The sequence below is a fragment of the Sinohyriopsis cumingii genome, chromosome 9, assembly GCF_028554795.1.
Source record: "Sinohyriopsis cumingii isolate HCF-2022 chromosome 9, ASM2855479v2, whole genome shotgun sequence".
In the NCBI taxonomy this organism is placed as follows: domain Eukaryota; kingdom Metazoa; phylum Mollusca; class Bivalvia; order Unionida; family Unionidae; genus Sinohyriopsis; species Sinohyriopsis cumingii.
In genome coordinates this window covers 57,525,476-57,582,457 of record NC_142969.1, presented here as the reverse complement: position 1 = coordinate 57,582,457, position 56,982 = coordinate 57,525,476, and the positions used below count along the sequence as shown (strand labels likewise).

Here is a 56,982-nt window from a genome sequence, read left to right as displayed (position 1 = left end):
TTCCCCCAGCAGTCAAGACAGACGCAACCCCAAGAATGCCTGAGTAAGAATAAGTACAAGACGTTTTTCAAACACAGTCAGGAGCTCCCGTTCCTAGTAAGACTGTAGCGTTCCTGTTGACCCCTTCCCCCACACCCCAACGATAAGAACTGAAAGCTTGGGTTAAAAAGATGATGTAGACTCCTCCTTCGACAGAAGTGAAAAAGAAAGAAGGAAAGACAGAAATGAAACCAGAAGTGAAAAATGAAAAGAAGACCAAAGCCATTACCACCACCACCACCAATACTACCTTCGACTTCTACTCCCGTGGCACATCGGACACGTAAAGCCTACCCAAACCACCATTTCGCCCCATCCAAAGTAGCATCAACGAAATGTGGGTGACTTCTTAAAAAATGGAGAAGGTTTTAGGCGGCAGTTACTACGATCTATCCCATTCTGCAACTTACGGAGGATTTCAGAAATTGTATTGCGCTGTCAAAACTCGTCTGAAAAGTCTCTTTGTACCTCAAATGCAAGATGGATACAGGAACAAGCCACGTACACTTCACACAAGTCCGTTCGACGAAAATTTTCCAGAAGTCGAACCCGAGTGGAGGGCATCTACCATCAATGAAAAGCCGATTTAGCCGATGTCTCTCAATTGGCTACCTACAAACGTGGCTACAAATATTTGTTTTGTGTTATCGACGTCTTTTCTAAATTTGCCTGGGTTGTGCCATTGACTTCCAAATCGAGCAATGAATTAGTGCTAGACCTCCAAAAAGTGTTGAAACAAAGTGGTCTGCACCCTCTTCGATGGCAAACTGACAATGGCACTGAATTTCTGAACAAAGCTTTCCAAAAAGAATTAAACGTGACATGCATTTCTTCACCTTTCAGAATCCTGAAACCAAAGCCAGCATCGTGGAACGTTTTCAACGTACCTTGAAATAATGCATGTGGAAATAAATTATCACCACACTCATAAGTACATCGACGTCTTACCGCACTTGGTCCAAGCATACAACCAATCTTACCATCGAAGCATCGGACATGCCCCCGAAGAAGTGACTATCGACAACAAAGTGAACGTTTTCGTGTTCCTGTTTGGTACGTCCCCGACGGTGACTGTCAGAAAGAAACGTGGAGTGTTGGCAGTAGGAGATTGGGTGCACATTGGCAAAACAAAACGTACTTTCGACAAAGGTTACTTACTCAACTGGACCACCGAATTGTTTTGCGTTATTTGACGAGTGCGTGACCGTCATCCTACCGTCTATAAATTGGAAGACATGAACGCGGAAGTGTTGAAAGGAACGTTTTACTTGCCCGATGTGTGTTGTTACACGGCCACATTACCTCAGCCATCCAATTAGATCATAAAGTCCATTGGAAATTGGCTTTGGTGGAAATCATTTACCATGGAAAAGTCCTAAATGTCCTTCTAAATCAAAACAATTTTCAGGTCGAAGTTCATGACGAGCAAGTGCCAAAGTGCCAAAGTACTTGGATACCCATGTAAAATATGAGAATAAACACATAACTCAAAAACTCAAAAGTATACATATAACTTGATAATTCCCCCAGGCTATTGTCTTGCTACTAAATTCAATGCCCTTTTCAGCAAAGCCTTGAACAAAACAAAATATCACCATTGAGTACCATACTAAAATTTCCGGAGGGTAAAGTGTTATTTTCTCCTGATTTGTATGACATTTTCAGTGGGGACATCGAGATGAGGATGGTGATTATCCACAAATAGGAATTACAAGTCATTTCTGACAACGATTATTTTTCCAAGTTATTTCGTTCCCCAGTAGAACTGAACCAAGGATTCAATTTGATGTTTGTGTACTCCTATGTACTAGAGTACAACGTGATGGGACACACATAGGTACCGTTATATCGTGTCATTACTTTCAAAGTGGATTATGCAAAAAACGCTTACGAGGGTGGTGGAAACACCTATCACGTTCACCGCGACTTTGTACATCCTCACTATTTGCCCGTCAGCAAGTTGTATGTTGATACTGTAAACGTTGTTATAAAAAAGAGATCTGAGACAAAATATTCCATTCACCAAAGGGAAAGTCACGGTGAAACTCCATTTTAGAAGACGATTCTCTAACGAGTCATAAGTAATGTATTCATTATACCGAGGCGTAACTCGACTGCGGTCGAGGAGCCATTTGAAATCGGCCTTTTGTTCGGTGGCCGCAGTGTTGAAATATATGATGACAAATGGATTGCACGCTTTGAAAGATGCTGCATCGAATTTCTAAAAGATGCCATTATCGACAAGCAAAACCCTAAAGAAACTTTCTTGAGAGCAGGCAAATATGTATTGCTGCAAACAGGCAAAGACATTTTGTGCCGACGAGAAACGCCTATGACTGCCCTGGTCGCTGCCGAGTTAGGCATTCCTGCTTTCTTAGTGTCACATTAAGGACAAGGCAGAAAGAGACGACGAGGAAAACACCCCTTCAGAAGACTTCACATTCATAAAGCTAGAAAAACTAAGAAAAGAAGAACCGTCCGAGACTTAGACATTTTTCATTATTAAATCATAGAAGAACAAAAATGATGCAGCGAGAGTCTTGCGCCTGTTCTAAGTCTAAGGCTAAAAACACTCATCTTCATGCGTGCGTAGTATGGAAACCTGACACACCAGACAAGTCCAGTGTCCTAGAAATTACCAATACGTGATAAAGCTCTGATAGAAGAGTTCGTAAAGATAAAATTGCTCTAGGCCGTAGTGTAGAACTGATGGATCGTTTGCATTTGGATATGTGGTTGCAAGAAAAGTATTTGCTGTCGTTTGTTTTCCATTTTTATCATGATATATGCTCTTTGACTCTCTCTATTCCTCACCCTCAAATGAAAATATCCTAGCGCTCCCACTCTAAATAGTGTCGGGATGTTTTCTATCGCGTCCGCGCTTGAAAAATATCAAGCGAGGCAGTCTCCAGTCTGACCATTCATTGTTGACTCATCCCCCTAGGAAGTTAGCCAAGCTGAACGAAGCTTACGTGAATTTACATCGTGTCAGGAAAAGTCTGATACTGAAGCCTGAAGAGTTAGAGAATGTCAGAATGTTGAAAGTGACTGAAAACCTGATAGACGAGCTCTTTCAGAGGAAGTCAAGAAAGAAAAGGAAGAATGGACGAAGAAGTACAGACTTAAGAAGCAGAGAGAACACAGAGAACAGCAGCAGCAGGAATCAGACAGAGGTTTTGTCGACTGTCGTTCAGACCCGAAAGAGTTATCCCTCTCTTTCCGAAGAAGCATGCCCTATACTGTGGTTTCGCCTGTCATAAGACGGGTACGCAATCTTAGACATTAAAAGATTGCAATAACTCCCCGTCCAAAAATAACCAGCCCTTTTCTGGGCGTCCCTAATATTCCAGAAAAGAGATACTATTTCAATTGCCAATGATATGTTAGTAAGTTAAAAATTAGAAGTGTGTCTATAAGTACTTCGTTTCTTTAACTTTGTGAGAAGTGTGCCTAAAAGCACTTCGTTTCGGTAGCTTGTCAAATAGTCAGTGAGTTTTTGCTAGTAGTTAGCGTTTGTAGTTACAAAATGTGAGTGAGTGTTTCTTTTAAGTCCGCGCATTCCATGTTTCTTTGGGTAATGATATGGGCGATGAAAGTTTTGGTGACATGGATGATTCCTTCACGTCCTTCCTTGATAAATGTAGCGGGAAATATTCGTCAGTCCGGCTACCCATCGTTGACTCCTTAACCAAAAAAATGAGGAACATAATTGCTAAATTTCTTGAACTCCAAATGCATCTGGAGTATGCCAGGCGCATCTTGGGTGAACTGTCTATGGATGCCGTAGCCGAAGAGGCCAGGATAGAGACGGAGAAGATACACAAGAAAGAATAGAAGAAAAAGACAAAACCTATCCTACCTCACGTAATGCTGAGACCTCTGTGTGAGGTGAAGCCTGATGAGAGGACGCCTCCACATAAAAAAGCATCAGAACTACTACCAGCACCGCAGCCTCTAACCAGCACCACATCCAGTACCAGTACAGGTGCGTGTGCAGGATATAAGGAGACCACAACATCCAAGAGTGTGAAATAGGAGAAGTCAGAGGGAAGTCTTCACTATCCCTGAAATTGAGACTGGGAGAATGAACCCCCCTCCTCGCTCCCAACCACAACGGTGAATGGAATACCGATTGGAGTCGTCGTTGTATTTGCGGTGCCAGACCTGGGAGATGTCACCATTAGCCAAGTGCATCTGGAGTTAAACGAAACAGCCCTTCTCAGGGCTATCCAAATCTCTAGAAAAGAGACTATTCAAGTTGCCAATTTGAGTTAGTGTGGAGTAGTGTGATTATAAATGCTGACTCCTTTACTGATGTTATTGTGTGTGTGTGTGTGTGTGTGTGAGAGAGAGAGAGAGAGAGAGAGAGAGAGTAAGCTCGCATACGCTTGTGTGGATAGTAGAGTGTTTCCATAAGTGTGCATACGCTTGTGTGGATAGAGTGTGTGATTGCATAAGTACGCATACAATTGTGTGAATAGTAAATTTTAGGGGTTTGTAAGTGTTCGCCTACGTTTGTGTGGATAGCAGAAATTGTCGTTTTTGATAGTATAATTTGGGTTTTGTTTTTTCTCATTCTCTTGTGTGGATATTATATTTCGGTTTATTCTTCTTCTTACCCTGTGTGGATACTATATATTGTGATTATTGATATTATATTTTGGGCTTTTAATCCTTCCCGTGTGGATAGTATATTTGTTTTTCTTCTTCCCGTGTTAATAGTATATTTTGGTTTGATTTTGTTCCTCACCTTTGTGTGGATAGTATATTTGTGGTTTGTGGATAGTATAGTAAGGGTTTGTTGTTTTTTCCTTCTCGTGTGGATAGTAGATGTTGTGGTTATTGATATTATATTTTGGATTTGTTTTTTATCTTTCCCGTGTGCATAGTAAATAATATATGAAATGAGTGTAAGAGATGTTTTCCTTCACGCCCGTGTTTGAATACGTCAAGGGTTTTGTCGTTCGCGGCATTCAGCATTGAATAAACAAAGATGACGATAGATGTATTAAACAAATTGAAGGACTGTTGGTACTGAACCATGGACGCAGCCTATGATCTGGAAAGGCTTGAGAATTAATGGAAGTATTTAGGCAGCACAGACTTTGTGACTAGCCTGAATGAAGCCAGGGATCTTTACAAGGTATGATAGAAGAGGCAGTAGAAAAGTTGCGAGGTATCATTCAACCTTTATATGTCAGAGTGGGAACCTTGAAGGACGCACTTGAGGGTGTCATAACATAAAAGTCATGTGCTTTCTAAAAGACTCATTACATTGGTCAGAGTGGTCATTTGTGGGATCTGGACCAACTACAGAAAGGAAAGGAAATAAGGAGAAAAGTGATAGACAAAGAGATAAAGAAGATAAAAGACAGCTGGGCTAAAGAAAGAAAGAACACAGAAAACAGAAAGAAAAAACAGAAGCTTAAAAAGCTGAATGAAAATTGGATGCAAATACAGGAAAGATTTAGATTGATAGGACGGCCTGACTGGATTCCATAGACGGAAAAGGCAGAAGAAGAAAGGAATCATTAGGAAAGTGAAGAGATGGTGGAAGGACTGGAGAAAATAGAACAAGAAGAAGAACCCAATGGCCCTTTTCAGGGCCACTCATATGCCTCGAAAGGATTTGCTCTTTTGCCTAATTTTTTTTTAGTCGGTTGTATAGTTGTTTGTGTTTGTATGTTGTCTGTTGTAAGTGTTTTCTCTGTATCGCCAAAACGTTCTATGGTTTTTTCCCGCTCATTGGTCCCGATTGAGGTAAACCGTTGCTACATTGTTACAAATCTTCAGTCCTGTGACGTCAACTTACCCGTAATGTAGTTTTCCATTGTCGCTATACATTTTGAAGCTATAAAGTACCAGGGGAATCTATAATGATAATTACCATTGACGCTATAAATCTTGACGCTATATCGTCTCACGGATTCCTCTGATGTATTTGCCCATTGCCGCTATATCGTCCCACTATACTACTTACGTTTAGACAATTATGTGTGCGTCTACAAGATTACCAGAAGTTGTTCTTTTACGGAACATGAACACTAAGATCATAGTGAAGCTTTAGTAAAAGTTTATTTGGAGGAAGTTGCTTTTATTGGTTCTTTTTGGGGGGGTTGTGGTGGGGTTTTAACACTATTTGCCCTTCCCTAGGTTGTTTAATATGATCAAGTATCTATTTTGTGTCTTGTATTTTCCAGCAGGTCTTCCTTGAATTAGGTATCAAACAGTTTACATCATCCTTATAATCAAGGTTCTTTGGGAAGTTTCTTCAGACTTTAAAGAGTATGGTTAGGTCACATTGCTTTAAGACAGAGAAAGATTGGGTGTGCAATTTTTGTTGATTGCTGTAAGGGAATCGGTGATTGAGTCTCCAGGTTTTAGACCTTTTGAACTTATTTTTGGACATATTGAAAGTATTGTAAAAGCGACTTTTTTGACTGAATAGTCTGACATAAAGCTTCTTGACTGTGTCTGCGAAGCTAAATACAGATTGTCAGAGACCTGCTATGTGGCAAAAAAAAAACCTAATCTTTAGTCTGCCCAGTTAAGAATGAAATTGAAGAATGACAAACATACAAAAGATAATAGCTTCCAGCTAGGTGATAGAGTTTCAGCTCTGTTACCCATGCACCCACATTTCTATTGAGGCTAAGAACTGTGGGCCTTATGCCACTGAAAAGAATCTGAGTGACTTGAATTACATCATAAATGCTTCTGGGAGTAGAAAGCATTAACAACTTTACCATATAAATTATCTAATTAATTTAGTAGTACCTGTACCCCCCACACACACGACATTCGAAGGAAGATGAGAAATTGGATAGTGCTGACTTTGAAGAAATTATATTCCTAATTGTGAAGTTTAGGACAATCTCGACCAGAAACGTTCGCAACTGCTGCAACATGAAATGAACGAGCTGAAACAGCTACTAAAAGAATATGGACACTTATTTCAAGATATTCCAACTCAAACAAAGAAGATCTTCCACGACGTTGAAGCAGTGAATTAAACGCCTGTAAAGTAAACTCCTCATATGATTAATCCTCTCAAATTAGACTATCTGAAAAATAAGTTCAGCATTTCATGAAGAATGACTTCATGGAACCAAGTAAAAATGATTGGTTCTCACCTTCTATTCTAGTACCAAGCCCAAATAAGACTTTTCGTTCGTGTATTGGTTATAGAAAAGTAAGACGTGTCGATAAGATATTCGTTTCCAATTCCTAGAGTCGATATTTGCATTGTCAGGATTGAAATGCGAAAATGCTTCACTACGTTTAACATCTGGAAGAAATTCTGGCAAATTCTGCTTAGAGAGCAAAGGAAATTTCATCATTCGTGACTCCAGATGAAATTTACCAATACAAAGTTATACCATTAGGAAGGAAGGGTTGCCGAAGTTATTTCCAACGTTTGAAGAATGTGATCACATTCGGTATAAGAAATTGTGACGCTTTCATCGACGACGTCACCCTCTACAACAACACCTGATCGGACCACATGAAAACCGTCCGGATTTGTTTTCTAAATGCTAATCGAAACAAATCTGGCAATAGATCTGAGTCAAAGTGACTTCTACCGTGCTTCTTTTACTTTTTTATGAAATGTTGTTGGGCATGGTGAAATAAAACCTATAGAAGTTAAGGTTATTGCTATTTGTGAGTTCACTATGCCTATCAGTAAGATTTTATTTTTTAGGTAAATCAAGTGCTATTTTACAAACTTGGATGCATGTTGGCTTATTTTATCTTGTTACTTAGATTACGCTCCTAGACTTAACAACATACATTCGAACTCCTTGCAGATGTATGTGTGTGCTATTGAGCGAGTGGTGAATCTTTATATTCCCGAAACATTTTCTAAATAAGTTTATTTTCCTCGCTGTAATATACGTATCCCATGTCGTATCATAGGAACCCGTCTTGAAAGGATTAAAATGTGCCAGTGCATTTTATATATAAAAAATTATTGCTTTATCTTTCAATTTTATTTATTTTTTCATGCTGGATAAATGTCTATAGAGGTGTAAGGATATAGAATTTAAGATTTGATCCTGGGGAAACCTCTCCACACAAACAAGTTGAAGGACATTACCCTACATGTTCATCCTTAACTAAGTGATTAAAATGGAAACATTATTAACCCCGTCTCAAATTACTTCACATTTTACACTATTCTATATATCTCCACATTTATGCAAACGTGTCGAGACCTAATGCAACACACCCACTTACCCATCCTGGCACCATCACCGCTGCTACCATCACCGGGAATGGGGCTACACTTGTAAATTTATTTTGAATATCTATCGACGATACCTAATGTATTTTTTTAAGTCCAATGTTACTATCAATAGTGAAAGTGTCCACATCCATTCAAGACGTTACAACATACCATATACAGTTATGAAAAAAGTGTTCCCAACTATATTCTCCCTCTTCCCACTTCTTCCCACTCCAGACTAAAGATCAGCATCCCAAAAATGTTGATGACATCCACAGGCCATCCATAGTCTTGTCCCAAAATTTTAAGTCTGTATCGTGAACATAATATCATCATGCACAACATCAAACACACGTGCTTGGATGGAGAGCATCTAATTTTCATTCATTTTGATCCTAAATCTTACTAGGAAACATAGCACTATTTTTCTGAATATTCTTAGAGTTTGGATTCATGATGTAGATATGAAAAGCTAAATAACCTTGACCTATCTAAGACACATACTACTTAAAAACCTAAGTTTATACACGAAGCCAGGCATGCAAAGTAAAGTTTGGAGATTTTTTTCTCTCGTCGAAATGTGATAACACAAAGCTTAAAATAAATAAGCATGTGTGTGTGTGTGTGTGTGTGTGTGTGTGTGTTATGTATTTATGTATCATTGAACGGTATTGGTCTATTATTTACCTCTATGATGCAGCATACGTTTAAATAAAGCTGGTTAGACTTTATGCCAGTGGATAAAGCTGAAACAGCAATGTTGAAAATAAAGTTGAAGAATTCCTCAGCAGGGAGGTGTCAGAAGGGTGACAGTTATGTCAGTGAATAGTTACGGTTTTCTCGGAAATCATTTTACATATTGTGCATTACAAAATAATTTTAGTGTTGCACAAAGGATCCGAAGCGCAATGGACACTGTTCCACCAAATATAAGGGACACTGATCATTTTAGAGGGAAAACGAAAATATATCTAAATTATGTACTCTGCTGTCATATTTTCCTTGAACGCTTGCATTATTCAAATATTGATTTCCTTATGTGTTCAAGTAACTCATGAAAACCAATATCTTGTTAAAATGAAACGAGGTGCACCATGACATTTTCCATTCCGGATCTTGCTCTCTCATATAGCATTACTGTAAACTCCTCATCTAACAAGACATTGTACTAAATACCCATGGCTTTTGAATTGTTTCTCTTTCTAAAGTAATAAATCTTTAATTTTCTTTGACACAATAGGAAGGGTCAACAACTTGCCAAAATTTGGTCATCTTCTTGGGTTTCACTAGCCTCCTTCTTACAGTTTCAGTTCTATATAATATCATTGAAAAAAAAGCCTATGAGATGTTTGTGGATGATTACTCTTATCACAAGAAAATCAAAAAAGTGGGTACAAAATGTGGGCAAAAAAGAAAGACTTTTTAATAATGTCTCATCCACCTATTCATTATAGATATTTCGAAATTAAATATTCGATAATTCGATTTTAAACACCGTTTTGTCTACATTAATATCTTTTCTGCCCTCACCAATTTTTCATTGTTTCAGTACTGCTTCATTTTCCTAAATTAAATGGAATATAATAAATATTCATGTTTTGTATATGTAAAAAGCTCAAACAGAGAATTTAAGCAAAACGACAATAAACTGTACCCCTTAAATGCTGAAGCACAAATCTCAGAAAGTTTCAGATATATTAAGAATATTTTAGACAATAGTCAAGTAATCGATACAAAAATTCCGTGTGGGTATTTATTTGAATATTCAAATATTTCAGAATATACTGATAGTGTATCAAAGGCCTACATAAATATACTCCAATCACCTCTCTCAAAGGCCACATAAGATTTACGTCCCTTGGAAGTCATTTGTTGGGGAAAAAGTATGCATTCCACACAATTCAGATTCGCCAAGAAATATAGAAATTATGAATGAAGTAATTTTGGTTCATTTTCCAGATGCTTATAAAGTGTGGTTTAATAATAAAGATTATTAAGTTAAAGTAACAATGTGATTTGTTATTTTTCAAGTTTTATTTGTTAAGCTATAATTCTCGCCAAATATAAGATTCTAGCCAGATAAGAGGACAATGTGTGCCTTCAACAGAGATGAAAAGTGTGTCGTGTTATTCAATGTTTCTGCTATTGGTCATGGATTTGTAAACATAGGTGAGAACAAATGACATGTTAAACTGATGTTTGGGTCCGGGGGAAACAAGAGAACAAACAATGTTAATGCTTTTAATTGTAGATATCAAAGAAATGATGTATGAAGGTAGTAACATGGCACAATAATGGATATATGGTGCCAACTAAAGGTAGAGAAGGAATGATGATCCTGTAAATGTTCAATGGGATTAAGAGATTTGTTGTAATGGTAAATAATAATAATAATAATAATAATAATAACAATAACAATGTGGACATACATCAGGGTTTGATCATTAGAAGAATCCAGTTCATTACAGTATTAGTTACCCCATAATAACATATCTAGAGACAAGATTTTTAAAAACAAGCACCGTAAAATAAAAACCCAAAACAGGCTGAAAATAATTAAGGTAAGGAAACATTCTAAAGTCATATGTCAGTTCCTGATGTCAAAATATGTGGTGAGAAAGCTTGCCAGTAGTTTCTCGTGGGTCGGTGGTTCTTTCCGGGGTTTTCCGGGTTCTTCCTCCACCATTAATACTGGCCGCCATGTATAGCCTATCGTGCTGAAAAATGGCGTTAAACCCCACAACAACAACAACAACAACAACAAAATATGTGCATTTGTATAGCACTCTCAAGTCAGATAAGCGTGTCATTATGTCTAAGGTTAATAGGCAAGTTGTTTTACTGTTAACGGGGCCCTAGTATGCTTGCATATGTTCATGACATGTTGGTATATTGAGATAGTACTGTTGTGACTGATACCTAAGTTTTGTACTGATTGTGTGAATTTAATTGTTGGTATTTGATATAGTTAATGTTTCAGGTAATGGATGGGACTGAGAAAGTCTTTGTGGAGTGATCAAATTGGTTTCAGTTTTATCATCATTCTCTGACATTTGTTACATGTCATCTATGAAGCTGCATTGGAAATACACCTTGCCTTGAATGGTAGCTTCAACTTCAGCTGAGTGTCTCGATTTGTATATTTTGGTGTCAATAGCATACAGTTGGCGAGACAATGGATGACAATATATGACAATTAAGAGCAGCTGTGTGTACAGAATAAAGAGAATGGATTCAAGAACATAGCAATGTGGAAAACTACAACATAGATGAACTGGGAAATCTTGTACGGAGCCTCTTGTTTCAAACAAACGTCTTACAAGGTACCATGAAATGAAATATATGCGTCTGAAGGCTAAACTCAGCCTGCAAACATAATTTATATCTTGATGCATACAAATAGTGTGAAGCATGTAAACAATTAAAAGTGGAGTTGAATACAGCTTGAAGCGTTTAAGTAATATTTAACTAAACTGCTTTTGATGACGTGATAGATGCAGCTGCTGGTGAAGCCTTCTTAGTAAGATTCCATCTATCTCATCTCTTTTTGGATATTTCTTTCACTGGTCATATTCTACTCCTATTCTACTGTCATGTAATAGTCGTCCTCTTTGCCCGGAACAGTCGCTTGCATATGACGTCCTTGGAGGAAGACCAGAAAGGCTTTACGTTTGCCATGCACAGTAACATAGATACACACCCCTAGAATGACAATTGCTCCAAGAATTCCAACACTTATACCCACTATGTGTCCTGCTCCCAAAGTCATTCCCGTGTCTTCTGAAATTATTGTAAAATATGTCTGTTTAACTCACAAACATGGCAATTAAAAAATTATGGCATGCACATATTACTCCAACAATGTTAAATTTATGAATTCTTCCATGGTAAGCAAATTATCATCTAAAAGTACAAATTTTCAATTTTTGTTAGTAAAGCAGTTATTTTTAGTAAAACAGTTTTTAGGCAACAAAGTGTACTGACCATATAGGCGCTGGCAAATGAATAGAGTGATCTTCTCTTGATACAGGAGTGGTGCCAATACAACAGTTAGTGCTAGAGTGGAATGCATGTGCTCTTAGAAGAATGTAACAGCAAGGACACTACAAGGGTGCATCCAAGTTATGAGCAGGTAATTATTATGAAGAAACATCTTTTCCCTAGAGAGGTAATATTAGATGATGTCTCCCTCAATGTACTAACTGAACTCGTCTCAGGTACCACTTCAGAGCTCTCGCTCTCAACATTGAGATGAAAGGTTCATAATAGAAAGAGGTTTCACTAAATGAGAATGATTACCGATGAGTGGGAGCCTGTTCTTGACAATGAAAGCAGGGAAACTTTACATATTTCCAGTCAAACAACATGGCATGTATTTCATTTTTCCTGCCTACCATTGCTTGAGCGAGTAGGAAGCAGGTATTATACGGGAGAGAAAGAAAAATGAAGCTTTATGGAGTGGTTCCAATTGAGACTTATTCAGCCAATTAACAACTCATGATATATTCCAGTTAGGGCGTCGCACCACAACCTTTGGAAGTGTTAAATCAAACACTGACAGATGAATGGATAAGAGGCCAAATATCCTCTCTTTCATGTGATTCAGAGTGTCAGAGATCATGAAATTATATCCTTTTATCATACCTGCAACTGTTTCTTATTACAGAAATGATGGAGGATGCTAGCTATTTGAGCTATGAATAATTTCAGCAGAAAAATATGTTCACGCTCACAAAATTGGGAGAAAACTCACCACTTTCTTTAGTATGTTTTCAAAGAGGAAGGTGTTCTCATGATTCTCTCCACGACTTGTTGAGTAACTGTTTGATCTTGAGGGCTTGTTTAATTTTCTTCAGACTTGCAGGTTCAACATCTCTGTACTGGGTCAAAATGCCTGCCATTGTGGTTGCTTCGGAGAATGAGAAAAGGATTTCTCCCGCTAAAAATATTAAGTCATCTTTCTGTGATTTTTCCCACCTGAGTGTAGACATCAGGAGGAGACGACACTCTCTTTCCCTTTTTCTGTATCATCTTCAGAATTACATGTGATGGGGGTAAGCATATGCGTCCACACCATTCTAATCTATAGAAAAATAATTGACTGCCCATGCCTTCGGATCCGGGACTGATGAGACCAACGTGTGGCATTTTACATTCCACCTTGTCACAAATAGGTCTACCAGTGATACATGTTAGCATGCACATATGAAGTGAATAACAACAGAATGAATGTATTAATGGACAGCAATTAATACATTTAATCAGCCTAGAATATGAAGAACTTGCACATGCATTTGTCAGTCCTGACAATAAAAGAAAGGTCTGGGGACATGGTTTGCCCTTAAATTTTTACACTATGTACCACAGTGAACTTCGTGGACAGAATGAGAACACCCTTTCCATGTAGCGTCTGCCACCAATGAAGCTTCTTTCAGGATGGCCATTATACGTAATATAACCCAGAAATTGACACCGAGTCTGAAAGGGAGTTCCTTCAACTGGTAACTTTTGTCTTTAAAGAAAACACCAGTAAGATGATAAATTCTATGACGTGGAAAACTACCATTAACTTTTGGAACTAGGAGTGGTCATTAATATTGAAAAGATTGATTTAACAATGTGAATTATCTCTGCTGCTCTTTCTGGAGAGAGGTTGTCCATTCTTTTACTGCAGAGCATCTGACGTGAATAGGTCTTAGTGGAATTATGTAGCTGAAGGCGTCTAGACAATTGAGAAGGTGCACTATATGTGGTAATGAGGCCCTCTGAAAGCACTTGCTGGGTCCATTGATCATTGCAGCAAATACTTTCTCATTCAACAGAGAATTATAGGAGACTCCCCGCCATGAGGATATCTGACAAAGGATGTATGAAAATGGTGTCATTTGTTGTGACATTGAAAGCCTCTATGGCAAGAACAATTGCTTCTCTCTGCCTCTTAACCACTTTCAAATCCTAAGAACTGTGGCAATTTACGGAGCATAGGATTCGAAGGACTGCCTCTCTGTCTGGTATGTCATATGGGCATATTTACTATCCTTTTATTTACATCCCGTAAAAGCCCTACTTGGTCCCCGCGGCTGTGTGAGAGGGAAATTCTATGTGTGTGCCTGTTTATGTATTTCTTGTATTTCTTTGATCTGACTACTGAAGAGGAGGTTAGAAGGGAATGGTTGTCATCACAGCTGGTGGTGGTCTTTCAAAAAGGTGAAAGTGTCGAGGACTGTATCTCTTTTTGCCAACTGAAGGTGTTTCGCTGCTGTTATAGGATTGATCAGGGTGTACTGAGCAGCCATGTTTAAGATGCATGCCATCTGAGAATCAGACTTCCGTATATATCATGAGGTATTCAAGGTGGGAGATGATAAAATGTTTTCTGCTTGATGAAAGGTTGCCATCAAGTCCAACATAAATACCACCGTGTAGTATATCATTACAGTTCTTCCTGTCCAGGCATACGGAGTAGGGGTTTGACATTCCCAAAGTTGCAGTGTCTCTGCCTACTGCTGTGGTGCCCAAGTGACACACGCAAGTGGAGTCTTATAGAAGCTCATACAAAAAGTTTGAAGAAGTCATCACTGTTAAAAAATAACAGTATGTTCCCACTTGAGTCATATATCTGTGTAAGCGACCCAAAGCGTCAACAATGCTACCAGACTGTAGTTGCACTTTGAAGACCAGTTGTTCTTTTTGACCAGCAAGTAAACTGATGCTAGAAATTTATACCAGGTTGTTGACTGAGGATGATAGGTTAAAACGCCTTATACAACTTGGTCGGTGGTTCTTCCCGGGGTTTTCCCGGGTTCTTCCTCCACCATTAACTCTGGCCGCCATGCATAGCATATCGTGCGCTGAAAAATGGCGTTAAACCCCACAACAACAACAACCTTAGACAACAAGCAAAAGTCTTCTTCAATAATCAACAAGAAGGCAGAATCTTCTTTTGTCATCGTGAGATATGGAAAACATAATAGAGCTTCCGACCAAACATCAACAAATCTATGCAAATGAGGTGATGCCAACACCTACTGTTCAATCTGAGAGATAGCTGGAGAAGAGTGCCTAAAGGGGAGGCCCATGATGCTTGCATAAGTTGCTAACTGGGACACGGTCACTTCCTAAAACGATCACTAAGTAAGTGCTCCCTTTGAGAAGCAAACGCATGAGAGAGATATGAATCCACGCACTGTCTGCACTGGGCTGCATTGAGTGACTTGTGACACTGTTGTATGAATGCTGATGCAAGAGAATGCCTTTGTGGTGTAGGGAAGACATTCTCAAGGACGTTTTTTTTATTTTGGCTTAAAGGGTAAGGTCGACTGTGGTGATGACCTGCTGTGATCTGATAGAAAAATTATATTTATCTTCCATGACATTATACATTTCTTTATGTTGAGACGGACAATTGGATATATGATCCAAAGTACTACGCACTGTAAAACGTTTCCCGCAGGAAGGATCCGTGTGGAAGTATACATATGTAAAAGTACTGAAGGTTCACTATTATACTTCTGAAATAGATGCTGCAAAAATAAATTCCAATATAATTAGACTTGCAGGAGAGGCCAAAAAGACTGTCTATACAGGTAAAGTCACCGAAGCAACGCTTTTTAATCACTATGAAGTGGACACTATGCTAACAGATATATAGAAATCTTCCCACTCCCCAGTAAAATGTTCAAACGAATATTTAAAAGAGAGAAACATTAACACATTCATAACAAAAGTATGGAAAATTATCTTCTTAACTTTTTGGAAGAAAGGCCCATACTTCGTCAATTCAGTATGCAAAAGTACGATTTATATCATCAAAAAATGGAAAATGATTTTTAAAAACTTTCATTCTGGAGACCGGGGTAGCAGAAAGAGAAAAGTACGTTCATAAAAGGCATAATGTTAAGAATTTCGGAAGCAAAGTTCTATGAAATTGTTTTTCTGAATTATTTATTTCTTGCCAAGATTGTTTTGGTTTTGGTTGATTATGCGTCCTGAGGTTTCTAAATATCCACATATATTTAAGAAAGTATGGCATGGGAAGGAAAAGTGTTCTGCGACCGGGACTCTGTACAGCTTCTTTGCCATCCAATCAGATCTATGAAGTTTCATACTTTTGTGTAGCTTTTGAGTTTCTCCGACATACTGAAGGCTACAGATCTTACATGTGATGAGATAAATGACATTGTCTGTTTTGCACATTTTGTTTTAGACGATGTATGTTTAGTTTTTCTCTAGTCACTGTGCTAGAAACTGTCCTGGTCTCTATCATATGCACCTTTCTTCGCCACAGGGCCAGATTGACTGGAATGGTCTTGATTACTGATTGGAGTAAGCGTCTCCCTAACTAGGATGTCCTTGAGGTCTTTTGGTCCCCGGTAAGCTACTACAGGTTTGTTAGACAACATTAACACTTCTGTCCTGTACACACTTTCAGTGATATAACACTTATTGCAATTGCTCACAACCACAACTGGAGTCCCCAAACCAGGAAAGAAAACGAATCTTACCGGAGAGAGAGAGAGAGAGAGAGAGAGAGAGAGAGAGAGAGAGATTCTTGAATGAGATCATATAAATAATCAATTCCATCATCGTTAAACCAATTTGTATTATTCGAACGATTCTGAAAGTGCAGAGCCGCAATTTGCATAATATAAAAGCATTTATCTGACTCTTTTATCTTTCTTAAACAAAGTCGATATATGAAGATTACAAGTAACATACATGCATACATACATACATACATACATACATACATACATACATACATACATACATGCATACAATCGGACCCGATAGGACATATCCTATTAGCAGGAAGAGATTCTGGAAAGCTTGTAAAGATTTTGACAATATACTCAATCGTACAACAGTTCAACGCCTCTATCACTCCATAAAAACAGTAACGAAATATCCATATTTTCCAAATCCAACTATAACATCGGATGTAAAAAAATCCACTATTTCTTTTCTCACAGCGTGTTTTTCTCTTCTCTCTCGTGTATTATCTAGTCTTTCGTTCCGCGGAAAATCCCATGGATTGTTATAACTGTGAAATATGTTCATCTACCAAACAATGTCAAAATGAAATTCTTTTGAGTAATAGTTTAATTTTTTATATTTGCTATCGTACAGTGTGCACATACGATGATAATACGCATATGATTAAATAATATATTATAAATTCAATTATTCAGCTAATGAATATCATTTTTATTGCTCGTTTCTTAAGTACACATGGTTTATTTAGTGTGAATGTAAATTTACATATAGTTAAGAAGGACTTTAATATCTCCAGATCAGTATGTGTAGACAGAAACAATAAAACAAAAACATGAACATACTGAGACAAATATATAATTCATTTATTTACCCATATATATGAACAAATGTTGCTCATGTTTTCACGAGTATTTGCAGTTAGTACTCTATATAAAATTGATTGATTCATTAGGAACTGACATAAAAAGTAGCATACTATGCTTTCAACATAAAGTTGTAAAATATTTTTCATCTTTTAAGTGGGAAAACGCCACCATTTTCCTTATTTTAATTACTAAGAGGTAATTCAATTCAATTGACATCGGATGGAGACAAGGATGGTCTGAATGGGTAGTTCCAGGGACTGTGTCAAAAATTGATTCTTTTTACATCTTTTTACTATGGAAGGCATACAATTCTGCAGGAGCACGTGATAATAAAAAATAAAAAAATAGCCATAAATGGTTTTATGAACTTCGACTTGGTCATTGTAAAGAAGAAAACAATATTTTATTTTCTGATTGCTAATGAAACTAGCATGTTGCAAAATGGAAGAAAAAACCCCAGAGGCAATGTTAATTCTTCATGCCTTAAGAGCAAATTATATACAGTTTGGTCAAAGGTTTCCATTAACATTCAGATGAAAATAAAAATGTTTTCCTACTATTCTGTTATATAATAATAATAATATTTATTAAATACCCATTTAATATTCCATGGCTGATTTGGCAACCGAAATAGATGTTCAATCTGTGACTCCGTATCACACATCCAACCTGAAACTACTCTTACAACTTGAAATATTTAGTAATATTCCATTAATAAAATATCAGGAATGATTTACTGCTATACATTGTAAATTAAGAAAACATGTTGACACGCGTTTGTAATATTAAGAATTGTAGTCATATTTGATGAAAAGGGCTGCTATTGCCGCTGGAAGTATACGGTAACTACTGACGATGAGTTTATGGACATTTCACGGTGTCTACTGCCAAGAGATTATAACCAGTTCAGGTTGACAACAATATGTTCGATAGAATGTTTGACAATGTGTTCTCACCAAACTTGACAGAGAGGAGGACAACATGTACTTTGGAACTAAACTCTTTTATTGAAATATTTAAAAATCCAAAGTAAGAAAGACTCAGAGAGTAAATATTCAAGAAATAGTTGATCTCGTTCCTAACTGCAGCAATGATGACATATAGACGAGACATTAAACAATGTAAATCATCTAAAATATCATAATCACCCTAAAATATGGTCTGCGGAAACATGTGTAAAGGGGTAGGTTCTATAATGGCCTGGTCTGAAGAATGTCTTTGATTAATTTAATTGTTACTTACCTGATTTATTTGGAGGTTTCTTTGTAGGAATAGACGTTGGTATTATTTGGGAGGCTGAAATAATTCACATAAAATGTGGGTCAAAATAACAGTGAAAGCAATTAATTTTTGATTATTTTCAACTAGTTGCTTACATTTGTCATTATCAATCTCATTTTGTTATCATTCCACTGTTTCCTGATGCTGACTTGTACAAATATTTTGTTCATGGCCATTCTTGTGTGTGTGCGTATACATGTGTGTGAGAGAGTGAGAGCATGAGAGTAAGAGAGGAAAACGTTTTTAGACAAAGAAACTGAAGTGGAGGGAACCTTTTGTGGTTTATCATTCACATCTCCGCCATTATTCATTTCCTGGATTTTGAATGTTATATACCTGTCTTTTTTATATATTAACATTTATATATGTGCTGTATGAGTGCTTTTGAGTCTATTATTGCTGCCATTTTTTCAAATAAAATTATAAACAAAGAGTTAAATAGCAGGCCTCACCACTGGTCTAGAAATATCCTTATTCTTGAGTAAACAACATATTTTACAAAATCGTGACGGCCCTGAAATCTGTGTGTGTACACTGTGTGTGTACGTGTGTGTGTGTGTGTGTGTGTGTGTGTGTGTGTTTTAGCCGGACTCATACATGCGAGAATGTAAATAAATTTATTTTATGCATGAATTCCATATTCATGCATGCACAAAACATTTTGAAAATTTTTCACACCATATATGTTGAGACGTTTCCTGTTTAATTGATCATTTTAACATTAATAAACGTGCCATGAGTCATTCTATATTTACATAATTACAAGAAGACAAATGTCACAATGTCATCTTGAAATTCAGTTCCATACGACCTAGTTCATTAGATGTACAAGGGTTCGGGAATGCAAATCTCGTAAGGATCAAATGCTGTGGTGTATAACTGTACATTTATAATGTACCATCCTTACTATCAAAGTCATTTAATATAAAAGTTCAAACTTCCGGGGACATATGTGCAGTTACGTGGCACAATTTTATACAAAAGCTAAATCTAGAGCCGTTTCCTGGTTGTGTTAACCGCTGCATATATATAAGCTTAGGTGATAAAATACCATGTATTTCTTTTCTTAAAAATTAGATGACGCTGAGTTCTAGTTAGGCATGCACAGCAATGATGTCGGTGACGTGTAGGGTAGGCATTGTGCACTGCAACAAATACATAAGACTGAATTTGTCTTAACCTAATTTTTGATTATTCATACCATCCAGTTTGGAGACCCATTTGGTATATAATATAAACATGTGACAGTTCCCTATTCCTCTTGACAAAACATGTACAAAATAGATACCCTCGGTAGCTGCCATAATAAACATGTGTCATATATGTTGAATGAGTGCCTCACGTGCTGGACAGTTTACAGCAGTTGTACTATCTCTCTCTCTCTCTCTCTCTCTCTCACACACACACACACACATAAAAATAACAGAGATATATCAAAATTTATGATTGATTATCATCAAAAGGAATATGTTTGTTTCAACTATTATTAACATAAACTAAATGTATCCCCAAATCGATACATAATCAAAACAGCTTTCATGTATAGCAGTTTCAACGATTTATATATATATATATATATATATATATATATATATATATATATATATATATATATATATATATATATATATATATATAGTATTAACATTTGGCAATTGTTTATGAACAAAGTGTATTCACTACAATTTTTTTTAAAAAGGATCAATAAATACACATGTTGTCTTTTCTGGGGCGATCCTGGAAAGAATACAGCAAAAGTTAGTGTTAACCACATAGAGGAGTAAAGCATTTTAAATGAATTATACCTTGTTTCAAACTAAAAATGTATCGTTTCACCTATCTATCTCTCATATCTACAGTTTACAGTGTCTCTCCCTATCATTATGCAAGGAACAAACTTTTGTACTAAAATATATTTCTTTGATAATACCTACCCGTTCATGAGTCCTTATGAGTCCTAAAATTACCTATGAAATCCAGCTCTCCCAGGCTAACTTACTGCTATCTGCCCACATTGGTGACGTTCAGGATGTTATACCGCCATGATATACAGAATGGCGACAAATCCTATGAATTCAGTTATAAGTTATAACAGGAGCAGCTTTCAAGTTCTCTATACTTATATAACGGTTAAGATGCAGCGGGGGGGGGGGACTGTGAGGGTGTATCTTTATTATGATTAGGTAATTATCATCGAAGAAACATATTTTACTCTAAAACTTGATTCTTCTTAAAATATTTTACCCAAGAAAAATACAGTAGAAAATAGACGAATAGGAAGCGGTGGACGGAGTTACATCCACTTTTCTAACCTGGTGAGGCTCACTTGGGTCTCCAACGGTATGTGAGGGATCCAATAGAAAACATAGCTGGAGAATTGACCACGTATGATGTGACAGGAAAAGAGAAAATTGTCCTTCCATAAATCCAGCAGAAGTCATTGAGCTGCCTCCGTAAGAAGCTGCCACATGATCTCGCAAGGACATATACTGCACTGTAGTGATAGATACCAATCGGACTAAATGAGCCTTAAGGGATACAAAATCTCTAAGGAAGAAGCTAGAAAAAGCCAACCTTATCCTCTATGATAAAACTTGCATAATATCTGCTAAAGAACACTGTCATTTGAATGAAGTACTTGTTGTAACTACCTTAACTTAAATAAGGAGAATTGTTTAGCATTCTCTTTCTATCGTGGGTTCATACTCCTTTTACAGAATGGATAACCCATCTATCTAGGATAACATAGCCTGTACAGAGGTATCTTCATTTCCCTCTTTCAGTGGTTTGAATATATGGGATATTCCTTTTCATACTGGCTCGGTACTTCCTAGGTGCCTTTTCAAAGCTCTCGCAAGCTCCTCTGATGACCTTAAGTTGAAGGGTGCAGGCTCAACAGAGGTTTCACCATAAAAGAGAGAGCGCCTGTGAGTGGTAGCCTGCGCTTGGCAATGCAAACAGGGACCATCATGCACGATACTAACAAACCCATCAGACCTGTAAGTAGCTTGGGAAAAATGACAAATCGTGCATTTCGCTGACTCTACCTGTTGATAAGAATACAAATAGGAAACATGTGTTATATGAGAGGTGAACAAATGAAGCTCCAAACAGTGCCTTATTCAGCCAGGTCAGAACAACTAATAGATTCCACTTTGGAAATGTGAAATGAAAGGCATAAGATAGGAGAAGCGTTTGTTATATCCTGTTCCATGATGATGCAGCATGCCATATTTTGTTGATCAATTACCATTATCATCATTGGAGCTGTTTCTGTTCAAGGATCCAAATTAGTAAGTAATCGTTTTGGGGTACTGATGCCCCAAGCTTCACCCAACTCTATTATTTTTATGATACTGACAATGAATAGACTTGGATCACTTCAGTTCAATCTACTCTATCAGTGCTTGCACGTATTTGTATGATACGGGTTAGGCTTATTAGAATTTCCAAATAGCAATCTTGTTTCTGCTTTAATTCACAATCAAGTCATTCTTGTCGTGCTTGGCATACAGTGTCTGAACTAGGAAAGCTTTAAAGGGAATGTTAAAATGTAAACCCTTGTTTTCCTGGCATAGTACAAAAAATACAAGTTACCTTTCTTCTTGCAGATGTATTGCATTGTGTGGTTGCATTGAATATCATTCCACTTATATCCCATGCAAGCCATTATTGCACCACAGTCTTCTTCATTTGAATTATTGGGCTCCCCTGAAAATCAAAGCAATAGTAAACAACCTGTTTATATCAAGAAACTATGAGGACGTTGAGTGTACCTTTCTAAGCTAATTTAAAATTAAAGTAACTACAATGGTTTGCCTTTGCAAATTCTAACACTGTTAATTTTATGTGATACGTTACTTTCCCAAGCATCCACAGATAATGACTCAGGCATCATAATATAAAATTAATCATTTATATGATGCAACTCCTGATATGTACAGCATATGTGAAGTTCTGTCAAAACATTTGAAAACTTTCATTGTAATATAAATTTTTGCACACCTGACCTTTGACCCTATCTTCAGTCCATGGAGTGTGAGCCACAAACGGTAACACTCTTGCTGATGGATACAGCATGGGCAAGACGACTACGTAGTTTTGTGAATTTCCACTCACTAGTTTAAGTGATAACAGAATAAATAACGAAATGACATGTCATGGTACAATGTCCAATGATTCTCAAACCAGCATATCAATACCACAGTAATAATGGGTAAATTGTGAATAACAAAACTGATGATATACGCGAAGTTCTAGAAGCCAAATATGTGTACAATGACATAAGAGCTCTTAAAACCAATCTTGCGTCAGCAATTGCTAGTCACCTTTTGTTTACTGTGGATAAATGAGTATGCCCTTATTTTTATAATTTTTAGTGTAAACGCGTACTTTGATACAGACATAGCGGCCTGTTTTCAACCATTTTTGATTATAAACAAACTACAATTTTATCAGAGATGTATGAACGTTTATAAATGTTCAATAATTCGTGGAGATTATATATAAACTTGAAATTCTGGAAATGTAAATAAAACAAATAACCACGTCTTAAGCACACCACAACATTCAATTTCGACCACACATCGTTTGAACTAGTCCAAACCACACTCACACTGGAGCAAAGGTCAGTCCATTTTTTCTGCCAATTACCGCACTCCTCCTAGTACAAAAAAACAAGCTAGCCGACTCTCTCTTTTTTGAGACGTTTCCAAATCTCCTGGACTATGGAAATTCGATAGGTGGCAATCTGATTATTCTTGGAGATTTCAACTTTCATTTTGACTGTCATGGAAACCCAGATACATAAAAACTCATATATTCCATTAATGTTTTCAACCTCAAACAGTCATTTAACCAACCCACCCATAAACATGGTCACATTTTAGACTGGATTCTTCATAGACCTGATGATAACATTCTACGGTCCTCCCTGCTATCCCATGACCTTGCATCAGATCACCTCTGTATTATATGCCATCTTGACATATCAGTCCCTAACCCTAAACCTTCATCTACTACTAAGAGAAACATCCGTATGATAAATAGAACCAAACAAATGCAAGACATCCAAGCTAACCTAACAACTTGCTTACCTCCTACCGCAGAACAACTTGATAACTGCTTGCGTTCATTGCTTGACAAACATGCCCCAGCTACCAAGTGCAGAGTATCAATTCAAAAGTGTTCTCCATGGTATAGCAGTGTTAGGGACCAGCTTCGCACTGCTAAAAGAGACCACCGTAAAGCTGAGAGGCTTTGGCTTTCCACCCGACTCACTATTCATAAGCAAATCTATGAAGCCGCTAAGAAGCATGTCACAAATATAGTCCATGCAGCGAAATCAGCCCACTATACTACTAAGATCATGGAAAGTTCCAGCTGCAAAGAGCTCTTCGAGATTACTAACAAGCTGATGTCAAGCAACAAATCTACACCACTTCCAACTACCTTCTGTCCAGTCGACCTTCCGGACATGTTTGCAAATTTCTTTCGTGACAAAGTACAAACAATTAGAGATAACCTTGACACCACAGTTTCAATTGACTCGTCGTCACCATACAGTTGGGATACAGAATTTAAGCGGCAACCATTAGCAGCATTTGAACCTGTCTCTATGGATTTTGTACGTACAGTCGTGATGAAGAGTGCACCAAAGTCATGTGAAATTGATCCAATTCCAGCATCACTGCCGCTTGAGTGCTTAGATCCAGTATTGCCTTCACTAACTGATGTTATTAATACCTATCTCTCTCTCATCCGGGGAATTCCCATCATTTTTCAAAACTGCTATTGCAAAGCCTCTGCTGAAGAAAACAATACTAGACCATAACGATTTAAAGAACTAGCGCCCAGTTTCTAATCTCTCATTCATATCAAAATCTTATAAAATGTCGCTCTATCCCAGCTTGTATCTCATCTAAATTCAAACAATCCTTTTAGAACTGCACAATCTGCATCTCGCCCTTGCCACAGTTCTGAAAGTATTCTTCTAAAAGTAGTTAATGATATTTTCTCAGCGTTGGATAGCGGAAAGATTACAGTCCTCGCCCTCCTTGATTCATCTGCAGCATTTAACACAATAGACCATGATATATTATATCACCATCTCCAGCATGTATTTGGCATTCATGATACAGCCTTACTGTGGTTCAAGTCCTACTTGGTCAACAGGACACAAATTGTATATGTAAATGAAATACACTCCAGCCCATTTGATCTATTTTGTGGTGTTCCATAAGGGTTTGTTCTTGGACCTGTTCTCTTCATTATGTACACTCAGTCGCTCTCAAGTGTCATAGAATATCATCGAGTGTCTCACCAACTGTACGCTGATGACACCCAAATATACAAATCTAGCCACCCAACTGAAGTTAATGCTACCATCCAAGGTGTAGAGAGGAGCATTTCTGATGTGAAATCATGGATGTCATGGAACAAGCTGCAGAAGAATGATGATAAAACTGAGGCCATCTAATCACAACACAAAGACTTTCTCATTCACATCCTTTACCTCAAACAATAAATATCAGCCACACCAACATTAAATTCACACAATCAGTACGAAACCTAGGTGTTACTCTTGACAGTACTTTCATATTGCACGAACATGTCATGAACATATGCAAGGCTGCATTTCTTGAACTGAGACGCATCAGCTCAATTCGCAAATATCTTTCAGTTGATGCCACTAAAACACTTGTGTGTTCATTAGTACTTTCAAGACTGGACTATTGTAACTCAAGTATGTTTGGTTCATCTCAATATCTGCTCCAGAAACTTCAAAAAGTTCAAAACACAGCTGCTCGGATCGTGCTTAGAGTACCACGATCAGAGCACACCTCCCCGCTGCTCTGTACCCTACACTGGCTATCTATTTGATCCAGAATCAAACACAAAATTTGTTCTCTGTGCTACGTTTCACTGTCGGACTCTAGTCCAACATACGTATCCGACCTCACCCATGTGTATACACCAACAAGATACTTACGCTCCTCTTCTGACAATCGTATACTCATTATTCCCACTATAAAAACAAAGTCATATGGACAGCGATCTTTTGCATACCAGGGCCCAGCAACGTGGAATGAATTGCCCACTGAACTTAAACACAAAGACACAGTGATCACATTCAAGAGGGCTCTCAAAACTCACTTATTTCGACTGCAAGAACAAACTTAGCGACCTAATAATGTTTCCTACCTTGAATGTTCTCGGCATGTTTATTCAATGGTTTCTAATTTCATGGTGTTTGTTTTTGTAATCATATCATTATATGTTTTTTATGTTATATGTGTTGTCAAATGTTGTAAAGCGCTTAGAGCTTCTAAAGATTAGGCGCTATACAAAGTCCTCATTATTATTATTATTATTATTATTATTATTATTAAAACAGTCAGCATACAGGATAATCTCATAAAGGCTAATGAATGATATTAAGTTGTACAAACATTCAAACATACAAATTTTGGATCATATACAAGAGGAACCAAACATAATTTTCTTTTATTATAACAAAGCAAGAAATGTACATTCAAGTCAGCTAGTGGCTATATAATAAGATTTATTAGATTTAGTGTGTGTAGAAAAACAATTTCAGCCCCACCTTTATTACCGAAACGAGATACTTTTGAAGTAGCATTTGGGCATTCTTATTTCAAAATTAAACTGAACACTCATGTCTGTCTCTTATAAACATATTTATACATTTATCAATAGTTTATATTGGATGTGATTAGACCTTTGACCCATGCTGCACTGAATTATATAATTTACTTGTATTAGTACCTGTAAATGGATTTGAATGGATGTATGACAATTGTGCAGAGATCTTGTCATGTCATTATGATTTTGCATAGGTCAGCAATTCCGCTTATTCAGTTATTACCGAGAAGAATGAAGATCCGCGCCTGTGAAGACAATTTGTAGCTTAATGAACAAACTTGATATCTATCATTATTAAAACTAAGTTAGATTTTTTATTTTGATGATGCTAAAGTCACAATCAATAAATATCAGCAATTCAGAAAGACCGAACTCATCATGGAGGTGGCGCAATGGTACATGTCAGTTAATATCTTGATATGAATAACAATGCAATATCAACCATAGCTAAACTAGAAATGCTCGCATTGGAGTTAAAACCATGAAATGCTTCCATCTGTTATAGATCCATAACATCCTCTACGGAATGGTATGAAACTTCTCAATGAGTGCTGAAAGATTGCAATACAAAATGTAACAATCTAATTGTGATGGGAAATTTCAAAACTAATAAATTGAAAATAATTAACTTAAAACACGTCAGTGATACTCATAAGCTGTATCAACTAATTGCAAATTCAAATCATAAAATGAAGGATGCAGTTTAATTGATGATGTATACATGTTTAGCATATGCGTGTGTCGATTCTGGAGTTATTTCCCTTGGGATTAGTGATTGTCATATGGTGTATTAAGTTAGGAAAAGAACGAAGTTAAGGAAAGCACTGAACAAAGAATTACATTTCGCTATTTCAAGCCTCGATAATAAAAACGTTCAAGGTAGATTCAAGAAAGGCCCCTTGGGACACAGGAAAGATGTATAATGATAAATGGTGAATGGTTAGCCTTCTATAAATTGTTATTCATTATAGTTCAGCCACTTATACCATACAAAGGACACAGCGTCACTTCAAATTCAGAGGTAGATTAAAGATGACATCGTACTATCTATGCATACCAAGGATTTCTTACATAAGAAAGAATACTTATATGAAAGAATCTTTGGACTATTCATAGTACTTCTAGAAAAAAGATAATATTTGCATGATTCCATACACCGTAAGCTTTTATGAAAATAATATTTAAATACTTCGAAATTTTCGACATGCATAGTTTCTAGAAATTATGTTTTGGATACAGTCTAAGAAGACCTGCTGTATTTTATTAAAGTAAATATATCGGTGTTTTTTCCAGTAATTTAATAGAGACAAAGTTTCCTTCATTCGATCAGCAATATATATTTAATGTAACCATAAACGTTCATGAACTAATTTTATATCCTTTATATGCATTGTCATAGAAAATTCCTTGATATTTTATGTAAATTTCCAGTCACACAAGGTCTACTGTAGGACCGACGATTGCAGACTCAGTCTAATTTCATTTAAAACCACTTGCCTCAGAGACTCTCCAACATAAATACATGCAAATTGGTTACTGAATTTTTAAACCCTATAATTATATCTTTGTTAAATTGATTGTGTCAATTCTAATGAAAAATTCTGAGCATGGGAATCAATATGTGCATCACAGAGGAAACACAATGATGTCAGGATAATTTCAGAAGATATATGTTATACCACGTTGTATGATTTCCCCCTTCCAAAACTAATAAATGCAGAACTTTCAGGCAAAGAATTCGTTAAACCTTTAAAATAACATAATATTCTCCATTTCTTTATCTGATATCTGGTTTTATTTTTTACTCAAGAGGTAGGCATTATAGTGCCACTCACTCACGCAAACACTTTAAATAATTTTGCGTCATGGGCTAAACAAGCACACTACAAAGTCAAAGTTTAGAAGTTGTAAGAATATAACACATATAGTATCCTAGTTATTGTATAGCTAAAGTTCATCTACATTCCCGAAGCATGACAGGGTCTATACCTGGATGCGTGATTGCAGGATCCAAGCAAGTTGCTAGTAAACAATGTGCCCAAAGATCAGCCGAATGTGTGAAACTTAATTTACCAACTCAAACTCTATATTATTGGTAAATTACTCATATATTCAGGAAAATCGCCACCTTTTGAAACTGAGGGGAGACTTTCAGTTCTAGAATATATCCAGATCTTAATCTTCAAGGTTCTATAAATTCAAGACCAGGGTTGGAATACCAAATCAGTTGTCATTACAAAATATAAAATGTCCTTTGTATGTATGTATGTATGTATGTATGTATGTATGTATGCATGCATGTACAGGAGTGTATTGGAGGGGTACCACCACTGGTGGGGGAACAGTCGTGCCTCTTCAGGTTGTAGCTTGTATACCGTTGGTCCCCTTATGCACCCAGCTCTCACTTGCAGCTCCATCTTGTAACATGAGCTGCAGCCACACTCCTTTAAACCGCTTCAACAGGCGGGCGCAACCAGGTGAGCGTAGCAATAGGGTCTTAAACACCACTGCTGCTCCGTGCCAGTGAAGAACGACCTTATGGTCTGAGCCTCCTGTGTGCAGATTTGCGGCTACGACAGTCACTGTATCCAAACCTGACGCTTTGTCACACGTCCGACCCCACCTGACTTTGGGAAGAAGGGTGAACAAGTGACTTGAGCATTGCCTTTGTTTAAAGTGACGAAGAGTTTTGCGTCATCGACCTCACTCACTCGTCTGTCTTGGATCCAGTAGAAAGAGAATCTCAAAACGACTGGAGACGGAATCGGATGCAGTTGATGACCAGGAATACCTGTTTCTTCCGCGCAGTCAGCTTAATCCAGTCTTAAGATGGTTGGTTAGGCAAGCCCTAACTCACCAAGGGTTGAAGACCCTATTGCTACGCTCATCTGGTTGAGCCCGCCTTGGCTGACTGCGCGGAAGAAACAGATAGCTAGTTGTACGGGCAGAAAGACGATTCTCAGCAACTTGTTGTGAAGCACATAGAGTATGACGATGCATGTAGGTATTCCTGGTCATCAACTGCATACGATTCCGTCTATTGCTTCAGACCGGCGTAGAACATGAAACGCTCATAATCAACACCGTATTCCGTCCCCTTTCCCGCAAGAGTACGACATGAATGCATCCCCGATCTAGGCACTGTCATTTTATCGTATATGTTATTGTCAGAAAGAGAAACAGGCTGCATATACAAGCATATTGGAGGGACAGGCATGATATACGAGTAAAAAGGTCCATGTATGGTGCAGAATATTGGACTGACCACTGCTTTGTAGTCTCCAAGCTACACATCCATATCCTACCGAAGAGACGCTGGTAAGGCAAGATGATTCCAAACGTGCCTTATCGCTGGGACAACATTCCACAGTCGAATCTCTTTATTCACATCAAAAGTAATCCCATCCCTGAATGAGTCCATGAATCACTAAAAATGTATACTCTCTATGAGTGAGTGGCAAACATTTAATCCATCGCAGCATTAGCATTTTGTAAATCCAACCTTTCTTTAGAACTGCAATTATTGTATGAATATATATCATCTAGTCATCTTGAAATCTCAGACATCAATCAAAACAATTTTTGACAAGCCCATTGTTTTGATTAAGCAAGCTCTACTCATTGTGACGCTACTCAATGCTAGTATGAAAACAGAACAGAAAAGAAAAGATGTCACGTTTCTTTGCGAATTTCGGCAGAGTACATACTCACATTACCTCATCTGTTGCTACTGCTTATGTTTTTCACGCTTCTAAGCGCACAAAAAGAAACAAACCTCTCACTCTCGTTTCGTTAAGGCAAAGACGTATTTCTAGTCTCGTCACCAAAATAGTCTCAGAATCATAATTCGAAATCTTTTTGCTTGGTTTGCTTTTATTTTTTATTTACACAGAAATAAAACTTGTGGGTATTTGTGAGGTAGATTTGTAATGATTACTGGTTATCAGAGGGTTAAACAGTGGCTTGAAAGATTACTAATATGGTAGTTATGCCTCAAAACACCAAAAATAACCATGGCTCTCATTCGTGTATGGCTGCATTTTCTTGAATTGGCTGTGCAAAATATTTACGTATCCATATTAATAATACCTTATCCTGGTCCAAACACTTTGAAGCACTCGTTATTACAGTACCTGAGAACATAGAAATTATAAAAAGGTCTAGACGTTTTATATTACATCATCTGAGTGTCAAATCGACAAATGTAGTTGATTGATAGAAAACAACGACTTATGCATGCCAAAAGATGAGTACAACTTAATAGTAATGAATTATAGAGCGAAAACTCGTACTTATTCTTGAATACAATGGTTAATATAACTTACAGACAGGAACAAATACGGTGATTTTAAATTTCAAAGGTAAAATCACATTTGTTTCATCTCTTTTTAACATTCTTACATTGATACCAGTTAAGGATTACATTATTCTTTAGATAATTACAATGGTTTACAAATAATAAAAGTTGAGAACGATTAATGAAAGAAATGTTTTGACTTTGCCTAACATAGCTTCTTGAAAACGTTTGTGCCATGATATTTAACAAGGAGACGACGTTTCAGGTTTTAATAACCTTTACAAATATTGTAATGTGTATTCCTGGTTTTATTACATCATAACACTTGTACAATGAAATTTTCATAAATCTGTGTGACAACATTTTCATAATCTTGTATACTTTGTACTAATTTATTTCATAATTGTATTCTCTTATGCAGAAGATACTAACGTTGAAGATCCTTTATAATTACATGTGTTTTTGGTTCAATGCAGGGACAAACATGTAAACTAGCTCTTTGGCAATAACCCTACCCTGGATAAATATAGGATATTAGTTGTAGTAGTAGTAGTAGTATCAAAGCAGTAAAGTATATAAGTGTATATTTGCACGCCTGCCCACAATCGTCATCAATAAGAGCCAGATTGTATTTATGTAATTAAAATTTAGTGAAAACATCAGTAATAATTTTTCAAACATAGGTATTTCCACAGCCTGATAAATGTTTCATTCCTACCTAATATCCAGTTAAGGTAGACATATGGGTCGCCATTTGACCATCTCCAGACTTTCTCAGCTCCAAGATCATTGGCTCCTATCCAGAACTCTCGTATCATCGAGGATTTCAAGCGCCCTACAAACGAGATTTTGTCTAAATATTAGGTTATTAGCAAATGAATGAGATCGAGATGAAATGAATGAAATGGAGATTGACAAATTACGATGTGCATTTCGCTGGATAATGCGTATGAAACTGTTTCATGGATTCGGTTTATGATGATTTCAGTGAAGTAGAAAAGACACATCACGAGTAGTAACCTGCATTATACGTTTTCGATGATAATACATTATTTTGTTTATAATTGTTTAGTTTTTTATTGCTCATACTCATTAATTTGCAACTTGCTGGCTAATGATCACGGCAAAACTCGCCAATTATTCTATTCCATCCATTATTGTCTGATAGGGCAAGACTTTTATTCTGAGCAAAGTTGCTTAAATAATACATTTAAAGAGCGAATCCCCCCGATCCTTGAGGTGTGTACACTATGACACTGGGCTATAAATTGTATAAAGCATAGTTAAATACAAAGTAAGGATTTCTAACGAGAATGACGACACAATATAATAGATTATTCCGTATCTTAATATATGGTTTGTGAATTCCTGCAAGCTATGACTAAAGATTTCAGAATGAATAAATGATACAGCAACCCCTTCCCAAAGAAAATGTATAGAAAAAAGATAAAATGAGACCTGCAAGAAAATATACCCATGGAATATTTGTTCCTTAATTGGAATGTACAGTAATGCAATGATTGCAAATGAAACAGCAGTCTCAAAAGTATACGAAGTTGATAATTCAAACAGAGCCCTGATAGCTGTCTGAAACCTTAAAGTGTAGATCAACTTGAACCAAGCTTAATTTTCAAAATAACATCTATTACAGACAAACCACAGAGAACAAGTTTCAAGACACATTCATAAAGATCAAATGACTTTCAATTATATTTCACTCCTTTGACACATAATAGGACTTACCATATATATAAAACTCTATATATTTCTGTTCATTATTTGAGGTAATGCTAAGCAGATCTCCCCCATCTCGTTGGCATCTAGTGCGAGCATCTTTCCAAGTTTTTCTGACATCATTAAACTGGTAGCAGAAGTTTTCAAACAGTATGGCTGTATGCATGCTGCCACAACGTGAATCCCAGGCCATTTCTAAAAAGAGTATCATTAATCCAACCTAAAGGACTTGTCTAACAAGAGAACGTTTTTATTTCCATATATATATATATATATATATATATATATATATATATATATATATATATATATATATATATATATATATATATATATATATATATATATATATATATATTTATATATATATATATATCAACATGTAAAATATTAGCAATGGATGTTTTAAGTGTTGTGTTCTTGATTCTAAAGTATTACGACTTTAATTCCGAAACAAATTTCACGACGGCATTTTCAAATCCTGGACAACAAGGCGACATCCGATAAAAATACTATGGTCTCAACAGTCCACTGTCTAAGACGAATATATTTTTCAACATTCACCTTTGTTTAAAATTGCTACTCCTTGAAGCTCTGTATACTATCAACAATCAAAGAAGCATTTCTGATACATATTTCATTAATATTAATAGGTATTCTTCAGCACTTACAAATATGACTTTATGTCTGGTCTGAAGAATGTCTTTGATTAATTTAATTGTTACTTACCTGATTTAGTTAGAGGTTCCGTTATAGGAATAGGCGTTGATATTTTTTTGGAGGCTGAAACAATTCACGTAAAATGTGGGTAAAGGGGTATGTTCTATAGTGGCTCCTCTTGGCCCAAAACTTTGCACATTTTTCAGAACATTGTTGATTAGATAATACCAACGCAACAAATCTATCAGCACTTGAATTTTTAAAATTATTTGATATGATGCTATAGACAATTGCAAATGATGACATACTGTAAAATTGCAATTTTTTGTTCAAATTGGAACTACTATTTAAAACTTAAGGTGGTCCACATGTGGCAACCATATTCATATTTTACAGTATATTAAAGAATAATTGAATAAGCTTTTAGTAGAATACAGTTTCATTTTTTGCATGTGGACCATGTGATAAACGACACAGATTAATTGGGTCAGAGTCATTGGTAACTGCCTTTTCTAAAATGGTCAAATATTAGATATATCTAACCGTGAGATTTCGCTACAATACATGCATACAATGATTTGCACATATACCAAAATTACTATATGTCCACTGCAATACGTATACATATGGTAGTGTAAAACACTGATATCAACATTTACATATGTTCATATGTTCATCAAAAACTGCAAATTTCACCATATTTCTGGATCTTCAGAAGACCTCACAAGCTACCAGCATATCTGAGAACATGCTATATTTTTGGACAAAAGACACTCTTTAAAAACCATCTAACATATATGCAAATTTCACATGTATTCTTGATTACTTTTTAAATAAAAAGACATAAAATACAAACCGTATCATTAGCACACACCTGTTGTCCCTCGACATATGGGACATACAGGCAAATAATCACAAATGTCTTTTAATGTCATCTATTTAAAACAAATTAGCATTCACCTGTTGCATAATGTGTATTATAATTTTGTCTTATTTTTTCTGATCGTATTTTGAGACATTCTGAATATTCATCTGAGGGTAAGGTAAATATAGAAGAGTAGCATGAAGGAAATCGTTCTTCAATAATAACAACAACAAAAAGCAGCTTCCGGTGTTATTTTACAAATGGGGTCTAACGGATAATGGAAGCATGATAAAAATAATAATACAGTGTATCTTTCCTATTTGATGAATTACTTAAGTAAACAACTTCACAGTATCCCCTGCTGAGTCCCATAGATTTTGGCTCCAGCTGACAATAAAGATGATAAATGAAATAGTAGTTATCGCTGAAGTATTTCTTAAAGAAAGGTATATATTGTAGGGTAAAGAATGTACCTTCCTTATGATGCAAAGACATGTATAAAACACTTTTTTTGAAAAGGAGAACACAATATTTAGGATAAAATTGATCTTTAACAAAATAACCCCACACAGCTACAAGCTCGTTATATCTAATACTTTGCCTGCTACACGTTTAAGTTATCCAAAAGATGTAGATTCAAACTGCAGGAATAATTTCTGTAAGTGAACGGTTCGAGCCTCCATGGAAGTATAATCTTTATTTTAAATCTGAATATATATATATATATATATATATATATATATATATATATATATATATATATATATATATATATATATATAAGGTTTCTTTTATTGTCTTCTTTCAGTGAGTTAAGTTTCTTCATCTTGCACTATTTTTTTTCCTTCTGTTTTTATTTCTTGTATCATCTAACATATAACCAAAGATCTGAATTAGCTAAAAAAATAACAATGAAAGAAATTAATTTAAAATTATATCTCTACTAGTTGCGTAAGTTTGTCATTATTAATCTCATTATTGTTTATCATTCCACTCTTCACTGATGCTGACTGCTACAAATATTTTATTCGAGACCATTGTGTGTGTGTGTGTGTGTGTGTGTGTATTTGTGTGTATACTTGTGTGTATTAGAGTGAGGGCAAGAGAGTAAAAGAGAAAAGTAATAAGAATGTCCATATCGAAAAAGTTTTAAACGAGAAATGCATGAGAGGGAACCTTTCGCGGTCTATCGTTCACAGCTCCGCCATTGTTTATTTCCTAGATTTTGAAAGTTTTATACCTGTCTTTTTTATAAATTAACATTTATATGTCTGTTGTATATGTGCTCGTGAGTCTATAGATGCCATTGTTTCAAATAAAATTATAAACAAAAAGGTAAATGGCAGGCCTCACCACTGGTCTAGAAATAACCTTATTCTTGAGCTAACAAAATATTTTATCAAGTCTTGATAGTCCTGAAATATATGTGTGTACACTGTGTGTGTACTTGTGTGTGTGTGTATTTAGCCGGATACACAGATGCGAGAATGTAAATAAATTTAGTGTATGCATGAACTCCATATTGATGCACATACAAAATATTTCGACCATTTTTCACACCATAAATGTTGACGAATTTCCAGTTTAATTGGTCATTCTAACATTAATAAACGTGGCATGAGTCTTTTCAAGGCATATTCTATGTTGACATGCTTACAAGAAGACAAATGTCACGATGACAACTTCAAATTCAATGCCATTTGAACTAGTTCATTAGAAGTACAAGAGTTCGGGAATACAATCCTCATAAGGATAAAATGCTATGGTGTATAACTGTCCATTTATAATGTACCATCCTTAATTTTAAAGTCATTTAATATAAAGGTTCGACATTTTGGTGACATATGTGCAGACAGGTGGCACAATTTGCAACAAAAACTAATTCTAGAGACGTTTCCTGTGCCAGTTCCCTATTCCTCTTGACAAAACATGTACAAAACAGATACCCTCACTAGCTGCAGTAATATACCTGTGTCATATATGTTGAATGAGTGCCTCACGTGCTGGATAGTTTACAGCGGTTGTACTCTTTCTTTCTTTCTCTCTCTCTCTCTCTTATAAAAATAATAGAAATATATCAAAATTTAGGATTGATTATCATCAAAAGGAATATGTTCGTTTGAATTCGTATATTAACATAAACTAAATTTATCCCCCAATCGATACATAATCAAACAGCTTTTATGGATAGCGTTTTTAACGATTTTTATATATATATATATATATATATATATATATATATATATATATATATATATATATATATATATATACAGTATTAACATTTGGCAATTGTTTATGTACAAAGTGTATTCACTACACTTTTTGTTAAATAAAGGATCAATAAATACATAAATCGTCTTTTCTGGGGCGGTTCTGGAAAGAATACAACAAAAGGTTAGTGCTAAACACATACAGGTGTGAAGCATTTTAAATGAATTATACCTTGTTTCAAAAGAAAATTTTATCTTTTCACCTATCTATCTCTCGTATCTACAATTTACATTGTCTTTCCCTATCATTATGCATGAAACATACTTTTGTAGTAAAATATCTTTCCTTGGTATTACCTAACCGATCATAAATACTTATGAGTCCTAAAATTACCTAACAAATCCAGCTCTCCCAGTCTAAGCTATTGCTTTCTGCCCACATGGGGGACATTCAGGCTGTGATCTCCCCTTAATATACAGAATGGCGCAAAATCCCATGAATTCAGTTATAACAGGAGCAGAATTCAAGTTCTCTATGCTAATAGAACGGTTAAGATGCAGCAGCGGGGGTGGGGGCTGTGAGGGTGTATCTGTATTATGATCAAGTAAGTATCATCGAAGAAACATATTTTTAACATGTACGAAACGAATCCATTCACAAATTTGTGTGTGACAGAGATGAATAGTGCCAACAAAAAATATAATAAATCCGAATCAGTAGAACTTAGTTCATCCACCCCTTACATTCTTTTCTATTTGCAAATCTGAATGCTTTCAAAATTTTATATATGCAAAGCTCTCATGTTGGACTACCTGTGATTTTATTTGTACAAGCCAACTTCAATACTAGCCTACAACACGTGTGATGTGTTAAAAAGATATTTTGTCGCTTTCAAAACACAACGGAAAATTGTAATCGTTGATAACGATATCGTCTTATTCATTCAAAGATGTTTTGTTTTAAATGACTATATCGATCCAAACAAAGTGCAAAAAGAATGCAGAAGAATCCCAGATATGAAAGTAGTTAAAGATTCTTTTACCTTTTTTCTAACATGACTAAAGTGGATGGAAAAGGACTAAATTTCCAACATTATAGTGCTCCTTACCATCTTAAACTTTGTTCAAATGAACAAGACTGTCGTGCAAATCAGATTAAAGAAGTCCTATAATTTCTTTCACCCCGTTATAAAGTCATATATTTCAAACACATGGTATAATTGTTTCTCCGTTAATTGTTTTACTGGTATGATACAGACTAGGATACCTACTATTTTATATTAGGTAACCATGCAACAATTGTATTCACTACAATTTTGTTTTAAAAATGGATCAATAAATACATCAATTGTCTTTTCTGGAGCGATTCTGGAAAGAATACAACAAAAGGTTAGTGCTAAACACATACAGGTGTGTAGCATTTTAAATGAATTATACCTTGTTTCAAAACAAAAATTTATCTTTTCACCTATCTATCTCTCATATCTACAATTTACATTGTTTTTCCCTACCATTAGGCATGAAACGCAGTTTTGTAGTAAAATATACTTACTTGGTATTACCTAACCGATCATAAATACTTATGAGTCCTAAAATTACCTAACAAATCACTCTCTCCCATGCTAAGTTATGGCTTTCTGCCTACATGTTTGACATTCAGGCTGTGAGCTCCCCTTAATATACAGAAGAGCGCAAAAATCCCATGAATTCAGTTATAACAGGAGCATAATTCAATTTCTCATTACTTATAGAACGGTTAAGATGCAGCAGCGGTGGGGGGGGGGGAGAGGCAGTGAGGGTGTGTCTGTATTATGATCAGGTATTTTACTTTAAAGCTTTATTCTTCTGAAACTATTTTACCCAAGACGAATACAGTAGCAAATAGACAAACAGGAATAGGTGGAGGAAGTTACATCGACTTAGGCTCACTTGGGTCTCCAAAGGTATGTGAGGGATCCTCTAGATTGAGAACCTACCTGGAGAATTGACCACGTATGCTGTGACATGAAAAGAGAATATTATCGTTCCACAAATCCAACAGAAGTCACTGAGTTGCCTCCTTAAGAAGCTGCCACGTGATCTGGCGTAGACATATACTGTACTGTGGTGTCAGATACAATCAGGACTAACCGAGCCTTCAGGGATACAAAATCTCTAAGGAAGAAGCTAGAAAAAGCCAACCTTATCCTCTATGACACCACTTGCATAATTTCAGCTAAGGAAGAGTGTCACTTGAATGGAATACTTCTTGTAACTAACTTAACTTAAATAAGGAGAAATTGTTAGCAAGTTATTTCGATCCTGGGTTCATACTCTTTATGCAGAATGGATAACCCATCTATCTAGGAAAACATAGCCTTTACTGATCCATCTTCAGTTTCCTCTTTCATTGGTATGAATAGACGGGAAATTCCTTTCCACATTGGCTCTGTACTTCCTTGGTGCCTTTTCAAAGCTCTCACAAGCTCCTCAGATGATAATAAGCTGAAGGGTCCAGGCTCAACAGAGGTTTCACCATAAAAGACAGAGCGCTTGTGAGTGGGAGCCTCTGCTTGGCAATGAAAGTAGAAGCCATCATGAACGATACAAAAATATTCCATCAGACCTGTAAGTCTTTTGAGAAAACTGACAAAGCGTTTATTTCAATGATTCTTCCTGCTTATATTAATACTAGTAGAAAGCAGGTGTTATGTGAGAAGTGAACAATAGGGAGTAATTTATTTTGCGGTAATAATGCTTTAAGCTTCAACAAGCTGTATTATGTTTATGATACTGACAATGAATTGACTTGGATCACTTCAATTCAATCTACTGTATCATGCTTGCACATATTTTTTATGATTCGGGTTAGGCTTATTACAATTTCCAATTGGCAATATTGTTTCTGCTTTAAGTCATGAAGTCATTCTTGTCGTGCTTGGTATACTATTTCTGAACTAGGAAAGCTTTAAAGGGAATGTTAAAATGTAAACTTTCCTTTTCATGGCATAGTACAAAAAATACAATTTACCTTTCTTCTTGCAGATGTATTGCATTGTGTGGTTGCATTGAATATCATTCCACTTATATCCCATGCAAGCCATTATTGCACCACAGTCTTCTTCATTTGAATTATTGGGCTCCCCTGAAAATCAAAGCAATAATAAACTAACTGTTGATATCATGAAACTATGAGGACGCTGAGTGTACCTTTTTAAACTAATTTAAAATTTGAGCAACTACAATGGTCTGCCTTTGCAAATTCTCACGCTGTTAATTTTATGTCATACCTTACCTCCACAAGCACCCACAGATAATGACTCAGGCATCATAATATAAAATTAGACATTTATATGATGCATCTTCTGATATTCACAGCATATGTGAAGTTCGGTCAAAATATTTGAAACTTTCATTGTAATATAAATGTTTGCACACTGACCTTTTATCCTATCTTCAGTCCCCAGAGTGCGAGACACAAACGGCCGCACTCTTGCAGATGGATGCAGCGTAGGCAAGAATACTACGTAGTTTTGTGAATTTCTACGGAATAGTTTAAGAACTAACAGACAAAATACCAAAAAGACAGATCTTAGTACAATATCCGATGACTCTCAAGCCAGCATAGCAATAGCACAATAATAATGGGTAAATTGTGAATAACAAACCTGATGATGTACACGTAGTTCTGCAAGCCAATGACAATGTGTATAATGACATAAGAGACATACAAAAAAAGCAATCTTGCATCAGCATTTCCTAGTCACATTTTGTTTCCTGTGGGTAAATGTTTATCCCTTTTTTTTAATTTATAGTGTAAATTCATACTTTGAAGCAAACTTAGCGGTCTGTAATTAAGCGTTTTTTATTATAAACAAATAACAATTTTATCAGAGATGTATAAACTATTATAAATGTTCAAATGTTTGCGGCGGTTAGATTCTGGAAATTCAAATTAAACAAATAACCACTGATTAAAACAGTCAGTATTCAGGATAACCTCATAAAGGCTAATGACTGATACTAAGTTGTACAAACATTCAAACTTACAAATATTTTATCATGAAGAAAAGGAACCAAGCTTGATTTTATTTGTTATAACAATGCAAGAAATGTATATTCAAGTCAACTACTGGCTATATAATATGATTTCTTGTATGTGGAAAAGCAATTTCAGCCCCACCTTTAATACCGAAACAAGATACCTTAGAAATAACATTTGGGCATTCATATTTAAAAATGGAACTGAACACTCTTGCCTACTTCTTATGAACATATATTTATATATTTATCAATAGTTTGTATTGGATGTGATCAGACATTTCACCCATGCTGTACTGAGTTACATAATCTGCCTGTATTAGTACATGTAAATGGATTTGAATGGATGTATGACAATTGTGCAGAGATCTTGTCATGTCGTTGTGATTTTGCATAGGTCAGCAATTCCGCTTATTGAATTTTAACCGAGTAGAATGAAGATCTGCGCCTATGAAGACATTTTGTAGCTTAATGAACAAACTTAATATCTGTCATTATTAAAACTAAGTTAGATTTTTTATTTTCATGATGCTAAAGTCAAAATCAATAAATATCAGCAATTCAGAAAGACTGAACTCATCATGGAGGTGGTGCAACGGTACATGTCAGTTAAAATCTTGATATGAATAACAATGCAATATTATCCCTAGCCAAACTAGAAATGCTGGCATTGGAGGTAAAACCAATAAATACTTCCAGTTTGTTTATGCACAGCTGTTATACACCCGTAACCTCCTCGATGGAATGGTGTAAAACTTCTAAATAAGTGCTGAAAGAATGCAATACAAAATATAACAATCTAAATGTGATGGGAAATTTCAATACTGATAAATTCAAAACATTAAAATTAAAACACGTGACAAATACCGATGCGATGTATCAACTAATTGCAAATTCAAATCATAAAATGAAAAACACAGTTTAATTGACGATGTATATATACCCAACATACAAGTTTGTCGATTCTATAGTTATTCCCCTTGGAATTAGCGATTGCATATGGTATATTCAGTTAGCAAAAGGTCAAAGTTACAGTAAGCATTCACAGTAGAATTAAATTTCGCCATTTCAGACCTAGATAATCAAAACGTTCCAGGCAGATTCAGCGTTAGTTCAGATTCAAAGAGGTAGATTAAAGATGACATCGTACTATCTATGCATACCAAGGATATCTTTCATAAGAAAGAATACTTATATGAAAGGATGATTGGATTATTCATAATGCTACTAGAAAAAAAAAACATAATCTTTGCATGATTCCATATACTGTAATTATTTATGGAAATAATATTTCAATACTTCGTAATTTTCGACATGTATAGTTTTTAGAAATTATGTTTTGGATACATTCTAAGAAGATCTGCTGTATTTTTTTCAAGTAAATATTTCGGTGCCTTTTCCAGCAATTTAATGGAGACAACGTTTTATATATTCGATCAGCAATATATATTTAATGTAACCATAAACGTTCATGAACTAATGTTAAATCCTTTATATGCATTGTCATGAAAAATTCCTTGATATTTTGTGTATATTCAAAATCACACAAGGTCTACTGTAGGACACACGATTGCAGACTTACTCTAATTTCGTTTAAAACTCACCTAAATGCATGGAAATTGGTTACTGAATTTTAAAACCCTACAATTACATCTTTCTGAAATTTATTGTTTCAATTCTCATGAACATTTCTGAGCATGGGAATCAAATATGTGCATGCTAGTTTAAACACAATGATGTCTGCACAATTTCAGAATATATATGTTATATCACGTTGTCCGATTCCCCTTCCAAAACTGATAAATGCAGAATTTTCTGGCAAAGACTTCGTTAAACCTTTCAAGTAAGAACACAGAATTTTCCCCATTACTTTATATGATACCTAGTTTTATTATATACCCAAGAGGAAGGCATTATGGTTCCACTCACTCGCGTAAATACTTGAAGTAATTTGCAGCACAGGCTAAATAAGCAAACTACAAAGTCAACGTTTAGAAGTTGTAAGAATGTTATTACATATAGTGCCTTAGTTATTGTACAGCTATAGTTCATGTAAATTCCCAAGCATGACAAAGTCTATACCTGGATGCGTGATTGCAGGATCCATATAAGTTCCAAGTAAAAGATGTGCCCAAAAATCAGCCGAATGTGTGAAACTCATATTTTCAAGCTCAAACTCTATTTCATTGGTAAATTACTCATATATTCAGGAAAATACCACCTTTTTTAAACAGAGGAGAGAATTTTAGTTCTAGAATAATAAGAATATCAGAGAATATATCCAGATCTTAATCTTCAAAGTTCTATAAATTCAAGACCAGGGTTGGAACACCAAATCAAATGTCACTACTATGCATAAAATATATTTTGTATGTGTGTATGTATGTATGTATGTATGTATGTATGTATGTATGTATGTATGTATGTATGTATGCACGGGAGAATATTGGAGGGGTACCACCTCTGATAGGGGAACAGTCATCACTCTTCAGGTTGTAGCTTGTCCACCTTTGGTCCCCACATGCACCCAGCTCTCACTGTGGCTCCGTCTTGTAACATACGCATCAGCCACAACCAAGTAAACCACTTTAACTGGCGAGCTAAAACAGGTGAGGGTGTCAAACGGGTCTTAAACCCTCGACGAGTTAGGGCTTGAATACCCAAGCATCGTAAAACTGGATCTAGCAAACTGAGCGGAAGAAACTGATAGCTAGTTCAATGGGAAGAAAGACGATTCCCAGGAACTCGCTGTAGAGCTTATAGACTATGAAAATGCATGTAGGTTGTCCTTGTCATCCACTGCATCCGATTCCATCTCCAGCCGCCTTGACCTTGTCTTGCTACTGGATCCAAGACGGACGAGTGAGTGAGGTTAACAACGCGCAACTCTTCCTCACTTTAAACAAAGTCATTGCTCAAGTCACTTGTTCATACTTCTCCCCATTGTCCTGTAGCGACGGACGTGCGAAGAAGCGGTAGCTTTGGATACAATGACAGCCGTAGCCGCCAATCTGCACACAGGCGGCTCAGACCATATGGTTGTTCTTCACTGGCAGGGAGCAGCAGTGTTGTCTGACGGCGGGTAGAAAAGGAGCTCTAAAATATCTTGCTCCATCATTCCCTAGCCAGCTAACCGCGGATGGCAGCGACCCAACGTCAGCGTTGGAAATACTTCAACAAAAATGATAAATATCGTTCTTCACTCCCTTGGCGCATGGAACATGCTCACACTTATCGGCAGACTTCAGAGGATAAATAAAATGATTGGCAGAGAGCTAGCCATATACAAAATCGACATTGCAGCCTTGAGCGAAACTCGCCTTGCATGAGATTGCAAAGTTTGTGGAATGGGTGCTAGTTAAATCTTCTTTTGGGGCGTAAGAGGAAATAAGGAGCTTCGTGAGCCCGGACTAGGCTTGGAAGTGGATGTTAGCAAACTAGTTGAACTTCCAAAGGGTGTGAATGACCGGCTTATGACCATGAAACTCCCCTGTCGAATGGAAGAAAGCATATCACGATCGTCGGTGCCTACGCTACAATCATAGCCAATCCGATGAAGCAAAATATACATTTTATGAAGATCTCTACCCTATCATAATCTATGTTCCCAAATCTGACAAGATCGTCATCCTTGGTGAACTCATTGCAAGATGTGGCTCTGACAACATCTCATGGAAAGGGGTCATTACAAAGAATGGTGTCGGCCGCTGCATCAGCAATGGTCTTCTATTGCTTCAGACATACTCAGAACATGAACTGCTCATCAACAACACCGTCTTCCGCCTCCATACCCGTAACAGGACAACATGGATGCATCCCCAAACTAGGCACTGTCATTTCATCGACTGTGTCATTGTTAGGAAAAGGGACAGGCAGGATATACGAGTAATCAAGTCCATGTGTGGTGCATAATATTGAACTGACCACCCCCTTGTAATCTCCAAGCTAAACATCCATATCTTACCTAAGAAACACTAGTAAGGCTTGGAGCTGAACAGCACCAAGCTGATGAACTCCAACTCCAAAACCACCTTTGGCAGCACTATAGAAAACCGTCTTTAATCCATCCCTCTGGACACCCAGAGTGTGGAGGCAGCCTGATCAACAATACCGCTACAGAGATTTAAGGGCCCTCCTTCACAAAGCGCAAGGCCTGCTTTGACGACAATTGCGTTGACATCAAGCAGTTGTTGGATGCAAATTATCGCCTTCACAAAACATGCCTAAATGATCCAAAGTCCATCTCAAAGGAACATGCCATCAATAACATCAGTAGGACTGTTCCATAGAAACTCTGGCAAATGCAGGACTCTTGGATGAGTAACAAAGTTGATAAGATCCACAGATATGCTGAAAATCATGATATGAAGAGGTTTTGTTTTGCGCTGAATGAAGTCTGTGGCCCTCATCATCAGTTTCATCCCCTCTCCTCAGTGCAGATGGGAACACGCTGATCACAGAACATCCTCGAAAGGTGGGCTGAGCACTTCAACTGCGTCTTAATTCACCAAACATCCATCAATGTTGAAGCAATTGATAGTCTGCCCCAAGTGTCATTCAGTGAACCACTGGATGACTCTCCAACCATGTTGGAGAGCTATAAAGCAATGTGTCATCTCTCCAGTGACAAGGATTCTGCCTCAGACTCAATCCGAGTAGAGATATACAAGGAAGGCAGTGCAACTCTGACTCAAAAACGCCATCAGTTGTTTCAGCTCATGTGGCAAAAAGAAACGATCCCACAGGAATTCAAAGACACTACTATTATACACCTGAATAAACGCAAATTAAGTCATACGGCATGTGATAACAACCGAGGTATATCTTCACTCTCCATCTCAGGCAAGATACTCACTAGCAGTCTCCTGAACTGTCTCACACCACACCTTGCCCACAGACTCCAACCAGCAAGCAGCATTGATTTCGGAAGGAACGTGGAACCATCGATATGGTGTTTGCTGCTAGGCAGCTGCACGAGAAGAGCCAGGAGCAAAAGCATGACCTTTTATCTACCAATGTCCACTTAACCAAGGCCTTCATCACTGTCAGTTGAGAGATCCTGTGAAAGATCAAGGCCAAGTATGGAGGCCCAAATAAATGTATCACCATCGTGCAGCAATTCCACGACGGCATGGAAGCTAGAGGTCAGGAAAAGATGAGACATCATAGACATTTCCTGTCTCAAATGGAGTGAATCAAGGCTATGTACTGGCGCCAACACTTCTGAGTCTCATGTTCTCAGCCATGCTCACCAATGCCTTTGGTGATGGGGGAATCGGCATCTGATACCGATTTGGTTCTAAGCTCAGAAAGGAACAAGAAAAATATAAGGTCACAACAGGCATCGTCAGAGACTTTCCATTTGCTGATGACTGCTCCCTCAACACTGGATCTGAAGTTGACACGGAGGCAGGCCAGGAAATCCCGAGCCAGTAACCCCACGATCTGCATTGCTACCATCCCCTGTCGACAATGCCATAATACATTCAGGGCGCACGACCTACATATCCATAGACAATTTGTTCCTGCTATAACACTGGATGACTCATAATATGGTTGTTGCGATGGAAAACAAAAATAAATTAATAGCTCTCATACATGTATGGCTGCATTTTATTGGATTGGATGTGACAAATTTTTAGGTATCCATATTAATAATACTTTATTCTGGTCCAACCTCTTTGAAACACTCGTTGTAACAATATATATTAACATGGGAATTATTAAAAGGTCTTGAACGTTATGTTACATCTGTTGAGCGTAAAAGTGACCAAAGTTGGTGATTTTCCACATTTGATTGAAAACAATGATTTATGTATGCCAAAAGTTGAGTATATTTGAATAGTAGTTAACTATAGAGCATACGCCCGTACTTATTCTTGAATACAGTGGCTTACACAGCTTACAGAAATGAACAGCTATGGTGGTTTTAAATTTCAAAGGTAATTTCACATTTGCTTCATCTCTTTTTATCATTCTTAGACTGATACCAATTAAGGATTACATTATTGTTTAGAAAAGCTATTCTTATCTTCAAGATCTAAAATAATTAGCACCAATGTATTTAATGAGTTATGTTTGTAAGGAACGTTAGCAGAAACAGTTCATGGTTGAGTGAAAACAATGATTTACATATAACAAAACTTGAGACAGATTAATGTAAGAAATATTAAAGAAGGACCCAACGTTTCAGGTTTTATTAACCTTTGCAAATAATTTGATGTGCAGTCCTGGTCTTATTGCATCATAACACTTGTACATGGTAGCTTTGATATATGTGTGTGATAACATTTTCATAACCTTGTATAATTTGTAATAATTCATATAATGATTGCATTCTCTTAAGCAGTAGATACTGACGTTGTAGATTCTTTACAATTACATGTGTGTTTCGTTCAATACAGGGACATACATGTGAACTAGCTGTTTGGCAATAACCCTACCCTGGATAATTATAGGATATTAATATTATTATTATTATTATTATTATTATTATTATTATTATTATTATCAAACAGTAAATTTGAATTCCTGGATCAGAGATTGAAATAAGTCACAAATGACATCTAGGAGAAAATGGGTTGATAAATAAGATTATTATGTACAGGAAAATGTCCAACATGTAGTCTTTTCAAAGCGGGAGGTGTCTGTCAGAGTAATTTATGTTTTGCTTGTGCAGACAAGTGTACATTTGCACGCCTGCCTACAATCGTCATCAATAAGAGCCAGATTGTATTTATGCAAATAAAATATAGTGAAAACATCAGTAATAATTTCTCAAACACAGGTATTTCCACAGCCTGATAAATGTTTCATTCCTACCTGACCTCCAGTTAGTGTAGTCATATGGGTCGCCATTTGACCATCTCCAGACTTTCTCAACTCCAAGATCATTGGCTCCTATCCAGACGTTTCGTAATTGTCCTGATCTCATGGGGTCTGCAAACAAGATTCATTTTTTCCAAACATGGGGTTATTGGCAAATGAATGAAATGCAGATTTACAAATTACGATGTGCATTTTCCTAGATAATGCATATGATAATGTTTGATTGACTCAGTTTCTGATGACTTCTGTGAAGTAAAATAGACACATCATGACTAGTAACATGCTTTATACGTCTTCGATGATAATACATTATTTTGTTTACAATTATTTAGTTGGCAGTTACTCATATTTATTAATTTGCAACTTGATGGCTAATGATCACGGCAAAACTCGCCAATGTTACTGTTCCATCCATTAATGTCTGGTCGGGCAAGACGTTTATTCTGCGGAAAGTTGCTTAAATAATAACTTTAAAGTATCAGATCCCTGGTCCTTTAGGTGTGTACACTATGACACGGGGCTACAAATTGCATTAAACATATTTATGTACAAAGTACGGATTTCAAACTAGAATGACGACACAATATAATTGATTATTCTGTAAAATGTTACAATAAAAATGACCTATGTCTTAATTTATGGTTTGTGAATGGCTTCGAACTACAAGTAAAGATTTCAGGATGATTAATTAATACAGCAACCCCTTCCCAAAGAAAATGTATAGAAACAAGATACAGTGAGAGATGCAAGAAAATATACCCATGGAATATTTGTTCTTTAATTGGAATGCATAGTAATGCAATTATTACAAATGAAACAGCAGTCTCAAAGGTATAGAAAGTTCAAAATTCATATAGAGCCCTGACATATGTCTCTAACCTTAAACTAAGATCAACTTGAACCAAGCTTAATTTTCAAAATTACATCTTTTACAGACAAACCACAGTCATAAAGATCAAATGACTTTGAATTATATTAACTCTTTTGACACATAATGGCACTTACCTTCTATATATAAATCTTCATTCTCTGAGGTAATGCTAAGCAGATCTCCCCCATCTCGTTGGCATCTAGTGCGAGCATCTTGCCAAGTGGTTTGGAAATCATTAAACTGGTAGCAGAAGTCTTCAAACAGCCTGGCTTCAGACATGCTGCCACAACGTGAATCCCAGGCCATTCCTAAAAAGAGTATCATTAATCCAACCTAAAGGACTTGTCTAACAAGAGAACGTTTTCATATATATATATATATATATATATATATATATATATATATATATATATATATATATTCTGATTCGATCGAAGCAATATACAATGCATTAGAAACAAAATAAGATTACATTTTAGTTCTATTTTTGTCTGCTAGATTCAGTCGGATCTTAATCTTTCGACTGATCATGTACGAAACGAATCCATGCCAAAACTTTTGTGTGACATAGATGAAAAGTGCCAACAAAAAATATAATAAATCCGATTCAGTAGAATTTAATTTATTCAGCCCCTTCATTTTTTTCTATATGCAAATCTGTCTACTTGCAAAACTGTATCTCTGCAAAGCTCTCATGTTGGACTGCCTATGCCTTTACTTGTATAAGCCAACTTCAATACTAGCCTACAAAACTTGTGCTGTGTTAAAAAGATTTTTTGCTATCAAACATTAAGGGACAATCATAATCGTTCATAACGATATCGTCTTAGTCATTCAAATATGTTTTGTTGTAATGGCTATATCGATCCAGAGTGTTAAAAGATTGCAGAAGAACCCCAGATATGAAAGTAGTTACTGATTGTTTTATATTTTTTCTAACATTTCTTAACTGGATGGAAAAGGACTAAATTTACAACATTATAGTGGCCCTCACTATCTTAAACTTTGTTCAAATCAACCAGACTGTCATGCAAATCAGATTGAAGGATTAGTGCTATAATTCCTCTCACCCCAATATACAGTCAATGAACGGTGTCGTTTCTCGTACCAACCACAGACTTGACAGACCAAAGTGTTCGTCAGTTATCATGGCAGATAACTATCATCGCACCAAGACACGTGTTCATAGGTTTTAAAACTTAGGATCGGGTGAACAGTGGACAGACCAGAAATACGATAATGTTTGATAGGTTAGAAGTGTCTGAAGCTTCTCTGCGATTGTCTGCATGGAAAGAGGTTAATAAACCCTTGTATACGCTCAATATAATCTCACCGAGGGACAAATATAAATCGGTAGTTGAGACCAACGTAATCTACCAATACTCCTCAAGGCCAGCTTAAAATAATCGCATTTGCACGCGAAAATGCCCGGTCGCTAAATACAACGTCAGACTTGAAAACATTCAGGGACTGCTTCTACGACGATGAAGTGGAAGTGGAATTCACCGACAAATCCACTGCGATAGCATTCTTCTCAATTATATCGAACAACCAATATCAACTCGATCAACTGAAGAAAATCCCAGACTATTATTCACCAAAGACGAGACGCAATTTTCCATGTAATAGCTCTAGGTCAAAACGAAACCGAATGTTGGCGACACCAAGAAGGGCGTAATCAATGCATGAGACAAACATATTTCCCAGTGGAGAAACATAATTGATTAAGTGCATATTGCACCCGGACGCGATGCATCTGGACTAGGTGTACGTATCGAACAATTGTACTTCATAGTGACATTATTGATCGAACTGTGATGGATCCTTAAGGCTTTCGACGCGAAATACTAATGAAGCAGAACAATAGCTGCGAGATGAAATCACCAAAAAGACTGCCGTACTCGCGAACTATAAACGGACGTGTTGTCGTAAATGGCATTAGCGGAATCGCCGCCTCAACCACGGTTGGCTTTGTTGCTTGAAACACTACCACGACAACAATCATGGGAACACGTGTAGGATTTTCTGTAGAAGTTATATCGATAGCAACCAGTGTCGCCACCGGAGAAGGCAAAATAATTTTAGTATAGTTGCATTCTGTTTGGAAATACTAGCTGTCGACCTAAGCAGTCTTAGCAAAATTTTTATCTTTTTCAATCTAATTATTAGCAACAAAGAAATGATTTAAAATAGGGAAACTTCCATATATTCTGAAGTTAAGTCCACACATGTTATATAAGTCTTGAAATTTTGGGTGCATATCCACATAGAATGTAAGCTACAATTAGTGCATCCCTGAGAATTTTAAGAATAAAAGTACTTAATAAAATAAAAATATTTAATACAATTCTACTCAAAAAGTAGCATATGGCAAACAAATGGCCGGCATCATTCATGTCGAAGGCCTTTGTGAATTCTTTCAATATTATTCTATAATTTTGCTACGATTTGGGTTTTTAAAAAAATTCTGTCATAACAATAATACATTCTTGGTAAAAAGTAAATAGCTGCAATTTCCGATGGTGGCATCTCATTTTCTACCAGAAATGTTATTAATAATGTGATCAATATGAGTCATTGTCTTAAAGTGTTTGTATCTTTTTACATCACTTTTTAAATTATTATTTTCATAACAATTTTATATTAATTTTAATCATCTTTCCATTATAAGATCGTTATTATTTATCAAAATAATTGCCAAGCAAAGTTCTAGAAACCACGTATCTACATCTTTCATTTCAAAATCAATCTCTGAAAAGTCACTTTTGATTAGGTCTTTGCAAGTCATTTGCAGACGATCTTCGAAATTTCTATTGCCATTCATTAAGAGGTGCTTCTCGTAAAGTCTTGCTCGTCGCAGTTTGCCAGATTATCTGACCTGCCTAATATGTTAATAATCCCTTCGATATAGTTCCTTAAATACCAGTACATAAGTCTGAAAACTCAGCACGGTGTCTTACATTAATGAAAAAATGCAAATATCATTGCGGATAAACTCACCATACGTGACAGCAAAGTGAAGAAACAAAGCCCTGGTCACCCTCATCATGCTCCTTCGGTCTTAGGACTTCATGTAAGAAATTATGTTCACTATCAACTATGCCTGATTAATTATAGGCGGGTTTTGTCGTGACGTCATAAGTGAGTGTTTCCCTTACCAGGAAAATCTCGTTATGAATTTATGTGCGGCAAAAGAACCGATCTTCATCGATATACATGCAAAGAGGATATTTTATTGAAACGAGTAAATAACGGGCATATTTCATCGAAAGGATGAAAAACGTTGTATTTACACCAGCGGTGAAGTAGCAAAATATCCGTTATTAACTTGTAGCAGGCAAATTTTCTTTTCATTTTATGCTCAAACGTATTAGCCAGCAAGATGTGTAACATATACATAAATAAGTTGTCAGAAGTAGCCGTTTTCGTATAGGATCCCGCTTGATGTCATCGGTTTTCCATTATTTATGCTGTGTTTTAAGCTTATTATCAAAGAAAATATAAACCGTAACATAATTCATAATTCTCCCTCCCGATTTAAAGCAAAGTACCACATCAAAAGGAAAACACGCCTTGTTGGATTTGAATTCGAGTCGTCCATAGTGGGAGGCTACCATGCTTACCGCTCTTCTACGTAAGCTCTCTGGAATAACTTTGAATTTCATGATTATCGTGTTATCCGTCTCTACTGACGGCCAGTGAAAACCTGAAATTTTGTTTCTCACTCCAGCTAAATATCAAACTTTTTGTATGAGAAAATCCAGTAATTTACTGCCTAGCATAAAATAAAATGATATTTTCATACATTTTTAAAATCACAGCATTCAAGTTTGGTACTATACAGCATATCAAGAAAATGTTATTTTCTAGGTCAGTATTGTCTTAAACCCTGGTCAAATAATAATGTATTCGACGGAAAAGATCTAGCTTCGTAGTACCTATGCTCAAGGTTATTTTGAAAAAATACGTTTCCAAGGAGTAATATTAACATTAACAGGAGTCCCATTAGTAGTAAATGGGGGCACTTTACCGTCAATGGGAATTAGCATTACAGAGACCCCTGGGTCAGATTAGCGTCAAGGGAAATTTAACATGGAGAAAAATCGTGGGTCAGATTAGCGTCAAGGGAAATTAACATGGAGAAAAATCGTGGGATGGTTTAGCGTCAAAGGAATTTAAACAGGGTGGGACTTTATAGCGTCAAGGGAAATTGAACATGGGATTTTTTTTTTTTTTTTAAATTTTTTTAAAAAAGGGGTAGGCAATTGAAAGGCTATCTCTTTTCGAGAAATATGGCTGGCCCTGAAAAGGGCCTTTGGGTTTATGTTAATATTAATATTAACATAGATGGCATCTGTCACATCTTCTTCTTCTTCTTCTTAAACTCCTTCTAACTGCCGGTCCATACACAAGTACCCTCTTGAGACATCCTTGTCTTTCTATGTAAACTCTCTTCATCCATTGACTAGTATCTGTCCTATCAACAACAGTCCACTTGGACCTGACATACATGAGCATGTCCGTCCTAAACATCATGGAAGACACAAGGGTGGATGACTCAACTGTGGTCCACATCTTGAAGCGACGAGAATAGGTGAATCAATGCAGTGAACTGCGCTTATTTATAGGTACAGGAAGGATTGAAACGGATTGAATTCATTCACCAATCCGAACACGCGTTACAAAATTCAGTCAGCTCGCATCCAATCCGAAGAGAGCAGTCTGTGACGTCACGTGGTCTATATAGATTCGTTAGCGCTTGTGTGCAGTCAGTCTATGCGACAGTGATTCAACATGACGGAAACTCAGAAAACGATCCATTGGGGTGCACCAGCAGGGGAGACTGCCCAAGGGAACCCGGACTTACTTTCAGAAGAGGTACATTGGGATTTTGTGGATTTTCTTACCTCGCAAGAATTTGTTCCGGAACCTTCGTTACCTTCTTCATTACCGCAAGTGGAGAATTTTAGACAGAGACAGAAAGAAGAATTGGAGAAATTTATGCAACGACAAAAGGAAGCGGAACAAGCTTTTCTCCTACAGCAACAGCAACAGCAACAAGAAGAGGTAAGAAAAAAACAACAGCAACAACAGCAAGAAGAAGTAGCAGCAAAGAAACAAGAGGGTGAAAATCAAACGGCTACGGTACTGTTGGACATTTTAGCTGAGTTAAGAAGTCTGAAACAAATGTATCAGACTTCTTTATCACGACAGAAGAGAATACGACCTTCCCGAGCTAAACACGCCAACCCTGTGACTAAGCCTGTCCTACCACCCTTAGTGATTTCAACCCAATCATCAGAAGTAGTCCTTGGCCGTGGCAAAGGCTTAAGGCAGTTAAAGTTGATTGGTTAAACTCACTCCTACACCATAAAGAAAAAAGGCCCTTTTCAGGGCCACCCACATTTCTCGAAAAGAAATACAATTTCAATTTGCCAATAACTCAAAAATAAACCCCACCCATTTTACCCTTATAGTACGTGTCTGTGTATGAGTGCTTGAGTGTAGCTTCTTATTTTAAAATCAAAACTCAAAGACACTTACCTTATATCATTCATGTATTCTTTTATCCATTTTTTACAATCCAATTCACAATTCACCACAGAACACTTTAAAAAGTTCGTACACTTCTTCTTTCTCATTATTTAGTCTCTCTGTTTTTTGAATTTCTTCACCGTTTTTTCCTCATTTTCTTCCCTTCTTCTTTTCTTCTCCTGTTTCTTTGCCTCTTTTAAATAGAATTGTCTTCTTTCTTCCTCTTCTTCCTCTGAAGAATCCCTCTCTTCTTTCGAAGAATCCCTCTCTTCTTCTGAAGAATCCTTCTTTTCTTCTGACTCCTCTTGTTTCTTTTTTGGGCAATCTGGAGACCAATGTCCTTTTTCTTTACAATAATAACAGGTATCTTGACTTTTGTCTTTTTTAGCCCCTGTTTTTTTTTTCTTTTTTGACGGTCTGGACACTCTGAAGACCAATGCCCTTTCTTCTGACAGATATAGCAAGTATCTTGACTTTTATCTCGAAAGGAAGGAGAGTAGTCCGTCGGCTCGTCTGAAGAGAATTTTCTAATGACCCCTCGCAAAGCTCTGACGAAACGCTCCATCTGGGTAGTCTCTTCCATCGTTGTGCTCGGCTTGAGAGTGAAATGAATAGTGAAAGGACAAGACACACACCCTTTTTATATACGCTGGTTTGCCAAGACTATAAATTAGTCTATGGTGTTTAAACTTGAGTCATTTGACGTTTTGCACTCAAGATGAAACGATCCTATTCATTCGAGAAGAAAGAAGAAGACGAAGAAAGTAAGAGGCAGAAACGTGATCTATCGCCTCGTATCAGGGCTGAAATCTTGGCACAAATTCATGCCAGTGATTTTGAAGAGGACATGAGTGAACCAGAATCCGAACCCTCTAAACCAAGTTCACCACCCTTAGTCAACCCTGAAAAGTACTATTCCATTCGAGAGACGGAAAAGCGCTCCTCTAGAAAATTTAGAACCACGGCTTACACCTACACGGTGAAGTTTAAAGATTTCAAGGCCGACGTACCCTTGGAGAAAGCAGAAGGGTTTATCACCGAGATGTGGGATTCTTTGCTCACCGCACTCAAGCGACAATGTCAAGCCAAAGAAGACGATCGCTTGACACTATCCATAGATCACGACGGTTTGAAATCCCCTGTTTGGATCGAGTTTAGCAGACCCGCAGAACTGACCCCTTCCAAAGTCATGGACAAGATACAACACGTACAACAATCTAATGACCAGTTTGACATCACCGATGGTAAAGCCACACTGAAAATGGCCCACGTCTCTCCTCCTCAAGGGACAGGACGCAAAAAGATGTTATTGGTGGACGACCTTCGCAACACCAAAAAGAGTCTCGTCCGAATTAACAACCCTCAAGACCAGATGTGTTTAGCCCGTGCCATCGTGGTGGGACGAACCTATGCCAACAAGAACGACACGGTAGAATGGAAAAGAACCTGGAACACTATTCAACAATCCGACCGAGCCAAACAACGAAATGAAGCAGAACTCCTGTTACAACAAGCCGGACTGTCCAAAGACACACCCTGTGGCATTCCTGAGATGCAAAAATTGCAAGATGCCCTAGCTCCACGCTACACCTTGAAAGTGCACCCTCAAGAAATGCGTGGAACTCTGTTGTTTCGAGGCCAAGATTTTAAGGACGGAAAATACATTCATGTCTATCATCACGATGACCATTTCGATACCATTACCAGTATCACTGGATTCCTGGGATACATTTATTATTGTGAGAAATGTGACTATGGCTATAACAATCGAGAGCAACACAAGCATTGTGGAATGAAATGCCCAGGATGTTTGTCCTCTCCACCCTGTCTGAGCGAAGGACCAGTGCCTTGTTCGACTTGTTTGCGTACGTTTGTCAGTCCTACCTGTTACCAACAACATCTGAAGACGCAAGGTTCACAGCAGAAATGTGCTTGTCAACTCTTGAGATTGTGCCCTACGTGTAGACAAGGCCTACGTACCAATAGTACCAAGGCACACGTATGTTCAGGAAAAAAAATGTCACATTTGTCACCGCATCGTGGACTTGGAACACCAATGCTACGTGCAAAAATACCAACCCCCACTAGAGAAAGAGGACGGTCACAAGAAGAAAGGCAATTTCATCTTTTTCGATTTCGAATGCATGCAAGAGACCGGCATTCACATTCCTAATTTCTGCGTGGCTCATCGAGCGTGCGAGAAGTGCATTCAAGAACCTATCTTCAGTCATTGCCCTCACTGCAGCAAGATTCCCGGAGGGCGTGAAAAAATCTTTCGGGGACCAAACACGTTAGCCGATTTTGCCCAATGGGTCTTAGACCCCATCGACAAGACGTGGAGCCAAGAGGACATCGAACGTTACGGAGATTGTCATCGTCATGCCACGGTGATGGCTCACAATTTCTCCGGATACGATGGACAGTTTCTTCTCAGATACTATACGGAACAAGGCACCGAACGTCCTAAAGTGACTTTGAACGGAGCCAAAATCATTTTCATGCAAGTGGGACAAGTACAGTTTAAAGATTCGATGAGTTACTTGGCCATGCCTTTGAGTCGAATGCCTAAAACGTTTGGAATGACAGAAATGGCTAAAGGGTAATTTCCACACTTTTTCAATACGGAAGCCAATCAACATGCCGTTCTACCCCATTTGCCTGAGGCTCACTATTACGACCCCGACAACATGCGTACCGAACAACGAGAAGCTTTCTACGCTTGGTACCAGGCTCACGCCTCTGACCCCTTCGACTTTCAGGAAGAAATGCTAAAGTATTGTCGTTCCGACGTGGACATTTTACGACGTTGCTGTGGAAAATTTCGAGAACTGTTCATGGAACACGGAGGGGTCGATCCTTTGAAAGAAGCTTGCACCATTGCCAAAGCGTGTTCCTTAGTGTACCGCCAACGATTCATGCCTGAAAACACCGTGGCTGTCATCAGTCCTCAAACGACCCACTATGTCAAGCGTCAATACTCGGTCAAAGCCCTACGTTGGTTACATTACTTGTGCGACAAGGAAGACAAATGGATTCAGCATGCCCGCAACGGAGGAGGCGAAAAGACCATCGGAACGTATTCAGTAGATGGCTGGGACTTGGAAAACCCCAAGATCGTGTACGAGTTTAACGGTTGCTTATTTCACGGATGTCCCGTCTGTTACCCTGACCGTGACACTAAAAATCAGTTTTTGCAACGAACCATGGAAGACTTTTACCAGGACACTTGTCAGCGACGCCTAAAGTTAGAACAGCAAGGATACCAAGTGGTGGAAATGTGGGAACACGAGTACGATCACCGTTTGAAAACCGATCCCGAGTTTAAACGCCTCGTGGAAAGTTACCAGTTCATGGACCCGCTGAACCCGAGGGATAGTTTGTACGG

At 37.0% G+C, this 56,982-nt stretch overlaps 1 protein-coding gene across 1 annotated transcript; it reads right to left on the bottom strand.

Moving 5' to 3' along the window:
* Positions 1–10,297: 10,297 nt before the first annotated feature.
* Positions 10,298–51,117, bottom strand: LOC149791880 (C-type mannose receptor 2-like). Its single transcript, XM_089969284.1, has 10 exons — positions 51,063–51,117; positions 48,197–48,370; positions 47,186–47,302; positions 39,354–39,467; positions 33,335–33,388; positions 32,615–32,800; positions 31,590–31,706; positions 22,507–22,620; positions 18,871–18,924; positions 10,298–12,046 (listed from the first exon to the last, which is right to left on the bottom strand). The coding sequence occupies exons 1-10, from the start codon at positions 51,109–51,111 to the stop codon at positions 11,847–11,849; spliced, it is 1,179 nt and encodes a 392-aa protein (XP_089825410.1). The 5' UTR covers positions 51,112–51,117; the 3' UTR covers positions 10,298–11,846.
* Positions 51,118–56,982: the final 5,865 nt, after the last annotated feature.

What these genes read in the sequence shown, in the direction of transcription:
- LOC149791880 (XM_089969284.1), bottom strand. Translation starts at nt 51,111, where the DNA reads ATGATGAGGGTGACCAGGGCTTTGTTTCTTCACTTTGCTGTCACGTAT. An exon ending in TGAAGATTTATATATAGAAG is followed by an intron (nt 47,303 to 48,196) that starts GTAAGTGCCATT and finishes TCTTGTTTGCAG; the next exon opens with ACCCCATGAGATCAGGACAA. An exon ending in TATAGAGTTTTATATATATG is followed by an intron (nt 31,707 to 32,614) that starts GTAAGTCCTATT and finishes TCTCGTTTGTAG; the next exon opens with GGCGCTTGAAATCCTCGATG.